The 72089-nt window shown below is 42.4% G+C and overlaps 1 pseudogene; it reads left to right on the top strand.

The window, feature by feature from the left end:
* Nucleotides 1-12025: 12025 nt before the first annotated feature.
* On the top strand, nt 12026-52485 carry LOC127664527 (calcium and integrin-binding protein 1-like; annotated as a pseudogene).
* The last annotated feature ends 19604 nt before the right edge of the window (nt 52486-72089 follow it).

Below are 72089 nucleotides of genomic sequence, written 5' to 3'. Positions count from 1 at the left end.
ATCACTGGTCATGATGCTGGTACAGGAACACATGAAGGACATACATAAAGAAATTCAGGAGAAAATGGATCAAAAGTTAGAAGCCCTTGCAAGGGAAACACAAAAATCATTGAAAGAAATCCAGGAGAATACAAAAGCCAACAAGGAGGAAATGCAAAAAACACTTAAAGAAATACAGGAGAACTTTGGTCAACAGGCTGAGGTCATGAAAGACGAAACACAAAAATCTCTTAAAGAAATACAGGAGAACTTTGGTCAACAGGCTGAGGTCATGAAAGAAAAAACACAAAACTCTCTTAAAGAATTACAGGAAAGCACAAACAAGCAAGTGAAGGAGCTAAGCAAAACCATCCAGGATCTAAAATCAGAAGTAGAAACAACTAAGAAAACTCAAAAGGAGACAACTTTGGAGATAGAAAGCCTTGGGAAGAAATCAGGGGACAGAGATGCAAATATCAACAACAGAATACAAGAAATAGAAGAAAGAATCTCAGATGCTGAAGATTCCATAGAAACCATGGACTCAACAGTTAAAGAAAATGCAAAATGCAAAAAGCTTGTAACCCAAAATATCCAGGAAATCCAGGACACAATGAGAAGACCAAACCTAAGGATTATAGGCATAGATGAGAGTGAAGATTTACAACTTAAAGGGCCAGCAAATATCTTCAATAAAATTATGGAAGAAAACTTCCCTAACCTAAAGAGAGAGATGCCCATGAATATACAAGAAGCCTACAGAACTCCAAACAGACTGGACCAGAACAGAAATACTTCCCATCACATAATAATCAAAACACCAAATGTTCTAAACAAAGAAAGAATATTAAAGGCAGTAAGAGAAAAAGGCCAAGTAGCATATAAAGGAAGACCGATCAGAATCACAGCAGACTTTTCACCTGAGACTATGAAGGCTAGAAGGTCCTGGGCAGATCTCATGCAGACTCTAAGAGAACACAAATGCCAACCAAAACTACTATATCCAGCAAAACTCTCAATCACCATAGATGGAGAAACTAAGATATTTCACGACAAAACCAAGTTCACCCAATATCTATCCACAAACCCAGCCCTAAAAAGGATAATAGGAGGACAACACCAATACAAGGAGGGAAACTTCACCCTGAAAAAAGCAAGATAGTAACCTTTCATCAAACCCAAAAGAAGTTAAGCAATCAAATTTAAAAAATAACGTCAAAAATGATAGGAAGTAACAATCACTATTCCTTAATATCTCTTAACATCAATGGACTCAATGCCCCAATAAAAAGACACAGACTAACTGACTGGATACGTAAACAGGACCCTACATTTTGCTGCTTACAGGAAACACACCTCAGGGTCAAAGACAAACACTACCTTAGAGTAAAAGGCTGGAAGACAATTTTACAAGCAAATGGTCTCAGGAAACAAGCTGGAGTAGCCATTTTAATATCAGATAAAATTGACTTTCAACCCAAAGTCATCAAAAGAGACTCTGAGGGACACTTCTTGCTGGTCAAAGGAAAAATACAACAAGAAGAACTCTCAATCCTGAACATCTATGCTCCAAATGCAAGGGCACCCTCTTTCATAAAAGAAACTTTATTAAAACTCAAAGCACACATTGCACCTAACACAATAATTGTGGGTGACTTCAACACTGCACTTTCCTCAATGGACCGATCAGGAAAACAGAAACTAAACAAGGACACAATGAAACTAATTGAAGCTTTGGACCAATTAGATTTAACTGATATATATAGAACATTCTATCCTAAAACAAAAGAATATACCTTTTTTTCAGCACCTCATGGTACCTTCTCCAAAATCGACCATATAATTGGTCACAAGACAGACCTCAACAAATATAAGAAGATCGAACTAATCCCATGCCTCCTATCTGATCACTATGGAGTAAAAGTGGTCTTCAATAGCAACAGAAACAATAGAAAACCCAAATACACGTGGAAATTGAACAATACTCTACTCAATGATACCTTGGTCAAGGAAGAAATAAAGAAAGAAATTAAAGACTTTTTAGAACACAATGAAAATGAAAACACAACATACCCAAATCTATGGGACACAATGAAAGCAGTGCTAAGAGGAAAACTCATAGCCCTGAGTGCCTCCAAAAAGAAAATGGAGAGAGCATACATTACCAACTTAATGACACACCTGAAAGCCCTAGAACAAAAAGAAGCTATTTCACCCAGGAGGAGTAGGAGGCAGGAAATCACCAAACTCAGGGCCGAAATCAATCAAGTAGAAACAAAGAGAACCATACAAAAAATCAACAAAACCAGGAGCTGGTTCTTTGAGAAAATCAACAAGATAGATAAACCCTTAGCCAGACTGACCAAAGGGCACAGAGAAAGTATCCAAATTAACAAACTTAGAAATGAAAAGGGAGACATAACAACGGAAACTGAGGAAATCCAAAAAATCATCAGATCCTACTACAAGAGCCTGTACTCAACACAACTGGAGAATCTGGAGGAAATGGACAATTTCCTTGACAGATACCAAATACCAAAATTAAATCAGGACCAACTAGACCATCTGAACAGTCCCATAAAGCCTAAAGAAATAGAAGGAGTCATAGAAAGTCTTCCAACCAAAAAAAGCACAGGACCAGATGGTTTCAGTGCAGAATTCTACCAGACCTTCAAAGAAGAGTTAACACCAATACTCTTCAAACTATTCCACAAAATAGAAACAGAAGGAACACTACCCAATTCCTTCTACGAAGCCACAATTACGCTGATACCAAAGCCACACAAAGATCCAACAAAGAAAGAGAACTTCAGACCAATTTCCCTTATGAACATCGATGCAAAAATACTCAATAAAATTCTTGCCAACCGAATCTAAGAACACATAAAAACGATCATCCACCATGATCAAGTAGGCTTTATCCCGGGAATGCAGGGTTGGTTCAATATACGGAAATCCATCAATACAATCCACTACATAAACAAACTCAAAGAACAAAACCACATGGTCATTTCATTGGATGCTGAAAAAGCATTTGACAAAATTCAGCATCCTTTCATGCTTAAAGTCTTGGAGAGAACAGGAATTCAAGGCCCATACCTAAACATAGTAAAAGCAATATACAGCAAACCGGTAGCCAGCATCAAACTAAATGGAGAGAAACTTGAAGCAATCCCACTGAAATCAGGGACCAGACAAGGCTGCCCCCTTTCTCCTTATCTTTTCAATATTGTACTTGAGGTACTAGCTCGGGCAATTCGACAACATAAGGAGGTCAAAGGGATACAAATTGGAAAGGAGGAAGTCAAACTATCATTATTTGCAGACGACATGATAGTCTACCTAAGTGACCCAAAGAACTCCACTAGAGAGCTCCTACAGCTGATAAACAACTTCAGCAAAGTGGCAGGTTATAAAATCAACTCAAGCAAATCAGTGGCCTTCCTATACTCAAAGGATAAGCAGGCTGAGAAAGAAATTAGGGAAATGACCCCCTTCACAATAGCCACAAACAGTATAAAGTATCTTGGGGTGACTCTTACCAAACATGTGAAAGATCTGTATGACAAGAACTTCAAGACTCTGAAGAAGGAAATGGAAGAAGACCTCAAAAAATGGGAAAACCTCCCATGCTCATGGATCGGTAGAATCAATATAGTTAAAATGGCCATTTTGCCTAAAGCACTATACAGATTCAATGCAATACCCATCAAAATCCCAACTCAATTCTTCACAGAGTTAGAAAGAGCAATTATCAAATTCATCTGGAACAACAAAAAACCCAGGATAGCTAAAACTATTCTCAGCAACAAAAGAAAATCTGAGGGAATCAGTATCCCTGACCTCAAGCAATACTACAGAGCAATAGTGTTAAAAACTGCATGGTATTGGTACAGTGACAGGCAGGAGGATCAATGGAACAGGATTGAAGATCCAGAAATGAACCCACACACCTATGGCCACTTGATCCTCGACAAAGAGGCTGAAAACATCCAATGGAAAAAAGATAGCCTTTTCAACAAATGGTGCTGGTTCAACTGGAGGTCAGCATGCAGAAGAATGCGAATTGATCCATCCTTGTCTCCTTGTACTAAGCTCAAATCCAAATGGATCAAGGACCTCCACATAAAGCCAGACACTCTGAAGCTAATAGAAAAGAAACTGGGGAAGACCCTTGAGGACATCGGTACAGGGAGAAAGTTTCTGAACAGAACACCAATAGGGTATGCTCTAAGAGCAAGAATTGACAAATGGGACCTCATAAGGTTACAGAGTTTCTGTAAGGCAAAGGACACCATCAAGAGGACAGATCGGCAACCAACAAATTGGGAAAAGATCTTCACCAATCCTACATCAGATAGAGGGCTAATATCCAATATATATAAAGAACTCAAGAAGTTAGACTCCAGAAAACCAAACAAACCTATTAAAAATGGGGTACAGAGTTAAACAAAGAATTCTCACCTGAAGAACTTCGGATGGCGGAGAAGCATCTTAAAAAATGCTCAACTTCATTAGTCATTAGGGAAATGCAAATCAAAACAACCCTAAGATTTCATCTTACACCAGTCAGAATGGCTAAGATTAAAAATTCGGGAGACAGCAGGTGTTGGAGAGGGTGCGGAGAAAGAGGAACACTCCTCCACTGCTGGTAGGGTTGCAAATTGGTACAACCACTCTGGAAAGCAGTCTGGCGGTTCCTCCGAAAACTGGGCACCTCACTTCCAGAAGATCCTGCTATACCACTCCTGGGCATATACCCAGAGGATTCCCCACCATGTAATAAGGATACATGCTCTACTATGTTCATAGCAGCCCTATTTATAATTGCCAGACGCTGGCAAGAACCCAGGTATCCCTCAACAGAAGAGTGGATGCAAAAAATGTGGTATATCTACACAATGGAGTACTATTCAGCCATTAGAAACAATGAATTCATGAAATTCTTAGGCAAATGGATGGAGCTAGATAACATCATACTAAGTGAGGTAACCCAGACTCAAAAGGTGAATCATGGTATGCACTCACTAATAAGTGGTTATTAACCTAGAAAACTGGAATACCCAAAACATAATCCACACATCAAATGAGATACAAGAAGAAAGCAGGAGTGGTCCCTGGTTCTGGAAAGACTCAATGAAACAGTATTTGGCAAAACCAGAACGGGGAACTGGGAAGGGGTGGGTGGGAGGACAGGGGAAGAGAAGGGGGCTTACGGGACTTTCGGGGAGTGGGGGGGCTAGAAAAGGGGAAATCATTTGAAATGTAAATAAATTATATCGAATAAAAAAAAATAACAATAAAAAAAAAAGAACCCAGGACATCACACTTATTAGGTGGGTTCTTTAGTGTAGAAATCATCTTCCTAGGCCCCTTGTCCTGATTCTTAAAGTCTCTTACTGTCTTTGCTGGTAGAAACATACATCTTTGATGGCCGTTGTATGTCTCCCCCAACTCTGGTTCCTGGGCTTCTAGCAGGTGGCCCAGTGCCTATGTTTTTGTCTGCCATCTTGAATTGATATAGGAATTCTTTCTGACTGGGAGTCTTCTGCTATGAACAATTGACATTGCATTTGAGGCAGAGATGTCCTTCTCCTTCCTGCTTCTCTTTCCCCTCCCCCTCTCCTCTATATCCCTTTGCAGTCTTACTCCATTGTGTCACCTGTCTCACAAGCCAAGTGTCCCCATACACATGGGACATCACATTCTACAGGTTCCATTCTATTCTGGCTCACACACCTCTTCCTCTGAGGGAAAGGATTTCTACCTGGAAAGGTGACTGACAGAGCACTTCCAGGGGTCAAGGCTCCCACAGTGACATCACTGTGCTTAGTCAATGCTTGCTTATTCAGAGGTGCGCCTCAGCTTTTCATAGTAAGGCTGATGGAAATGTGAAACACAAGCTGCATCCTAAAGAAATAAAGCTTGGGAAAGCCTACTGTGCTCTGCTCTTCCTCACAGTTCCATTTGCTGTCTACAACCCTACTGTGTGGCAAAGATGCTCACCATGAGGCATCACAGAGCCTGGGTCCCAAGCCAGTGAGCTTGTGTAATTGGCCCGGCATGCTCAGGGCATCAGCGTTGGACCACTATTCCATGTTAGCTTAGTAGGCAGCCAAGTCAGGGGAGACAGAGAAAGGGAAAAATTAAGATCACACTGTTACTGCATGGCTGCTAGATAGATATGGGATACCTAATTGAGTTGTATTTTCCAACAACCAACACATAATTCTGTGTCCCAATATAGTATCGATTAAAAATGCCAAGAAATGACATGATTTTTCTGAAATCCAAGCTTAGCTGGATGACCTGTATTTTTATGTTTTGAGTTAGTAACTCGTATTGCTACAAAATTATCCCTTCCAAGCTGACTCTTAGATCCATTGTCTTTAGGAGATGTCTCTTTGTCTCCATTACATTGTGGTGGTGTTGTGCTCTGCTGGCTTGCACTGACTTAATTTCTCTTTGTGACCCCAATTGTCTGTATAGCTCCAACTTGCTCCTGAGTATCTGCTCTGTTACAAAACTCAATCAATCAATCAACCAATCAAACAATCAATCATTAACCAATCAATCAACCATCAATCAATCAATCAATCAATCAATCAACTCACTCACCTGAATAGGGCATCTCACTTAGGCATATTGAGAGCTAAGCATGAAACATTCTTTGGAAATGTTCTCAAAAAAAAAATGGAAGACTGAGAGAGTAATTTCATAGCAGCACCTTTGTGGATCTATTAACACCAAAAAAGAATGTGAATCTCTTCATTTTTGTTTTTGTTTTCCAGCAAGATTAAATGAGGGAATTTAATTAGTAGAGTGATTCACATTCAAGCAGTATCAAAGGTGGCCAGTTTGAGAAACAGACAGCAGTGTCTCAATGCCTCTCTCAGGTCTCAGGAACATAAATGCCATCATGTCAACCTTCCCTTGCAGAGTTCATCTTTCATTATTCAACATGGCAGGAGTTGCTCTTCCAGCCCTTAGAAGGTTCTAGAATGATGCCCTTGCTTTCTGTTGCATTTGTTTGACAGTGAGGTTTGGAACCAACTACATCAGTAATTATGTCTCTGGGTTGTCACATCATTGGGGAATCATTTAATTTCCAAAAACTGGGGTGAGGGGGTCCTATTGCTGCTTTAGCTACTTTCATATCAACAAATTCTGAAGGAGAAATGGCACAAAGGAGACAAGGAGGGGGTTTACCTCAGCTCACAGTTAAAGTCTATCATGGTGGGAAAGAGATGGTGGTTTAAGTCTCAAGTTGCTAGTCACACTTTGGCCACAAGTCAGGGACCAGGAAGTTTGCAGGACATGGGATAGGGCTATGGAAACCTGAGGCCTGTCTCTAGTAGCCTGCTTCTTCTAGTAAGACATGACTTCAGCCTTCAGGATCAGTGCTCAGCTAGAGAACAACTGTGTAAACACAGGAACCTGTGGGGGCACGTTGCATTCAATGCACAGCTGCTAAATACCAATAGCCTCATCTGTCCTCCATGCGGAGAGATGCTACCATCCTATAAGGAGTGTATTGTTGAATGTGTGGGACATTCTGGTGGAGACAGTCTCATGGCCTCAGAGCTTGATTCACATTCAACCTTAACAACAGTCCTGCTAAGGAGGTCGGACATTATTTACTTTCATTACTTTGCCAGTAGTAAACAAAGCCCAGCACAGTTAGTGACTGCAAAAAGCTGCACATGTAGTAAATGAGAAGGACTCGAACCCAGAACTACTGGCTCCTAATTTTGTACTTCTAGAGATTTTCTTCACTGGTAACATCCCCTAAATGTGTATGATCTTGGTAGCTGTTCAGAGACCTTGTTGAAAACCTGTTGTTTCTTCATGATTGTTCATGTCAACTCTAATGCAGTGGGCTGATGGTTAGGTCCCAGAGTATGAAGTTTAAATATCAGCTTTAGAGAGATACCTCAGACTTGTAAGTTTGAAAGCTTTCATTGAACTTTTGTTTGTTTGTTTGATTGGTTTTTGTTGTTTTGAGACAGGATCTTTCCCTGTAGCTCAGTTTGGCTTAGAATCTGTCACGTCCCTGCTTTGGTTCCTTGGTACTGGGATTCCAGGCACGCATCAACACACCAGCTTTATGACTGGAATTCTTAATTATAGTTCTTGGAACCCCAGCCTCCTTGAGAGTGGAAATATTTGGGATCTCTTTTGTAAACATTGACCTTATTTATAGTAGAATATGGAAAAAAATCTGTCCTCCTTTTAGTAAGCAAAATGAAGTTGCCACGTGGGGATTTAAAAGGGAGGTGATTTTCACTTGCTCACTTCAGTAGTGACGAATGGGGAAGAGGGTCCCTTCCTTTTAGAATTTGCTCAACTCTCTCTATTTGCACGATCGCGTTTACCAAGTCTCTATAAATTCTAGACACTCTGCTAAGTACTAGAGTTATAAGGTTGTGTGAAAGCCGTTGTAGGAAACCAAAGGCCACATGGACTAGCTTATGTTCAGACAGCATGGCTACGGATAAGCATATCAGGTATGACTCAGCATTAAATGGCCAGAAATGGATGACTGGGGAACTCTAAGGCAAACATTTATTTCATCTGTTATAACGGTTCCTGCCAGAACAGCACTTTGTGTGATTCTGTATGGATGTGGTGTTGAGTCAGAGGCGAGGGCCTTTGCCTTCACCAGCTAGCCTGTGGGTCTGTCTCAAGACCTGTGTGCCTACCTCTGTGTGGCCTGTCTGCCAGTCTGCCTGGGTCAGTGTCCATCTGTGTGTGGCCTGTGTGCGGATGGGTGCCTGGGTGTCTGCTTACAGCTGCCTGCCTAGTGGTGTGTGTGCTGATAAACTATGTTTTATTTATGATCCTTCACATACTCTTTAACCTCCTATGACGCACCTTCATTCCTGGCATTAGAACTTGGACTAGTGGTTCTTAGTGGTTTAGAGCACTGACTGCTCTTCCAGAGGTACTGAGTTCAATTCTCAGCAAACACATGGTGGCTCACAACCATCTGTAACAGGACCTGGTGCCCTCTTCTGGTATGTCTGAGGACATTGACGGTGTACTCTCATATATTGAATAAATAGATGATTTTTTAAAAAGAACTTGGACTTCACATCCATTCTTGTCTTTGCATGGCTTGAAGCCTAGTAGACAGACACATGTGCAAATTATAATGCATCGCTGATGAACAGACTGAAGACAAAACACATTATGGGAGCTGAGGGGATGAATAATTCTGCTCTGTTAGGGGTCAAGACAGGCTTCAGGAAGGAAGGCAAGGTATGACCAGTGATCTTCCTAGCTCTTCCTGACATTTTATCTTTGCTTTGTGGTATATTGCCAGCTTCAGAGCTATGGACCCTTCCTAGAAGCTCAAGCAGAAAGCCAATAGAAAACAGAAAACAAAAAGTCTGCTGGTATGAGGAGGTTTCTAAATCAGACCCTTCCCTGTCCTACAGGATCCTGAGCTGACCCAGTCGTAATACTTTAAAGGTCATCACCTGATAACCATCCAGAATACAGCCCGCTGGTTGGATTCCCATGTACCTCTTTCCTTGGGAAACTCTGGAAATGAACTCAGAATAAATCAAGTATGTTCCAAGCCCAAGAACATGCCCTTGTTGGAAGGAGGGAGGTCGGGGTGGAAGCCTACTGTTCAACCACCAGCCTTCCTCCATCGTTAGACGCTGGGTTTACTCTTCTGGCTTCTGGTGCCTGCAGGTCAGCGAGTGATGCTACCTTTAGTGACCTGTGATTTGGAGGTATCCATCCCTCTTCCTGCCCTGATCAGCAAATTTCACCAATAGTATGCTAGACCTTGAGCTGAGGGGCGGGGTGAGCGCAAACACACCAAACTTCAGCGTCAAACTTCAAGCCATTTCCAGAGCCATTCAGGGTCCCCACATTGTCGCCCCAGGACTTGATACAATGCTTAACCGCATCCTGCTCTGTGGCTGCTATACTCCCGACCTTCATTCTTTTGCCTCCCTCCCCCACCCAGGGCCTAACTGATCTCTGGCTCTTTGTATTTAAAGGAAGCCATTATAAGTAAATGCAGGGAGGCAACTGGTGTTGAGAAAGGGGTAAGCAGGAGGGATGGGTAGGGAGACTCCAGAGGAAGAACTGGATTCCACTGTGAGTCCCCAAGGCTTCTCCCAGAGAGCACCAGGGGCTGTCTAAGGCAGAGGAAGAGTGTGTCTCATGCCCACTATTCCTGGGTGGTTATACTGACAGTAGGCAATGTGAGTTTTTTGGATGTGGCTCCTTGGAATGCCCAGTTCTAGTACTAAACCCATGGCTAAGCTTACGGAGAGGTGGAGGTGACCAGCTGGGGTAAGCAGGAGGGATGGGTAGGGAGACTCCAGAGGAAGGACTGGATTCCGCTGAGCATGTGAACAAACACATGAAACAACCATGCCGTTTCCTCAAAAATACCACAGCTTTAAACTTAAAATCTGAGCCCCACTCGAGGAAAAATGGCTACTTCCTTGTGCGGCTGGGTGGATGAAGGGTTCCGGGACTTAGAGGAACGATGTGAAATGGACTTCAGGAGTTTCAGTCTGGGGCAAGGACTGTGGAATAGTGCTGTGACTCTCCTGTGGCAAGTTTGCTTTCAGAGGTTTAGATTCAGTTTAAAAATAGATGAAGCAGCAAATAATTTTGCTTGGGCAGGTGAGGAGAAGACAGAGGAGGGGACATTTCGTCTGGGCATTAAACACTGGGTAACATTTATTGAGGGCTTCGAACTGGCCTTCAGGTTTAAAGGCAAAAAACCTGAAGGTCCAAAGTTTATCCTCCACAAGTATGAATATCTGAGACAATTCAAAAAATCCTCCCCTAATATATAAACTTTGGATTCATTAAATACAACACATGAGAAAAGTAAACAACACATAAAAAAGCTATTTTTTTTATAAATATGGAAGAGGACATTCTAGTAGAGAAGGAAGTTCCTGTTGTTTTGGAGGACATTGGATAGAGCCAGGGTCACTAGACTGAAGATGGGGAAAGGGTCGAGCCTGTGCGAACTGCTCTTTTGTTTAATGGTCTCTCTTCATAAAGCAGTTGGAAAGATTTTTCTTTTTGAAGAAATAGAGCTTAGCCTGAGTCCTTGGGTATTGGTTGGGGCATCTACATTTTCTTTAAGCTAGTGTTACATCACTTCCCTCTTTCTCCTCCCCATTCCTCCATCCTCCTTCCTCCTCCTTTTCCTCTTCTTCCTCCTCCCCCCTCCTCCTCCTCCCCCCTCCTCCTCCTTTCCTCCTTCCTTGAGACAGTTTCTCTGTGTAGCTGTGGCTGACCTGGAATTCACTATATAGACTAGGCTGGCCTTGAACTCACAGAGCTCTGACTGCCTCTGCCTCCAATGTGCTGCATCGAAGGCATGCACCACCACACCTGGATAAATTGATTCTTGTAGTGAATACCAGAATATTTCTTAGGAAGCTGGTTCTAGTCACTGTGTAGAACTGTCCTTAGAGAAATGCCTGGAATTCTCGGGATAGACTATCTTTGCCTTGTTGAGATGCGGACCAAGCAAAGGCAAACAAAGCTGTTTGTTTAAAGCAAAGGGAGTTAGCCACCATCTCTCATCATCTGGAAATGACTTGGATAAGGGCAGGTGGAGGACAGAGAGGACCAAGTGTGCAAAGAGCGAAGGCTGTGGCCAGGGAACCAGGGGGAAGCAGAGATTCCAGACAGCAGAGAGAAGTGTATGCTTCGCTTTCTCAGGCTGAGTCAAAGTTAGAAGCAGAGACAAAACATAAGATGATTAAATCCTCGAGATTTGTGACTATTGCCACAGGGGATATAGTTGAGCTTCCTGGATGGCTAGTAACAACAATGGCTACCTTCTTCCCATGGCCATGATAGCCATGGCTAACTGGATTTCTTGGCTTAACCCCCAAAGTCACAGACGTTTGTTTAGTCTTTGTGTTAGCTATGTATTGAAGGTCTGAGTTCTGTTTTTATAAACAGCGTGGCAACTTGCTTATTAACTCTCCCAGCCTTATGGATTGAGGGTGTGGAGTTTAAGTTGGGACCGAGAGAAGTCTGTTTGGAGAGCATGCGCAATGGGTTGGACGAGGTGCGGGAGGAGCTGAATGAAGAGCAAGAAGGTGTGAGGCCAGGCTGTGTGGACTGTTTCCAAGGGTCCAGCACCTACTCTCAGCTCCTGTTCCCTGCAGCTGCTAAGGATACAGTTGGGACCCTCCTGAAAGTGTCTTTGATAGATAGTCAGTGGCTCCTCTTGTTTTGATATTTTAATTATTATTATTTTTTTTTGGCACATACTCATCACATACAGCTATAGGTTTTGTAAGGTCACATTTGAACAAGTATGTAGCAGGTTCTTTGACCTCAACCACCCACCTTCCTCCTGTGATTCCTACTCATCTCTCCAGACATCACCACTAGACTCTCATGTCCTATGTGCATGCATGACATTGGGTACCTATGTGAAATCTTGGATCTAAGAGTAAAAGAAAACCTGTGGCAACTGTTGTTCTGAGATGGACTTCTGATAAGTTAGACTCTACCTCAGTAAAATGCTTGGATTCTTTGTGATGCAAGCCAGGAACTGGGTGGGGGCTAGGTTATTGCTAGGAAGGTAAATACAGTGAGGACACAGTTTATTTTGTCAGCAGCTCATGCTACATGAATAGAAAATTAACTTGCTTTTTCTTCAGCCTTTCCCCAATCCTGAACGGCTTATTGAAAAGGGATTTTGTTTCCCTCCCTCAACTAGTATCAGGTGGTTGAGTAACATAGTCAAAATATTTTCATAACGGTCATAAAAATTTTACAGTACACTTGCTGTTTATGGGCAAACTGACATGCTGGAGGAGCTGTCATGGCTGTGATGGACACACACACACACACACACACACACACACACACACACACAGAGACTGGAATCTCCTATGGAATTTGCTGAAATGTGTTAATCCTGGTCACAAAGCTAAGTATAAAATTTTAGTGGCTTCTGAAACTGTCACCCCTTTTTTTATGTCTCCTGTCTGAAACACTCTGGGAGCCAATGGAATCCGACAGAGCTAAACGTCTTTGCTCCTGTGAACTGTGTTTACGAAGCCATGTCCTCTTGCAGGCAGAAGGTAGATGACAAAGACAATGAAGATCAAATATCGCCTTTTGGATAATTAGTGGCACGAAATACAACAGCAACACTTGTGTGTGTGTGGGGGGGGGTCACTTTTTAAATTTACATTGAGGTATTTTTTCCACTTTCAAATTCAAATAGTATCATTATTTTCATATAGAAAAACTGTATTAATTAAAAAAGTAATTGAACACAAGGTTGCCTGGTTTTTAAAATGCAGGAGTGGAAAACATTCCTGTGGAAGGAAGGAGAGCGACATCTTTTGCAGAATTTGGAAGAAAGGGACGAACGATCTACATCCTCTTCAATAGCCTACAGTGGATAACATAGCTTATTGACCCTAGTGGTGTAAATTCCCGTGCGTTAACAATGCTGGAAAAGTGTGGAGACACACTCATTCTGTGGACAGCAGAAACAGTACTGAGAGATGGTTAGAACCCAGCAGAAGTTCCTCACCAGCAACTCTGAGCTCTGACTGCATTTTGTCATCTCTGCTGAGGGCAGTGTGTAAGTCTTGAATGATGGAGTTCAGACGGTGTGTTTGCTGTAATGGGAAATTCGATTTCCTCCTCTGTCTTCAGAGGGACAATATTCATGAGAGTTTATCTCTGAGCTTTTATGACTTCGACCACAGAGATAGGAATAAAAGGAAATGCTAATAAAAAAGTTTAACTGCTCCCCCAAACAAATGACATTTACTTTTTTGTTCATTTTACATTATCGAGTTACTTTGCTGCTTAAAAAAAAAAAAAAAAAACAGGAGCAGGGGTGAGGTAAGGGGAAGGGCTGAAGAGATGGCTCCGTTGGTAAAGTATTTGCCAGGCAAGCTTGAGGGGCAGCTGAGTTTGAGCCCTAGAATCTATGTTTAAAAAAACTGGTGAGGCCAGGCGGTGGTGGCACACGCCTTTAATCCCAGCACTTGGGAGGCAGAGGCAGGCAGATTTCTTAGTTCAAGGCCAGCCTGGTCTACAGAGTGAGTTCCAGGACAGCCAGGACTACACAGGGAAACCCTGTCTGGAAAAAACAAAAGAAAAAAAAAAACCTGGTGAAATTAAATGTAGAAATATATGAAACTATCAAGACTGAAATAAAAAAAAAACAAACCTCAAATAGAAAAGTCTCACATGCAATGACCCTAATACTAGAACAAGGACAAACAGAGAATAACTTTTGTAGGCAGCTCCAAGGCTGAGGTAATAGAGACAGCAGGGTCTCTGGGCTTTGCTCGTCACCCAGCCTAGCTCAATCAATCGGCTCTAGGTTTAATGGAGAGACCCTGACTCAACATATAAGATGAAGAACAATTGGAGTATTTACTAGTGATCCCCTGTGACCTCCCTACACAGGAGCATATGCATAGGATCTTCCCACCCCTCTGTCTCCCTCTCTCCTCTGCCCCGTCCCCTGCCCCGCCAGTGCACACTAGGGCAGTAGTGTCTCTATGAGATCAGAAATTAGAAAAGAAAAAGTACTTTCAGAAACTCCTCACATTATTAAGCCATTCTCTTTCCAGTAAAGGAGCATTTCTACTTCCTTATAGATCTGTCATGAGGAGCCACTGGAAGGGCCTTGTTGCTAGGTCAGTTCAGTCAATTAATTACCTTTGTTGACATTGATACAAGGCCTTACTGCACAATTAAGGGTCTTTCTGAGCTGGTGGTGATCCTCCTGCCTCAGCCTCCCTAGTACTGGGATTATAGGACCATATCATCAGTAACTCTCCTGAGGGTTCATACCAATATACCAGGTTATGTGAGTGTTAATGGGGACATTTTATCAATTTTGTCCCCTTGCCAACCACATCTGTGTCTTTCGATCTTTTGCCTTTTTGCTCAGTGCCCTTTCTTTGTTTTCTTTCCTTTTCTTTTCTTTTTTTCGAGACAGGGTTTCTCTGTGTAGCCCTGGCTGTCCTGGAACTCAACTCTGTAGACCAGGTTGGCCTCGAACTCAGAAATCCGCCTGCCTCTGCCTCCTAAGTGCTGGGATTAAAGGCATCCGCCACCACCGCCCGGCTTCAATGCCCTTTCTGATCCTTCTTATGAGCTAGAATGTATCTTTGTTTGTATATTTGCACATGTATACATATAAACACTCATAAACATAGTGATCCTGATCACTGGGTTATATAGGGGTAAGATTATGTGGGCATACAACACAGTGTGATTTGATTTGGTATCAAGATTTGAATCAGAAAATTTATCCTCAGACACAGTATGGTATGATTTCTGGTAACCTTTCTTTCATTTGCTAAAACAGAAGAGATAAATCATGCTTAAATCTGAATCATTCTTGAATTTGTAATGAAAATGAGGAGATCTTTTACCTCCCTCCACAGGGAGGCTGCCTGTATTAACAACTACTTGTACTGTCATATAATGTTTATAATTTGCCTTTGTTGTTAGATCAAATCTTCTTCTCCTCCTCTTCTTTCTTTTCCTCCTCCTTTTTCTCCTCCTTCTTTTTCACCTCCTTCTCTTCTTTTACTTCCTCCTCCTCCTGGTTCTCTCTTCCTCCCTTTTCTCTTCCTCCTCCTTCTCTTTCTCTTCTTCCTTCTCTTCCTTCTTCTTCCTTCTCATCGCTATCATCGTCATCGTCATCAACATCATCATCATCATCACCATCATGTACATCTCCTATGAAGACCTTAAAACTCCAGTCTTCTTGCTGGAGTCTCCTGTGTGCTGGCATTTCAGACACATGCGTTTATGCCCTGTATGTATTTAAATATTTAAAAGAGGGGCAAGAGAGATGACTCTGTGGGTAAATTACTTGCTGTTGGCTTTAGTTTTTAAAACTGTTGCTGTAATAACACATTCAGACAAGAGGAACTTCCAGGAGAAAGGCTTTCTCTTGTCTCACGGTTTGTGGTGATGTAATATTATAAAAATACCTCTTACTTTCTAAGGGACTAGAACTTTGCTGGACCCCCTTACTCAGGGGTAATAATGAGACCTCTGTTCTACTGTGCACTCAGCCTGTTTGTTTAACCTTTGAGGGAACCATATAACAATCTACCTTACTGACATTGGATTGCCTATGTGATCAACTTGTACAACCTAAGCTAAGGCACAGATGTAATCTTAACTATGCACCTTTCCATGCTCCTGATCCAGACTAATGCATATGGATTATTTGTTGAAAGCAACAAAAATGGATATTAAAAGCAATCATAGGAACTTCATCTTATGACGATGATAGAAATGAGTTGGAAGAAGAAGGAAGAGGAGGAAGAAGAGGAAGAGAAGGAGGAGGAAGAGAAAAAAGAGGAAGAGAGAGAACCAGGAGGAGGAGGAAAAAAAAGAAGAGGAGGTGGTGTAAAAGGAGAAGGAGAAAAAGGAGGATGTCATAGATGTCCTGTTCAACACTGTGGTGGTTGGAATATTCTTGGTCCAGGGAGTGGCACTATTAGGAGGTGTGGCTTTGTCGGAGGAAGTGTGTCACCATGTGGCATGGACTTGAGAGCTTTCTCCTAGCTGCCTGAGGATGCCACTTTCTTTCTAGAACTCTTGGCTTCTCCAGGACCGTGTCTTCCTGCATGCAGCCATGCTTCCTGCCATGTTGGTAATGGACTTAACTTCTGAAAGTGTAAGCCATCAGCAAGTAAATGTTGTCCTTTATAAGAGTTGCCTTGGTCATGGTGTTTCTTCACAGCCATGGAAACCCTAACTAAGACAAACACCTTGAGGTCATGTAAGACTTAAAGCTGCTCCTTTTTGGATAATATTGGACAAAACATTTGAATAAACAGTGATGTTTGTAATACTTTTTATTCAGTTTAATTGGGGTCAGTTGGAGCCAGTAACCGAATCCCTTGTAAAATTCCATTAATGAGTTCTGTAAAGTATCTTTCATCCTTTTCCACATGATGATTTCTGTGCTGTTCATTAAATATAGAGTGAAGCCTTCTGTTAGGGACAGTCACACACAGTCATGACCAGACAGATATAGACACAGGGACAGATTTATCAGATAGTCTTTGGGCAACACAGATTCAAATTCATACAACAGGCAGTAGGAAAACAGAAGACACGGGGACATGGAGTAGAGAATTCAAATCTGGGCTCACTCTTGGTTAAATGACACCAAGGGAAACTGCTTTGATTTCTTTCCTTAATACAACACCAATGCATTATCATAGACTTGGAATTAATCACTAATGCATTTACTTTACCATTATGGTAACGGTTATAGTCCATTATGGTAGGGAAGACACATGGGTTGGATCTTAAAGCAATTATTCACAGATATCTGCACTCAAGGGGCAGAGACCAATGTATGCTGCTGCCCCACCACTATAGTCCAGGACCCAGACAGGGAATGGTAACACCCATGGTTGTTCCACAATAACTGCAACCAAGATAATCTCCCCATAAGCATTTTCAGAGTCCCTGCTCTGAGGTGGTTCTAAATTCTGTCATGTTCATAATTAACACAATCATACCCTGCAGGCATGAGTACTGGAATTCGGATCCCCAGCACCAATATACAAAAAAGCCAAGAGGGCTTGGTAGTCCACCTGAAATCCAAGCACTTAAGAATTAAAGATCTAAGTTGACTAGCTAAAAATGGGCAAGCTTCAGGTTCTGAGATAGACTCCACTCCTGTAAATAAGGTAGAGATTGATCAAACAAGACTCACAGCAACCTCTAGCATCTATTATGCATGTTCATACACAGGCACACTGCCAGCAGATGTGAACACATGCATGTAAACACACATGGGCATAACACACACACACACACACACACACACACACACACACACACACACACTTCTTTAAAATAAACTATTTGAAGTGCCCTACCCTCCTCCTTAAGCAAGAGGGTCTGTCTTGCTCAGGATTGATGCGGCGGTTTAGAGTCAGGTGATTTCTATTTATGTCTGTTGCTCCTTTAGTGATGCCAGTAACTCCTGAGCACAGAAACCGAATAGCTGGCTTTCCCCCTCCCTTAGCACCACTTTGTGATATTTAAAAAGAAATGGATGCCCCTATATGCCAGCCCTGTAAAGTCCTAACCCTTTCTATCGTCTGCTCTCCATTCATGGGCATATAACGGGAGAGGACACAGGCACCAGGGACAGTCCAACTATGTCATTCCACGTGACTACCGCCACTCTCTGGAGCTCATCAGAGCCCAGCCCTTCAAGTACCATGGAATAACTCAGTCTCCTATTTCTTGATTCTTGATGGACAGCTACAACGCTGGCCAGCCAACATCTCATGGAGGTCAGTGGACAATTCATCTCATTCGAAGGCTGTTGGTACTCACCATGGAGGAGGGGAGGTATTTGGGAGAATGTTAGTTGTTGACCTTACCCTAGTGGCTCACCTCTAATGGAACAGCTTTAAGCAAATAGATCTTGGAGTGCTGTGCAAGTGGTGTGGGAGTGTGGGGAGGAGGAGAGGCAGGAAGAGGTAGAGGAAATGGAAAGAAAAGAAAGAACATGAGGGCCAGGCACACGGGAGGCAGAGGCAGGTGGATCTCTGTGAGTTCGAGGCCAGTCTGGTAGCCTGGTCTATAGAGTTCCAGGACACCCAGGGCTACACAGAGAAACCCTGCCTCAAAATCAAAAACCTAACCAAACCAAACCAATGAACCAACCAACCAACCAGATAAACAAACAAGCATAATACAGAAAATAAAAGAAAGTCCGTGTGAAAGGACAGAATGTTGATGTGAAAACACATGCTGTTGGAGTGAAGGGGCTTTCTTGATGGACCATGGTTGCTATAGCGATGATAGCATCCCAGTTAGTTTTTAAAGATGCGGAAAGTGAAGAATAAAGATGGAACCCTCTCCACATGGAGGGTGCAGGCCAGGGAAGGCATGGTTATTAAATTCTGTTGCCAGGGAATAGTTTTCAAGAAGACAGGCCAGTCCACTACTGGCATGGGATGCTCATGACCTCAGGAAACCTCTCCAATGTCTGAAGGGGTAATTTATCTTTTTTTTTAGGTGACCATTGCTATCTTTCAAAATAAGAATACAGTGGGTGACCATCACAAAATAAAACAGGTTGACTGTCATATGAACAAACACATTATTTTTTTGCGACAGGGAGATTGGACTGTAGTTCATGTTGGGTGAGTATATTACCGGTGAGGTATATCGCCAGACTTTGTTTTACATTAAAACAACAAAAAACAAAACTGGAGACAGGTTTCATTAAGTTGCCCAAGAAGGCTTTGGACTTGCAATCTTCTAAGCTCAACCTCCTATAGGTGTGCAGACCTACACCATCAGGCTGGCCAACCTCCCACGGATGTGCAGGCCTGCACCATCAGGCTGGATACAAATGTATTTTTCAGACTTCTGGAGGCTGGGAGTCTAAGGTGTCAAAGTACCAGCTTTCTAGCTCATAGGCAGAGATTTCTTACTGCTCTCATTTGGTAGAAGGAGTGAGACAGGACTAGAACCTCTTTCAGTTAGTGTTAATACCATGGCTAATAACATATTAGGCCCCAACATCTCACACCATCACGCTGTGACTTGGAACCTTCACATATGAAGTTAGGGCGGGGAAGACAACACATTGAGGGTGTACCAACAGAAGTCTTTTTGAAAGTTGGTTACTTCCTTAGAATCAGCAGAGAGAAAGAGTACCTTGGAGTTTGTGGTTTTTTTTTCCCCCTGGAAGTTATTTTTTTTGGGGGATAAAATAAGAACATAAAGTTGGTATCCTTAAAAAAATCAATTTTTAATAACTTCATATTTAAGACCCTGTAGATTTCCCTTCTGTATACATTTTCTTGCTGTGAGCCCAGTTAAATGGTGCTCTGAAGCCTTAAAAAAATCAACTTCTGAATGAAAAGGTTCATTTTTATTTTTACCTGGTATTCTGGCGAACATTTTCTTCTCATGGCCCGAGGTTCCAATAGTGTGGCCGGAGGACGGGTCCAGAAGCATGGCTGTGATAAGGCAGATTGAAAGATGGTGAGGTTTGAGTTTGGGAGGCGTCTTGACAGTTTTCCTGACCAGTAAGCAGGATGAAAAGTGAGCCAGCTCTCAGAGCTTCCTGTGGGGCTTTGGATCTTGAAGGTTTTCCAGAGGTTCCTGTGCTGAAATCTGCCATTGAACTTTCCCCAGGAAGCAAAGCCATGTCTGCTTGCCACAGACAGAGGAACAACAGCACAGAGAAAGGACTCCACCCAGGTCCATAGGGGAGAGCCAAGGGGTGTATTGGAGTTACTTACTTATGGGAACTTGGGTGATTCAAAGCCAAAATGGCCTACAATGGTGTAGACTGACAGAAGCTGCCACTCTGAAGAATCCCAATCTTACCTATCTTCCATCTGTTCAATACTCTAGCATCTCCAAAGACCATGTGTGACTGTTGAGTTGGTAAGAGGAATCATGGCTGTGGGTTTGCTGACTCCATCCTTCTATGAGGGAATAACAACATCATACCATTCCTATAATAGGTGCAACTGCATTGTTTTCCGTCTCATGCAGACCAAGGACTGTAAATCACTATAGCACTTCACATTCAGGGGAAACAGGCCAACTATCACAAAAGCTCAGTCTTCACTGTTTTGCTTTAGGGAGGTGGTGGAGCTTTGGGAGATAGAAGCAGCCCTGAAGGTTGTATGAGACCTTACCATTCCTGTTTCTTTCTTTGCTTCCTGGCTACCATGAAAGGAATAGTCCTTCCATACTACCTGCTGTCACCATGTGTTCCCTCAACAGAGACACACAGACACAAATGCAGTAAGCCCAAGGCAACTGGGCACTAAAACCCGTGAGCCACACTCAACCTTTCCTTCTTATGTGTGGGTTGTTTCAGGCATTCTGTCTTAGAGATGGAAAGGTGGCCCTCACACTTCCAGGAAGATCAAAGTCCCAGCTGTTTATTTAAGACACATTAGAAACCAGCCAGAGGCTGCAAATGGGCAGCATTGGCAGAGAACAGAGCATGGCATGGTCTGCCTGTCGGAACCCAAGGGATGATGGTGCTTTGCAGACACAGTTAGTTCACAGAGACACTCAGCTCTCTAGTAACAACACGTGGAGAGACTGTCACATGCAGAATAAAATCCTCAGGCTCGTAGGAATGAACAGGCACGCCACAGACAATGCCGTAATGAAGAAGGTAAGTGCTCTTTGATCCCACTTGTGGGAGATGTCCGTCCTGAGTGGTGGCACTGCAGGTATGTGACACCACACCCAGCCCAGGGTTACTCTCCCAAGCAGCTTTAGGGGGATATGAGCTACAGGACATGCTAAGAGCCCTTAGAAGGTGTGTAACTTACCAGATTCCAGGCTAGCCAAAGCTGTAGGCATGCGTCATTGTAGCCGCTTTCAACAGTCAGTTGTAAAATGGGTCCACTGCCCATGATGGCACTCTGTACCCATGAATCATCATCTCCCAAATCGCACTCCCAGTTCCCTCCCTCAGTCGCCACCAATCTACCTTCTGTTGCTCTAGATTTCCATACTCCAGACATTTGAGAGGAGTCACGCAGCATTTGCCATTTTGCGCATGACCTTTTTCTTTGCATGATGTCCTCACAGTTCATCCACGCTGTGGTATGTGCCAGAATCACCTTCTTTGCAAGGCTGCATACTGTTCCAGAATTCCTTAGTATCAACCACATCTGAGCTTGGGTGCTTTGTCTCCTTAAATGATGACTGCTGCTTTGGGTTGTCTTTAACGGTGCTGTGAGGAATTTGTGTGTCTTCTTTCAGTTCTCTTAGAAGAAACTGCTAATTACTCTGTTTAGCCATGGAAGGTACTGTCAGGCTACCCTTTAAAACAATGCATCTTTTAAAGTAATTTCACATGCGTGAATGCATAAAGTGTACATATGTGTTCATGTCTGCATAAGTGTGCATGTGTTTGTTCATGGGTATCTTTCTCAGTTATCCACATTATTTCCTTGAGACTCACTCTCTCACTGAATCTGGAACTCACTGATTGGCTAGGTGAGCTGGCCAATAAACTCTGGGGATACACTTGTCTCCCCTCCCCACTAAGGTGCTGGGGTTACAAACATGGACCACCCCACCTGGATTTATGGGGTGCTGGGGATTTGAACTCAGGCCTTTGTGCTTTTGTGGCAAGAACCTTACTCACACAGCCATCTCCCTAGTGCTTTTATATGGTTTTACTATAAAAGAGAAAAAAAATAGGTAGAATGACCTTTGAACTCTCTTGTTATCTGTCTTACGGCTTTCAGATAGTGTTGGTCAGTGTTTGATGAACAGCTTCCTTGGTATCTGTCCTCCTGCCCAGTCAAAAGGAGGAAACAAATTCAGGAAGTACTTTTATGTGCAATACAAAGCAAACAAAGAGGAGAAAGTCCTGCCTAATCACACCTTCAAGGAATACCAAGCATGCTGTAAGCTTATGGGTAGTTATGACTTTCTATGGCCGCGATTGCTCCCTGACCACTGAAACACAGCAAAATTATGTTTTGAAAACAGTTCAGAAACAACTGCCCCAAGGATCCTAAATGTAAATCTCGACATTAAGCCAGCCCTCCCTTTTCTTGCCCCTTGAATCATTTAAGTGGCAATAATAAAAGGTGTCAGCGATTCAGTCGTGAGCTCTGGGACATTTCCATGTGCTGATCTTTAAGTACTCCGTGCTGACACGTGAGCTGCTCCTACCATTTCCTATGAGATATGGCATGGCTGAGGGGTCAGGCATGCTAATGATAAAACTACCATTTACTCTTTACCTGGCAGACCCAGCACCTGACATTATAAATGGAGAAAACCTTTCACCTGCAGCTCTTCTGCTCTGTGGGAGAATATCTCACAGGCAACAAAATCACAGCGAAGCGTTGGGTCTAGTTCTCCTTCCAATTTGGAGTTTCTTTCTTTTTTTTTTTAATTAGATATTTTCTTTATTTACATTTCAAATGTTATCCCCTTTCCTCATTTCCCCTCCCCAAACCCCCTATCCCATCCTCCCTCCCCCTGATCACCAACCCACCCACTCTTGCTTCCCTGTCCTGGCATTTCCCTACATTGGGTCATCAAGCCTTCACAGAACCAAGGGCCTCTCCCTTTGGAGTTTCCTAGGGGGCTGTTCTTCTTCGCACTCAACCCGAAGACATACCTGGTTTTTGTGGCATGGGCTGGGCTGGGGTCAGAACGAAGGCTGCTTTTGCCATGACAGCTTCTGAGTATTTTTGAAGCTTGGCTAGCATAGCTTTCCATTCTTTCTCTGAAGCTTCAGGTATCTGTGGCTTTGGTTGATGGTCTGATGTCATCTGTAACCTCAGTGGCTTTCTTGCTGATTCCAGAGGAGTGGTATTTCAAGACTGGTAATGGGAACAGCTTAAGCAATAGGAGACCCAGTGGTGATCTACAAAAACACTCACTTCTGAGTTGTAAATAACAACCACCAATCACAAAGGAGTGGTGCCCACAGCAGGGGCTTGAAGAAGACAAGTCTGGGCAAGTTACAGAAAACTCTTGAAACTTGATATTGATGCCAGCTTTCTAGGTCAGTGTCAACTCAGAGAAACGTAGGCCACACCTCGAAGAGCGTCAGAGGGTTCATTTGGAGTCAGATATAAATGACTGTGGCTCAGGAACATAATTTTATAGTAACCGAGCAAAGATCAGGCTTTTCAAATATGTTAACAGAGACACAGGGTAGGTAGATTATAGTAAAGCAATGGAGCCCTAGCTACAGGCCTACGATGATATTTCATGACATTTTTTAGCTTTGGGCTTGGTAGAATCTAGGGGTCTTTTCATACTTACCTCATACTTGTAAGATGTTAGGCCACACAGAAAGGAAGACAGTGGCTGTTCTATGGGCAGAGATAATTTTCAGCTGGGCTCTGGACCTGCAACATTCTAATCTCTCTACCCACAATCACTGAAGTTTTTATTGTTAAGGTTCATTTTAGTTTTAGTTATTTGGATATTTGTGTGTCTGTGTTGGATATGTGCACTTGAGTGTAGGTACCTGCAGAGGCCAGAAGAGGGTGTCACATGCCCTGACGCTAGAGATACAAGTGGTTGTGACCTTCTGCATGTGGGTGCTGGAACCAAACTTGGGTCCTCTGCAGGAATGATAAGAGCTCTTAGCCTCTGAGCCACCATCTCTCCAGCTACATCTCTGAAGTTCTAACAGGTTAATCAGCCCTGTGGAAGGGGCTGTATAAGGTGGGGCTTCTTTATAGGAATGTATGTTCATTCCAGCAAGCCGGTGAGCCATACACTCTATTTCAAGGTATTGATTGGCTGATATTAAATGTGCCAAAGATGGTGTAATTGTCTGTAAATAACACTTTAGCTGAATATCCAGACAATGGATTCACCTAAAATAAGAATGATCATGAGAATGCATTTTTTGTTAAGATCACTATTGCACATTTACTTTCAGTCAGTGTAGAGAGAAGGGAACATGGGTGTGAGGGTGTGGATTGGGGTGGGTCGTAAGGGCCATGAGGAGAAAAAAGGGGTGGGATAGGAAGGGGGAAGGGACATGCTTATTTCTGGTCGTTGGTTATTTTCATGCTCTGAATGGCATGTCCCTAGCAATCTCCAGTACATGAAAACTTGGATTCTGCTTGGTGTCTTCTTGGGAAGTTAGGAAACATTTAAGATACAAAGGCTTTCTGTAAAAAGTGTGTGACTGGGAGTTGGCTTTGAAAGTTTATAGCATCACCCCACATCTGGTTGACACTCTGCTTTCTATGTGTGCATAAAGACGTGACCTCTCCGTTTCCTGACACCAAATATGGAGTCTCCCTTAGAACTATAAGCCAAAATAAACTATTTATTCCACTTGTCTGTTTGGTTCTGGTGTTTCATTGCAGTCACATGAAAGCAACTAATACAGTTATACTAACAGCTTTCCGAGAACGGGAAAAGGCAGGTCACTGTGGCTGAATAAAAGCGAGGGAGTGCCAGTTGGAGATGTACTGGGCTCTCCTGGGTCCTGGCTATGCCTCCACTCTGGAAACAATGGGTGATCAAAAGGAGCTGGCAACGAGGCAAGCCCTGACATCTGTGGCATGGCTTAGATCCTGTTGGGAAGTGGGATGGTGCTCTGGTGGTGTGTGTCAACACTTTCTTATAAGAGCAATTTGTAAATAAAAATTAAGATCCGAGAAGTCTGCCATTGCTTAGTGTCTTTATTCAGCTTGAAATTTCACATCTAACTGTCATCAAACATCATAAACCTTCACTCCTGAGATCTCACTGCAGATGAGTCCCAGCAAGGAGATAAAAAATTTTGACCACTTGCAGCATATTCAAATGAAAGCTGGTGCTAATGAAATTATTCTTATGTAATTAGATATATTAAGTAATGTCCCAGGTTGGTTCCATGCCATGGTTGGACTGCTAATTTTTATTCTTTCCAGGCACAGAGCTATTTCTCTCTGAAGATTTGTGCCACAATAGCCCCAGAAGCTGGCTGGGTCTGGAAGCACAGGTATTCTAGAAGCATCAAGGCATCTCCTTTAAGAAAACCAAGTCCTTCTGTTTGCCCCTTACCCTGTAAGCTGGGGGTTTGGGACAGAGAATGAAAGAAAGACCTTGCCTTGCAACCTCAGTGCAAATCCAGCAAGTTGGCAAGTCAGCTTCAGCCTGAGTAAATCTGCAGTCACTTCTAGGCTCAGCAGATCTTGTCCCCTTGTCTGCATTTATTACTAGTTGGTCCCAATCCAGGGAGCCAGAATCACAATAAAAGTCCTATCCATTTGCTCTTGACAAAGTGCTCAGCCACACACCCCATCATTATTTTTTCTCTCCTTCCCTAGGTCTTGTGCCATACAGAATGAGAAGTTTTTTTTTTTTTAAAGATTTATTTATTTATTATATGTAAGCACACTGCAGCGGTCTTCAGACACTCCAGAAGAGAGAGTCAGATCTTGTTAATGGATGGTTGTGAGCCACCATGTGGTTGCTGGGATTTGAACTCAGGACCTTCAGAAGAGCAGTCAGTGCTTTTTACCGCCAAGCCATCTCTCCAGAACAAGAAGTTTTATGCCTGATATTACTAAGGAATATGACTCCTGTGTGCTGGAATGGGAGAAGGTAGGAGGCAGACAAACCTTAGCCTTCCCTTCATAGTCTTTTTACTTCACTTAGATAAAATATAATGCATGAAATAGTAGAGCAATCTCCCTTCACCCTGATGACAGCCCTACCGATTGGAGTAGGAAGACAGGCTGCCATAGACTCTGGTTTCCTTTTCTTCTATACCTGCTGTGCTGAGACCAACATTCCCATCCCCTGGCTTTTGTGTGTTAGATAGAACTGAGGTGTGGTTCTTGCAAGTCCTTCCTCACCTGGAAGCAGAAATGCCAAATGACAACTCTGAAGAGAAGGAGATATTCTCAATCTTGGTAATGATGTTTTAAGAAACAGACTTTCTTCCAAGTAATTGGTGTGTGTGTGTGTGTGTGTGTGTGTGTGTTAGAGAGATATTACAGTTTTGACATCTTAAGCTGCCAGCACCAGCATCTGCAGTATCAGAAAGAACTCTTTCAAGATGAGTACTTCCAATGTTGAACTTGTAACTAAATGTGGTTCTGCCTTCTTGCCACCGGGGAGGGGTACTAGGATAATTCTGAGTGTGAGACTTAGCACATTGCAAAGATCAACAAACTTGAACAAAATTCCTCGTTCTCATCAACCAGCCGTTCCTGACCCTGCTATTCCTAAGGCTAATGCATTTTGTAGATTGAGCAGAGACGGCAAAGGCGGCCTTCTTTGGGGATGTAGCCAACTCTGCTGCAGAAGTTATTTATTGAGTCTTCAGGTTTGGACCTAACATAAATCATGCAAAAAGGAGAGAGCAGGCTTCTCAGAATCCCCGCAGCAGGGGCAGGGGAGCAGGTTTTCTTTCCATGGTGTCACTCATGCCGAAACATTTCTGAAAATTAATCAATAGTCAAATAACTCAAGTGACAGATGGGTCATTCTGGTACAGACCAATGTCTCTAAGATGTCGCACAACAGAAACACTGGGTATGTATAATGCATTCTATTTGACACTAGTCAAGCTTTTACTGATCCCTTCCCACTTAATTCATCTTTCCCCATCAGTCTCTAGAGACCTGGCTTCACATTGCAGTACTTACCTTTCATATAGTTTTATAACAGAAAGTAAAGTTGTTCCTTCTAAATCAGTTGATAAAAAAAAACTATATTAGGTTATATTAGAGAGGATTTTTATAGACCATACAACACCCACTGTAATTATAATTTGATTTTCTTTTAGTTCTTTTGTCTTTGAAAGTTTTCAGTGAAGATTTTAGTCTTGGGAAGTTTGTCTTATAGACTAGGCTATTATCTACTTTGTCCACCTGTATAATAGTTCTCTTTTATTTTCAGAGTTCCACTCACATTGAACACTTCCATGGAAGCTCATACCTTGTGTTCCATTGCTATGAAGAGACACCATGGCCAAGGCAATGCTTATAAAAGAAAGTGTTTAACTGGGGGACTTGCTTACAGTTATGGAGTTTTAGTCCATTATTATTGTGGCAGGGGGTGTGGCATTATGTGGGCAGGCTGAAGTAGTAGCTGAGGGGTTTACATCTTCATCATAGGCAGCAGGCAGGGAGACTGGGCCTGGCATAGGCTTTTGAAAACTCAAAGTTCATCTCCAGTGATACATTTTTCCCAACAAGGCCACATCTCCTAATCCTTCTAATCCTTTCAAATAAGTGCATTTCCTGCTGACTAAGCATTCAAATATATTTGCCAATAGTGGCCATTTTCATTCAAGCTCTCATGTAGCCTTTCTTCTACCACATCCCTCACCCCCAGATTCCTATTCAAGCATAAAAAGGAATCAGAGAAGAATCTGTTGGAGTGGGCATGAGGGGAAATGAACTGTATGTGTCTCTATGTGGCACAATTTGGGAAAACACTCTGTCGTCATTGGCTTGGAAGACAAACTGGAATAACCAGTGACCAGTGCTGAGGGACACCTCTGACTATGCTTTGATTTCTGTGCTAGAAGGAAATATCCAAAAGAGAAGTGTTTCCTGAGTGGAAGAGAGGCCAATCCCGATCACTATTGGCAGAGGTAAAGTTATAGTAATGTCATATTGTGCTGAGGTAGATACTTGGTGTATTGCCTGTAGAAAACCCTCTCAGCACTCAGAATGCCCATCTTCTTTCCGGGAAACTGAAGGCTGGCTTTCTGCTCATAACCTGACTCAGCAGAGTACCCTCTGCTCTGAAGTGTGTTCTATGGTGAGGGTTCTCCAACTTCAGCCCACCCTTCAATCACTGAAGGCTACTAACTCAATATCCCCAGGGATTCCTGAATCAGAAATAGGTCTAAGGTGTTCTGGTGTTTACCTAAGAATGAGAAACAGAACAACTCTCCACCCCCTCCTCCACTCCCACATCCCACCCTGCCCTACATCCCTCTCCCACCATTAGGGCACATGATTATATAAGCTCCCACAGCTCCAGCAAACAAGCAGGTGACACAAAGAGCCAATGGCGTGTCTCTGGTCTTGAGTCAAAAACACCTGAAAACTGAAAGAGTGTGGCTCCAGGGTATGAAGCCAAAGATTAGAACCAGAATCTGAGGCTGAAGGAAGTGGGAGACTGATGCTCCTGGGTGAAGATTGGCAGATAGAAAGAATCATTTCTTATTCTTGTGTTGGATTCAGGTCTTCCGTGGATATGGTTAGAGCCACCACCTTGGGGGAGAGCAGTCTGTATTATCTAGCCTGAGGACTCAAATGTTAACTAACTGTTGTGGTATGGATATGAAGTGCACCTTCCCCACCAAAATTATGTATTTTGTTCCCCTCATGTATTGAAGGCTTTATCCCAGGTCATGGATCCAGTTATTGAGAATTGATTGGACTTCCAGGGTCCTGCCCTAACTAACAGTGTCAATAATAAGATTGATACACAATCTGGGGGGAGGGGGACAGTAGAAACTTGCCAAGCTGGAACCTAGTTAGGGGAAGTGGCTCACACAGATGTCCTTGCTGTCTGGTGGTCTCTTCCTCTGTCTCTCTTTGCTTCCTGGTTGCTACCACGTAGCATGCATATGAGCAGGAGCTGTGCAGAGTTCCCACTGGCACAGGTAAGAATCCAAAAGGAGAAGAAAATCCTAAGGACTCCCGTCACAGCCATCAAGTACCAAGCTGCTTAAAATGTCATTCTGTTTATTGTAATGGGATGTGTGGAGCTCCAGCCCACACTTGCAATTTAGATCCTGTTCCTGAGGGAATCCCACTCAGGGCCTTTTTGTAGGATTTATTCCGAGCCTCTCCTCACTTCTGGACTCTTCAAACTGTTAGGTAAATACAAGTCTGTGCTCTGAGATGAGGTTCTATCCCCTTTAACTCAATGAGTCACTCACCAGCTCTGACATGGCCTAATGTCCCCAGTGCTGCAGTGGTCCGCTGAACTGTCTTATTCCTCATCCCCTGTGCTCCCTGCCTGCTTACTATGCATGTTTCCATGGCTAAGCCATTATTTTAGCTACTTTTCTGTTCTTGTAATAAAACACCATGACCAAGACAAGTTCTAAAAGAAAGCATTTGGTTTGGGGTCTATAGCTTCAGAGGATTAGCATTCATGATGGTGGAACAAAGGCATGGTGGTAGGAACATCTGAGAATTTATATCTTGATCTGCAAGTAGGAGGCAGAGAAAAAGACACACTTGGACTGGTACTAATCTTCTGAAACCTCAATGCTGACTTTCCCGCCCCCTGGCCAGTGATAAGTCCATGCCTTCTAATCCTTCCCCAACAGTTCCACCAACTGGGAACCAAGTATTCAAATATATGAGCTTACGAGAGCCATTCTCATTCAAACCACAATCATAAACATTCAGGATGTCAGCAAATGATTTGTGTGTATGGTGTGTGTGTGTATATGTGTGTGCTTGTATGCCTGTGTGTGTGTGCATACATGTGAGTGTGTTATATTCATTCATGAGAATACGTGTGTGCTCATGCATTTGTCTGTCTATGGAGACTCGTGGTCGATGTTGGGTGTCTCTGTCTATTGCTTCTCATCTTAATTTTTTGAGTTTGAGTTTCTCACTGACCCTAGAACAGTGGTTCTCAACCTGTGGGTCATGAGCCTTTGGAGGGTTGAAGGACCCCTTCACAGGGGTCATCTAAGACCACTGGAGAACACAGATATTTATGTTATAATTCACAGCAGGAACAAAATTAGAGTTATGAAGTAGCAATGAAAATAATTTTATGGTTGTGGGTCACCATAACATGAGGGATTATGTTAAAGGGTCGCAGCATTAGGAAGGTTGAGAACCATTGCCCTAGAGCTTGCTGTTTTGGCTTGATTGGATTGTTCATATGCAGTGGGCCCATTACCCAGTGAGCCATCTCCCAGCTCCTTTCCATGTGTGGGTTTTTGAGATGGAGTTTTCTATTGCTCAAGCTGGGCTCAAAGTCCTAAGTTCAAGTGACACTCTTGCCTCAGGAGACTAGAGTCTGTGCCATTGGATCTAGCCTCAAAATTGTTTATTTTCTCATGATGAAGCACATTGATATGAAATAAAAAGTAACTAGATTGTGTCTATATGAGGATTAAAACCCTAAATATGGTCTCTAAGTTTATTTTGTCAGTTTTAAATCGTGAGGGGTTTTGTTGTGTTTTTTTATTCATATGGAAATTGCTTCAATAGTACTACGAAAAAAAAGGAAGGATATAAAATCTAACTTGCCCAAAATATGTACTGCAAATGACCATTTTAAAACATCGAGTTAATGCTCTTCATCTCCAGTATTGGTATTATTGATTTTTTAAAAACTATTTTTAAAATTCTCTTTCCAATAGTTTTCAAACATGATTCCCTTTGTCATCAGGAAAATGTAAGCTTACCTTTTATCACGCTGTTAGGATTTGAACAGAAAGAAAGACGTTCTTAAAGGGTCGAGTGGGAAGAGAGAAGAAAAGAAGGAAAGGACTGTGTGTGTGCACCCCACACGTGTGTGTGTGTGTGTGTGTGTGTGTGTGTGTGTGTATGCACACATGTGCTTGTGAAGGCAATAAGAAGATATATGTTTTTGTTTACATCCCTGGGATGCAGTAAGACTGTGCTCAAACATTGGCTTCTGATCATAAGGAGTATGGTACTCAACTGTAAGGCTATGAAAAGATTGTTCATATACAGTTAGTTTCCCGGTATGCATTAGAGTATGGGGGTTGCAGGATAAGAGACAATGGCTTCTTCTTAATTGTTTCACTGAAACCAGCAATGAGTTCCTTACATCACTTGTAAGCAATTTGCGTATTGATAAATGAATCACTAGGTGTTGAAGCTCCGGCATTTTAGAGAAATATTTCCCTTCTCTCTGCTTCTCTCATTTGTCTGGAGTCCTCGAGAATCAGTCAAGGGGATGTCCCTTTGTCCCCTTGGCAAGTCCAGCAGTATCCTGGATTAGGACATGAATATGCATAGAGCAAGACAAGGGAATGGCTTCCCAGTCTGCAATGACTGAATTACAATTTCAAAATGGAATGAGTTAGATAGTTATTATCAGTGTAATTATTCATAAATGTGCCTAATTATTCATAATTATTCAGAAGCGTATTACTTCCCTGATTGCCGAGAGTGATCCTTGAGCTCAATTACAATTGGGTTCTGGTCACAGGACTCTATTTCCCCTTCCAACTCAGTGAGTCCCAGATCTTCTTCTTAGTCTTCACTGCATAGATTTAGGAGCCCTTCGTGTCGCCTGGCCCTTTAAATACACATAGCAAATCTACTGTTTGAAACCCCCATGGCTTCAAAGCCCCCACTGTCTTTTCCCCTTCTTTCCAGTCCCACACTCCTCTTGTTTGGGTTTAGTCTGTTCCTTTGAGGGCGCACAGTAAGGCTGTTGTTTAATTAGGACTCTTGTTGTCATTCCTGCGTTTGATATCTTAATAACACTGGTGATCACACATAGGAAAACAGGCCAACAAGAAAGGACCCTCATGCTTGGGGAGGCAGGTCCCCCCTGAGGCTGGGCCATCCCACAAGATCAGCTGTTGGAGCTTCTTGTAAATCAGCCATCAGCTACCATGACAGGTGGGGGAAGGAGCTGTATTCTTCTTAGCAATTTGTAGCCAGTATACATACACCATACTACAGAGGGCCATTTTGAAACAGCAAAGCCTTAGAAAACACTTCCTGTTCTGTCTGAAGTTCACTGTGTTCTCAATGTGGGTGCACCTTGGACACAGGCTTGCTCTTGTGTGAAGCCTCATCGGTGCACGGCCTTCAGTGATTGAGCCACAGCTCAATTTCTTTCTTTCTTTTTCTTCCCCCCTCTCTCCCTGGAAAACATTACAGCAATTACCATATTGTGGGGCGGCATTATGAAGTGCAAATTAGCATATAGATTAGTTCTGGGGGGCAGGGAGGAGAGGTGTGTTAAGATCTTCCTAATCATGTATAGTTATGCTACACAGCGCTCTGGGCTGAACTCTTTCAGGTTCTGGTCGCCCTATTCTGTGTGTGTGTGTGTGTGTGTGTGTGTGTGTGTGTGTGTTGTGAATATATTGGGTGGGTCTCTGTGGACAATTTCCAGAGGGAAAACAAAGGCAAGTTGGCTCTGACCATGCAGATACACACCTAAGAAACAGAAGTTGAAGATTTGCTTTGTGTGTGTGTCGAGGTTCTCACCAGCTCTCCTTCCCAACATAGTGCTCCTGATTTGGTTCTTAAGATCCATTTTAACAAGAATCACTACTTTTAGGTTTTGCATTTGGTCCAAGAAAGGAAGAAGGTTCAAGCTTTACTGACAGGGTAAACAGGGACAAAGAAAACAAAAGGGTTCAGGGTTTTTTTTTTTTTTTCTCTTTATCTCACAAAATTGTCAAATTGTCAAAAAGATAGTAGGCAAAAAAGAGAGGACTTCTTCCCTGCAACACACAGAAGATAGGAAACATAGACTTACTGAAAATGGCATTTGAGACTCACTTCCTCTTTACAGGTTTGCAAGCAACCACTCACTTGGGCTAGTATTCATGAGTTCCTCTTATCCATGTGGCACGGTGTGTGGAGCAAAGTGTAAGCTATGGCTGCAGTCATCAAAGTCCCTGAGGAGAATCTATTGAAGGACTGATGCAGACCATAGCTCTTGTGGCTTTAGGAGTTAGTCTGGAGAAGGAGGAGGAGGGGAAGGAGGAAGGGAGGAGGAGGATTGGAACAGCTAGGACAACTTCTATTGAATTTGGAGGTTTTCTTGTCATAAGAGTAAGGCCTCCCCTTGAGCACAAGTATTTTTGAGAACATCCCAAATGTTCCAAAAGCCACCTAACATCTGTGATGATACATGACAGGGTTCAAAGGTCAAAAGCACTGGGGAAGAGCTGGCTTTGTCTGGGAGACCAGTCTAATAGAACAGAGATGTGTGGATGTCGGAAGATAAGACTAGGAGGGTCAACAGTGCCTAAGATTAAAGCGTTATCTCAGTCTTAATCATTTTTGAAAATGAATCTAGCAAGGCAGTAAACTGGCTCAGTGGCTAAAGCACTTGCTACGCCAGCTTGATACACAGTTCAAGTCCCAGAACCGATGTAAAGACACAAGGAGAGATCGGACTTCACAAAGTTGTCCTCTAACTTCCATGTACACCCTGAGGCACATGCACTCCCATCATGATCATGCATAAGCATAATAATAAAATAAAATTGATCTAACAATAAGTGTGTAGTAAGTGAGTTTAACTGTTTTTTAATATACAATATGCAACCTCATGGATATAGGAGGCTTTTGGTGTGCTTTGATTAACTCATTAAACTTGAAATGACTTCTTAATTAGATACAAAATTCTGAACTCAGGCCAGTGTCAAGCATTTTCCTTGTGGCAAATCTGTCACTAAATTTAGCAGAATGTACAAAAAAGTCATGTTTTAGTGGAATAAATACGATTTCTTTTTAAAGAACAAACTGTGTCTTTTTCTATGGTCATTTTCTAAGTTACCGTCACTTTCTCAGATAGGGTTGCATTCTCTACTAGGGTCACTAGGACGGTTTGAATATGTTTGGCCCATGGGAAGTGCCACTATTAGGAGGTGTGACCTTGTTGAAGTAGGTGTGTCACTGTGGGGGTGGGCTTTGAGGCTTAAGTTCCACCCAGTGCAGATGACAATCTCATCCTGACTGCTTTTCGATCAACATGTAGAACTTTTAGCTTTTCCAGTACCATGCTTCCAGCTATGATGATAATGGACTGAACGTCTGAAACTGTAAGAGAGCCCCAATTTTTTTGTTTGTTTGGTATTTTCAAGACAAGGTTTCTCTGTGTAGCCCTGGCTGTCCTGGAACTCACTCTGTAGACCAGGCTGGCCTGGAACTCAGAAATCCACCTGCCTCTGCCTCCCAAGTGCTGGTATTACAGGCATGTGCCACTACTGCTGGGCACCAGCCCCAATGACATGTTTTCCTTTACAAGAGTTGCCGTGGTCATGGTGTCTGTTCACAGCAGTGGAAACCCTAAGACAGTCAGTCACCTGTGTGACCTTCTCAGCTAGGGTCACCTTCTCAAGTTTTGGGTTGGGATGTAGGAAAAACTGCCTCGGTAGAACAGAAAAATCAAGACCCCTGGGAGTAGATGAACTGAGAAGAGAGGTGAGCTGCAGTTGGCCAAGAAGATTAAGTTCTCCTCAGTGTCCAAAAGCTCAGTAGTCAGAACAATGTGGCTCTGAGCCTGACAGATGACACAGGTAAGGGCAGAGAGGCCAACAGGCCTCTGCTTGCAGGACACATAGAGTAACAACAGATAGTTTGGGTCCCATGAACATTATTAAATCAGGCATTTGGTCAAGGCACAGATTGCTAGGCAAGACAGGGACGGTTGGATTACAAGAAAGCCGTTTGCCCATGTATGATTTTGCACCCTTCCCAGGGCCTAGTCCCAACATCATTTACCATCCTACCACTCCCAGGGCCCTAAGAAGACATTGGGGCATATTCTTTAGTATCTCTCCAGCTTGTATCTTCAAAGGCATCAGGGTCTTGGAGAAAGGGGACTAAAACACTATGTATTTAATAAATATTTGTGGGAGAAATGTTAAATGAAAAACATCCTTCCATTCATTTTCAACTCCCAAGGTCTATAACTTTATTGATTATTCTAATTCCCACCAGTTAATATTGTCATTGTTTTTCTAACAATTATGACTGATTCTATAGCTGTTTTCCTTTCATGTTGAATAAATCTTATTTTTCACTTATATATTTAAACTATGATAGAAAACTGTTGTATCAATTAATCTAACAGTTATCTAATAATAATAATATAATAATCTTTGATTATGAAGAAGGTTTTAGAACTTCCAGATAGGAGTTGGCTCACAACTCAGGGCTATTCATAAGCCAGAGAAAGAAAGTAATGTCCAGAAACAATCTCATAGGTTGGAGTCAGCATTTGCCTTATAAGGACATGGTCTTACAGTTAGGAGTCTGTGATTGGCTGAAACTTGCCTGTCTTATGATTAGCAGAGGTTCAAGTATCTATTATTAAGAACGTACTCCTGCCTAATTGGCTGTTTTAAAACATACTTCCCAGGTATGGAAACAGCTATGAGGCAAACTTACCTATTCACCCTCTGTTCTTGTCACCTCCATAGCATATAGATCCATGCATTGTTCAACATGGGTGTGGCTGAATTGTGACACTGGAGAGCAGCCCTAACCTGGTAGGATGGATACTTAAGGGGGAGGAGAAAATAGGGAACTGTCTTTATGACAGGCATCATGGGAAGGAATATGGCATAGTCCCTTTGAGCCTCATTTTGATGATATTACAAGGTGAAGATGGTAATTGATACATTGCTTGTACAAAAGGGGCAGATAAGTTCTGTTTGTGGGCATCCAATAAGGTGTTTCCTTTAGCTGTAATTGGTGCTTTGCATACATTGTAGTTTCTGTATTTGAGACATGACCTTTCTGGTGGGAACAATGGATGCTCAGACATACAAATGGGTGGAAAAACCAACACACCTCCTGTGAATTGTTTGCAACTAGAATCAGAGAAGCCAAATAGTGGGAAACTTGCTTTTCCTCCTGGTATCCTGTAGTCATTGAAACCGATAGTTCAAGGACAGACAGCCTTCATTCAGTACATGAAAGAAAATGTAGGATGAATCTGCCCCCAACATCCCTTTAATTGGAATGAAAGCTATTTGGGGTGGGAGGAGGGGGGCAGAGATAGACTATTCTTTTTGTTTTTATTTGTATCTTTTTTTTTTAAAAAGATTTATTTTATTTTATGTATATGACCACACTGTCCTTGACACACCAGAAGAGGGCATCAAATCCAATTGCCAATGTTTGTGTGCCACCATTTGGTTGCTGGGAATTGAACTCATGACCGCTGGAAGAGCAGCCAGTGCTCTTAACTGCTGAGCCATCTCTCCACCCTGACAGACTATCATAACCAGATCACAGGAAGATCTCGGTAGCATTCGAGAAACCTGGAAGATGGTAGGGAGAGTTGTGGTGAAGTATTTCTGGGGGTGTGGTTAATGCTCAGCCACTGTGATATGGAATGTGTGTCTGGAATCTCCTAGTTTGCTCTGTTCCCACAGGGAAGGTTTTCCGAAAGGCTCAAACTTTAGTTATAAGTGTCCTGTTCTTTTACTGATGGGTCTTTGCATCACCAGAGTTCAGATTCACACACATGCACATGCATACATGTGCTCATGCGCACACTCAGGCAGGCATACTAGGGCAGGGGAGGGAGGCTTTTTTCATTTTTGTGGCAACTTTGTTAGTGAGTTGTGTAGTATCTGAAAAGACTTGACAACATGTCCTTACTGCCACCTCACACACAATTCAAGTGACAATCAAACATAGAAGATAAGATTTGAGGGTCCGATTCACACATCCCAGTTCAGTCTGCTGTCCCCAAACTGTCATCAATTCGGAGGGATAACCCCCTGGCCCATTTCTGTGCATCTCTCCACCTTCACATGAGTATCTGATGTTAACAGGCATTTGTGCTGTGGTCGTCTCGTAACTTTTTCCATCACTATAGTTTCTGGGTATGGCAGGTGCTTTCTGTGCAGTTCACGGAGCTACTGACTGACTGAGAGTCAGAATTAAAAAGTAGAGAAAGCAGGACTTCAAACTACTGCAAATTACTGCTATTTATGAGTTCAGAACCTTAAATTCTATGTGTATCTTTAGTCTATTACATCTTTCCTAGGATCTGATTTCAATATCTTCACTGTTCAAAAGACTCTCTGTGTTTCTGCTTGTCTGTCTGTCTGTCTGTCTGTCTGTCTGTCTGTCTCTTCATCCTGTACCTTCACTGAGATAAACTGAACTTTATAATTCTTCCATTTTCTTAAAAAAATCTCAGTAATTACGTAATACCCTCCTGCCAACAGCCTTCGCTCACTCATGGACTGGAAAGGCAGGTTGTAATTCTGTCTCTGCTTTGCAAGATTCCCCACTAAACCGAACCCCTTAAGCTACATTCTCGCAGACTGGGACATTAGCAAAATCTCTCGATTGAATTACAGAATTGCATTCCACCAAGGATTCAGTGTGTAGAGTACTTAACATTGAACTACATGAGGAGGCACAGGAGTAATGGGTCTTTTCAGGAACATCAGCCCTTTTTTTTCCCTTCAGTAAATCAAAGGCAGTACCACGAGACTTTCAGTTATGTGACGTGAGTGGAGTTAAAAGAATACGGGGGTTAGCCATAGCCCCCCAAATTAAGGCATCTCTGCCATCTCCCGGAGGCTTATTCTTTTCCTTGTAGCCATTCATATGAATAATTTACGAATCTGGGAGCTTTCCCCATGATTTGAAACTTTTTTTTGGGGGGGGAGGGGTATAGATTCCAAAGTTTCCTTGCTCTGAAACCTGAATTAGGAGAAATTATCTTGTTTCTTCTTTCTGTGAGGGGCTTCTTTGGGGGTGTGGACTTTCTGACGTGATTCCATGCAACTAGGTGCTTTGCCCTCCAGGCTGGGCATCAAGCTCATGGGTCCCGTCAAGTTGGGGCACAGCTTGTGTGCTCTCCAGGCTTTGATACTGACAGAACACTAGGAAAAAGAGGTCACCATAGAGAATCTCCTACCCACATTACCCACATCCTGTAGTGCCGATCCATCCTGCCCTCCATAAGCCCATGTGTCACATGCTTGGTCACTATCTGCTGTACTACTGGATGATAGTACCAGGTGCAGCCCACCAGAAAGAACGTAGGTCACTCTTGGCATCCTCTTTGAAGAGAATATTGGAACTCTACCTCCTGTTTCCACTTCCTGCATGCCACACACTTTGCCACATGCTTCTGCCGTGATGTCCGCAGCAATGGGGTCATGTGACCGTGGCTGAAAACTCTGGAACTGTGAGCCCAAATGAGCCTTCAATTCTTCTCTTCCTCTTCTTTCTCTTCCTTCTGAGACAAGGTATCGTGTATCCTAGGCTGATTTCTAGGCAGGTATGCAGCCAAAGATGAACTCTGAACTCCTAATCTTCCTGCCTCCCTCTTCTGAATATGAGATTACAGAAGCATGTCACCATGCCTAGTGTGATGGTTTGTATATGCTTGGCTCAGGGACTGGCACTATTAGGAGGTCTGGCCTTGTTGGAGTAGGTGTGTCACTGTGGGCGTGGGCTTAAGACACTCACCCTAGCTGCCTGGAAATCAGTCTTCCACCAGCAGCCTTCAGGTGAAGATGTAGAACTCTCAGCTCTGTCTGCATCATGCCTGCTTAGATGTTGCCCTCCTCCTACCTTGATAATGTCAGACAACTGAACCTCTGAACCTGTAAGTCAGCCCAATTAAATGTTGTTCTTTATAAGACTTGCCTTGGTCATGGTGTCTGTCCATAGCAGAAAAACCCTAAGAGACCTAGTTTGTGTGGTTATGGCGATGAAACCCAGGGATTTGTACATGGTAGGCAGGCACTACCAATTGAGCTAATTCCCAGTTCCTCCTTGCTCTGGCAAAACTTATTATCTCAAGCATTTTTTCCTCAGTAATAGAAAAGTTGACTAATATTCTCAGATGGCTCCAAAGGCAACAGCATTGCACCTGAGTGACCTCATTCGCAGGGAGTTTCAACTAGAGGCTTCTTTCTCTTCTTATCTGAATTTTGCTTCCCTGGTGGTTCTGAATCTAGGAATCTTGCCTGTGTTTTTCATAATTTCAAGAATAATGTTGGTTTCCTGGAAAATGTTGGAAAACACTATTAATTTACATTTTCAATTAAAATTTTTTCACATGAAGGAACATGGAGAGAAAGTAGAGAAAAGGAGAAACTTTGAAGGCTATAAAACTTGGGAATTAAATCTTAGAAACTTTCTTTTGAGTCATGGACTAATTCCTATCCCTCATGTAGTGGTACTTGCACAAGTTTGAACATGTGGAAAAAGATTATAGACCTGTATACAAAAGCAACAAACAAACAACAACAACAAAAACTGAACCCTTTTAACTTCACCTTGAAATACTTTTAAAAAGAAAACAGTTATCCAGGAGTTTAGCAAAGAAAAGAAAAGAAAAGAAAAAAAAAGAAAAGAAAAGAAAAGAAAAGACCTAAAGAACTAAGAATCCAACCTCTTCAAAATTGAAATGAAACAAAACCCTGGGGAAAGGGGGGAATTGTCAGTAATAGGAAAGTTATTTTAAGGGCCAGGTATACTGACACATACATAAAGTCCCAACACTTAGCTACAGAAAGAGTTCAAGACCCCTATCCCAAAATAGTCAACAAAAATTTTCAAAAGAACTTTGAGGACTTTTAAGCAGTAAGAACTCTGGTGTCAATATTATTGCATGTGACAGAAAGCTTTAAATCACCAAGAATCTTCTAAGTGTGATAGATAGCTCGTTTATCTGCATTTTGAAAAACCCTGCAAACTCTGGGCATGTTTCCTTGTCCCCATCGTGTTACTGGATAAAGACCATTGAATTCAGAGTATGTGTGTGGGGAAGCGTGGAGGAGAGCGTCCTTGCTTACACAGTCGAGCTAGACTGGCTAGTCAAGTTTGGAAATGGCTGATAGAGGGTTCCTGGAGGCCTGCTGATGACTGGTGACCCAGGAAACACTTCTTCATCTGGAGGAGGCTGCCTGAACACAGCACACACACACACACACACACACACACACACACACACACACACACACATGGAGAGAGAGAGAGAGAGAGAGAGAGAGAGAGAGAGAGAGATCTAGAACTTTAGATTAACCTTTGCAGTTCCTATTAATTTTAGGTACTCTTATGCCCCTTAGCTTGCTCCCCAAGACTAGCTAGGAGTCAAGTTTAGACCCATTCAAGATAAAGAGCAATGGTTTGGGACAGTGCAGAAAACAGGCCTGAAACGCTGTTGGTATTATTAAATATAGCTTCATGCAGCTCTTCCTAGGAAAATTTTCAGCCTGATCTTGTTTTGCTGGAAGGGTCTCTAAAAGATAGACACAAGAAAACAGCCTCACTCACTTGTGCAGGGAACAGTACAAACATATGTGCATGTTGTGTGTGTGTGTGTGTGTGTGTATCTGTGTGTGTGGTATATCTATGTGTGGTATGTGCATGTATATCTGCATGAATACATGGGGTGTGTTCTGGACAGTCGTAACAAAGGCAGGTGCCTGCAGCAAGCTGCCATGTGTTGGTTCGTGGGCACAGGGTCTTCCTGTACAGAGCTGATTTTTTTGCTCACACACCCTGCATTGGGTCAGTCTGGTCCTGAAGGCAGAGGCAGGTCTACCACAGACATCCTGGGCATTCTGACTGCCTCTGTCCAAATGTGATTTACCTTAGGGAGCTCAAGCGTTGGTGAGGGAAGGACACAGTAACTTGTTTCTGGGTGAACACATAGTAGGACAGCAGCTGGTGTTTCCTTAGGGATGGCATGGCTGGACCACGTGCCTTTCTGCACAAGAGAATTCCTGAGGAAAAATGAGTTCCCACCAGCCATGAAACTCTTCCCATCATCTATCATTTGTAATGAATATTTCATGACCAGTTAACTAGCAGTCTGTTGGCCTTCTAATAAAGAAGATATTATAATCAATAAAATACATTTATTGCCTTCATTTTAAAGTCTTAATTAAGGACCCAACTCTCATGGAAGCCCTTTTGACAATACCATCAAAAGTGTAAACAGAGAGGCCCAGAAGCCTTTATCTGCAAAAAAAGGGCAACTCTATTATACGAGCTCATTAAGTGTGGTCCTTCAATTTGTTTATAAATCCATGCTGTGATTAACTTGCTATAAAAATGATAAAAATATAATTCAGTAAGAAAAACATGAAAACTGTTCTCTCATTGAGAATTCTGCAGGGAGCAAGGTATGGACAGAACTGTTCCTACATTTGAGAAATTCAGAAATGCCTGTACTGCAACTTCACTGTCAGAAAAGAGACGCATACTACCGGAACAGAGGGAAAATAATGCAGGTTTCAACTCCCTAAGTAGAACTTGCTGTGAGAAATGGAGGTTAGAGCGTTCATTCAGGACTAGCTTAGACAGGCATAACACACAGAGCCTGAGCCAATTAAGAATAAAGATGACTCTGAGTTGTGTGTCATGAGTTGATTTTGCCACTGTGCTAACATTTCGGCATTCTTAAGTTCTTACGGAAGAACCACTATGATATCACAAGGCCTTGCGATCGTAGGGGACTGCAGCTCCGTATGTGGACCCTCGTTGACTAGGATGTGGTTATGTGACTCAGGACTGTGTTCCTTTAAAGGATCTATTTTTTAATTTGTTTTGTGTGTGAGGGTGTGCATGAGTGCCCATGCCACAGTGCGTGTGCAGAAGTCAGAGGATGATGTTTAGGAGCTAGTTCTCTCCTTCCAGTATGGGACAGCCCGGCTTGAGTTTAGCTTGCCAGGTTTGGTAGCAAGAGTTTCACACATTTAGCCATCTCACTCGCCCATGATTCTATTTCAAAGCCACAGTTCTCATTCTCTTCCATTTTCATTATTTGATCTCTTATTCCCTCACAATCTCTTACTTGTATGATGTGCTTTGAGCTTTTGCTCCCCCCATGAATTATAAAAGTAATTCATATTCCCTTCCCCACTCATTCCTGTTGATTGTTGCCTTCCCAACACCCCCCACTCCACTAAAAGTTTAAGTTAGGAGTTTCAGAAGTTAGCATCTGTTATGCTCTATCCCACTGGAGATTCTCTGCAAGGCATAGAGACAGAGCTAACAGGGAGGCGGTTGAGAGACAGCCAGAGTAAGGGTGCATATCCCAAAGCAGAGAGGAGTTGAAAGCCCCTCCCTGTGTGTTTAGAGCTCTCAGCTCTTCCAACAGGGAACGTGGATGGGACACAAGGCTGTCTGCTCACTGCTGAGACACTGGGACCGGGCATCCTTTCCCCAGCTTCTCCACAGCATTTCCTACGTTGTCAGTGACCTTAGAATAAATCATCTGTCTCATGGCGTTAATCTCAAATACAAAACAGGCTCAGCTGGATTTTAGTGAGGTTCCACTCTGTTTCATTGGAAGGAAAGAATGGAAGAAGAGTTCATATGGCTGGTTCAAGGTGGCATGGTGAGGTGGCACAGCCAGGGTGGGGATCCACTTCATCCTGTCTCTGGCTTTAGAGACAGAGGGGGATAAACTGGTGTTTGACCAACAGATCTTAGATGTTCTTTGTGAAGTGACCACTTCATTACGAATGTCTGGTACTTACTGAACTGGGGCAAATCCAAAGTGGGTTTTAGGTACCTGACTGATCAATAAGAGAATGAAAGAGATCATCCTGTCCAGAAAATTGCAGTTAAAATTAAAATCTTATTTCTACACATCTCACAAGTCTATCAAAGTATAAATGAAGAATATTTTTAGAATATGTTAAAATTGATTTGATTTTGGTTATTTTGGCAATAAAACCATGTAGTAAGATCAAACCTACTAAAATCTTTACAATGTTTATAATTCTAATTGTGTTGTATAGAAGTTTTCTTGGATTTTATCAAATTCACTGTGCTAATCATGGGTATGACATTATTAGTAATGTATCCTGTGAATAAAAAAATGCAAGAGTGGAATATTAAGTAGAAGTAATCTGGTCTTGATAATTCTAAAACGTTAGATGTTCTCATTGGTTATCCTTACTTCCTATAAAGAATAAGCAATGGGACGCCGGGCGGTGATGGCGCACGCCTTTAATCCCAGCACTTGGGAGGCAGAGGCAGGCGGATTTCTGAGTTTGAGGCCAGCCTGGTCTACAGAGTGAGTTCCAGGACAGCCGGAGCTATACAGAGAAACCCTGTCTCAAAAAACCAAAAAAAAAAAAAAAAAAAAAAAAAAAAAGCAATGGCGTGTTATTTTTATCTGTTAGCATCTTGTTGGCCAAAGCTTAATGAAAAGACAAAACAAATGATATTAAAAGGACTGTGAGGACCTTTTAAGAACAAGGCACACTTGTATATTCTTGTTTTCACACTTTTAACTTGGTTTTGGTGAATAAAATGGACAATAAACTAAGGCCAACGTCTGCCTAATAACCTTCCTTATTCTCCTGAAATTAAATGGTGGATGATAAAGCAGAATTGCGCCATCTGGTGATTCCATCTGGAACCACATAATTGAGTGGTGAATCCTGTTGTAACTTAGGACCAATCCAGCATTTCTTTAAATACTAATTTCTTCTCCCTCAATGAGATCTATTTTATTACTGTACATAATACTCACCAGATACTATTATTCTGTTTAGAGACTGAAATATAATATTTAAAGTTAAAATATTGTATGTCACCTTCAAGCACCAATCCCTAACACTATTAATGATGCTCTGTTGGGATTGTAGATAAGAGTCTACCATGGCTGTCCTCTAAGAAGCTCCACCCAGCAGCTGACTCAGACAGATGAAAAGACTCACAGCCAAACAGTGGATGGAGCTTGGAGACTGTTATGGAAGAATAGGAGGAAGGATTGCAGCCCCTACGGGGATAGGAACTCCACAGGAAGACCAACAGAGTCAACTACCTTGGACCCTTGGGGCTCTCAGAGTCTGAACCACCAACCAAAGAACTGGACCTGGGCCTCTCCACCCACATGTAGCAGATGTGTAGCTTGGTCTTTGTGTGGGTCCCGAACTTCTGGAGTGGGGGCTACCCCAAAAGCTGTTGATTGTACATGGGATTTGTTCTTCTAGCTGGGCTGCCTTGTCTGGCCTCAGTAGGAGAGGATGTGCCTAACTTCACAAAGACTGGATATGTTCTGGTAGGGGGATACCCAGGAGGCCCCCACTCACTCAGAGGAGAATGGGATGGGGGAGAGGGGAGGATTGTAAGAGGGGATGACAAGGAGGGGCAGCAGTGAGTGGGATGTAGAGTAAATATGTAAAATAATAATGATGATGATAATTAAAAAACACAAGGATTTTTATATCTGCTAAAGGGCTTTGTCGCTCCTGTGGGCCCACACATCTTTGCCATTGAGTCCTTCCTACTAATAACCTTGAACTATATTCAGAAACCACTAAAAATGGTATATAAAAATGATGTCAAGTCCAGCTTTAGAATTGTGAGAGGACATCTGTCTACTACGACACCAGAAAATTTCATTTCTGTCAACCTCTAAATCACACCCACCCCCTCCCTTTTGTGAAAATTCTGATTTCCATGTAAGTTAACATTTAATGCCAAGCCCTGCTTATTCAACACTCATCTTATGTGTCTAGCAGGCCACATGAATGGTTAGCCACTAATTTTTGTCGTTACCCTTGCCTTTCTCAAGTCTAGATGGGTGGACCCTGGTGTGGCCATTGTGTGTTATGGCGGACCTAACAGCTCTAACTCAAGAACCTGCTTTTACAGTACTTTTGGTGAACACCCCTTCCTGCCATTAGGATTCTGGGCTACCACACCTGTCCCCCTCTCGCCTCCTCCCCACCCCCCAGATCTACTTTTAGCTCCAACTTCAGGCAGAAAGTGAGTTTGGTGAACAACAGAGCTTTTCTTTGTCCCCCTGGTGACTAAGGCTCTGCATTGAGTCGATGAGGTCAGAGAGGAGAGGACACTAGACCGGACAGGGAGAGAGGACCCATGCCCTGATGGGAAGGCTGGGGACCACAGGGGCCTTTCTATTGAGGAAAGTTGGCATGCAGCTTGTGGAATGACTTAGTAAAGGGACCCAAACTCCTGAGAGATCAGACCTAAGCATAGTGTGAGCAAAGGGCCAAGAGCAGCTATTTGGTGGGCGAGTTAAGATCAAGAAAGGCAGGTTCACATAAAAACAGCAACAGGCACATGTCCTTGTGATATGGTGGAGCATCTTTTGGGTATATGCCCTGGAGTGGTATAGCTGGGTCTTCAGGTAGAACTAGTTTCAATTTTCTGAAGAACCACCAGATTGATTTCCAAAGTGGTTGTGCCACCTTGCAATCCCACCAATAATGGAGGACTGTTCTTCTTCTTCTACATCCTTGCCAGCATCTGCTGATGCTTGAGTTTTTGATCCTAGCCCTTCTGATCGGTGTAAGATCAAATATCAGGGTCGTTTTGATTTGCATTTCCCTGGTGACTGAGCATGTTGAACATTTCTTTAGGTGCTTCTTGGTCATTCACGATTCCTCAGTTGAGAGTTCTCTGGTTAGCTCTATACACCATTTTTTAATCGGGTTATTTGGTTTTCTGGAGTCTAATTTCTTGAGTTCTTTGTATATTTTGGATATTAGCCCTTTATCATATATAAGGTTAGTAGGATCTTTTCCCAATCAGTAGGTTGCTGTTTTGTCCTATTGACAGCATCCTTTGCCTTATAGAAGCTTTTCCCTCTCATGAGGTCCCATTTGTTAGTTGTTGATCTTAGAGCCTGAACCATTGGTCTTCTGTTCAAGAAAATTTCCCCTGTGCCAATGTGTTCAAGGCTATTTCCCATTAAGCTACAAGTGACCCAGATGCCCCTCAACCAAAGAATGGGTACAGAAAATGTAGTACATTTACACAATAGAGTATTACTCAGCTATTAAAATGAGGACATAATGAATTTTGCAGGTAAATGGATACAACTAGAAAATATCATCCTGAGTGAGGTAACTCAGTCACAAAATATCACACATGGTATGTACTCACTGATACGTGAATATTAGCCCAAAAGCTCAGAATACCCATGATACAACTCACAGACTATATGAAGAGTGAAAGAAGGAAGACCAAAGTGTGGATGCTTCAATCCTACTTAGAAGGGGGAACAAAATAATCATGAGAGGCAGAGGGAAGGAGGGATCTGAGTGGGAGAGGGAAGGGGAGGGAAGGGGAGGGAAGGGGGGGCAGAATCAGGTATGGGAAAAGACAGGAGAGAAAGCCAGAGGGCCAGGAGAATAAATAGAAATATGCAGCGGGGGTGGGGGGGATGGAGTGGGGAACAGGAGGAACTTCTAGAAAGTCCCAGACACCAGAGATCTGGGAGATTCCCAGGACCTAGTAAGGATGACATTAGCTGAAATGCCTAACAGCGGGGAAGGTAAAACCTGAAGAGACCACCTCCAGTAGATAAACATGACCCCAACTGAGGGGTGGGTCTACACGCCCATCTCAAAAATTTTAACCCAGAATTGTTCCTGTCTAAAGGAAATGCATGGACAAAAACTGGAGCAGAGACTAAAGGCCATCCAGAGACCGCCCAACCTTGGGATCCATCCCATGCACAGACACCAAACTCAGATACTGTTGCAGATGCCAAGATGTGCAGACAGGAGCTTGGCATGGCTGTCCCCTGAGAGGCTCTGCCAGCACCTGATTAAGACAGATCCATATACTTATAGTCAACCATTGGACTCAGCCCAAGGACCCCAAGACCTGAAGGAACTGAAGGGAATTGCATCCTCATAGGAAGAACAACAGTATCAACTAACCAGACCCCTCAGAAGTCCCAGGGACTAAACCACCAACCAAAGAGCATACATGGGTCAGTCTGTGGTCCCCCGCTACAAATGTAGCAGAGGACTGCCTTGTCTGGCCTCAGTGGAAGGGGATGCACTGGGTCCTGTGGAGGTTGATACTCCAGAGAAGAGGGATGCTAGAGTTTTAAGATGGGAGTGGGTGGGTGGGTAGGGGAGCACTGTCTTAGAGCCAAAGGGGAGGGAGGATGTGGTGGAGGGTTCATGGAGGCTGGTACCAGGAAGGGGGACAATATTTGAAATATAAATAAACAAAATAATTAATAATTATTAAAAGTGTGGCTGCCTATAGCCAAACACACACACACACACACACACATACACACACGCAGCAAAAAGCAAAAGAGGATCCTTCTGAAATGTCTCTGTCCTTCAAATTATAATGGGATTATCCAATATGAATTGAAAATATAGTAAGTTGATTCCACTTAACCCACCGATCATCCTGCCTTAGCATGCCAGCATCATATAGATCACTGGCTGGTTTTCTTTGTGCTCACAAGGCTTACTGAGGTCTGCATACTTCTGTGGCCAATCGCTGCTGGACATTGTGTGGTCCCTATCATCTACTCAAGAAAAGATCCAGATTACACATTCCATGTACCGTTTCTACCGTGACCACATCTTGCTTTGACACCACACAAGGTCTAAAGATTATAAACCCAGGATTATAAACCTAAGTCAAGGACAACATGCATTTCTCATCAAAACAGATGAGGTGTTACCAATTGTACCAGAGTGAGGGGGCATAATAGCCCTTAAGCCTCTGTATACCTTCTATGAGCTGTACTCACAAATGTGTTCAAAGCTATATGTAGTTCTCCCTAGCATTGTTAGGTAACAAATAGTCCTTCCCTATTCAGTCAATGATTTCTCAATCCCCAGAGCTTCAGAGTATCACCTGGTTTGGAGAGGGGGCCCCACTTCAAGTGCAATGAGTTAAAAATCGGGTCACTAGGGTAAACCTTAATCGAACATATTTGATGTCATTATTAAAGTCTGAACTCAAAGTCACGCTTATATGGAAAACACCAATGAACATTATGGCAGAGGTTGGGGTGGTCTATCTCGAAGTCAAGGAACCCTGCTGAGGATTGCAGCATATAACCACAAATAGAAGAAACGTGGAACTAATTCTTTTTTAGGAAGAACTAATCTAGTGGGCACACTGATCCCAGTCCTGCAGTCTTCAGAACTGTGAGATGGCATATTCTTTTTGTCTAAACCATCTAGTTTGTACATTGTTATTGCAACCTGGGAAAACACTACACATATTCTATGTTTTACAGTTCTTAAGACTGTCTGTGCTAGTTAGTTTTAACTGCCAACTTGATGCAACCTAGAGTCACCTGGGTAAGAAGTCTTAATGAGAAATTACCTATATCAGCTTGGCCTATCAGCATGTGTATGGGGGAGTGCCTTGATGTAGAAAAGACCCGGGTAGCACTGTGGGTAGCACTGTGGGTAGAGTTGAGAGAAGTCCTCAACTCTACAAGACAGGAGAAAGCTAAACTCAGCCAAGTTGGTTCTTTGGGCATAGATCTGCATAGTCCTGAACTCTTGGTCCTTGTTAGTACCTCTGGGATTGGCAAAAACAGAGAAGGAGATGCATTGGCAGGTGTCTGTTCCACTGGGCCATATTTCTCTGTGGTTTATGCTGCGCCAGCTCTGTAAGTAAGTAGCTCAGCAGCATGGCAATTATCTGCCATCGCCTGGCCTCTGTCTCCTCATTTGTTAGAGGAGAGAGCAGATCCATAGGCCTCTTCCAGCTCTTTATGGTCATCATCCAAGGAAATGCTTTTTTCTTAAAAGAACATTCAAAAAGAGTCTAGCTTGTCAAAGTGTTAGAACACACTTAGCTATCTTTATAGTATGGATCAAAAAAAAAAAAGAATCAAAAAAGCTGTTGCCTCTTGGGAAGCTTTATAACCTCAACTTCTTAGCAGAAGCTGCAGTTTAATATTGCTATGGCACTCCTTAATGAGGATGCCCTAATTTAGGAGGGCGCGCATCATGATGATCACTTACAGAGATCACTGATTTGAGAAATGGTTCCAGTCTTAATGGGTGCTGAGAATGACGGCAGACTGATTGCTTCTTGCCTGGGCCGGGAGTGTTGATGTTTGCTCTGCTAATTGTACTTAATTTACTGTGAAGTTATTTATTTATTTTCCTTTCTTTATCCAGAGACTCCTGTTGCTGTGAGGGCTGGTCTAATCGGGCAATGGGCTGACCTTGGAGACCTTATTACACTCACACCCTGTCAGACTCTAGTGAAGGCTGAAGTTTTCTTTAATTTACGAAAAGCAAGTACAATTCCCTCAACTTTCTCATCCGCTCTCCACATTGCTGTGTAGACCTGTAAATAATTGTACCTACTGGGTGTGGAGACAGATGAGCTGGCAGTAGCGCCAGTAGTTATCAGAAACAAGGCTGGATTGTTATTCTTCTGGATAGTTCTAGAATGGCTCAGACTGAGGCTCAGTGGAGAGTTGGGATAGCAGGGACAAAGGTCAAGAACTATAGTGGGAAGAAATAAAACAATCCTGTGTGTGTGTGTGTGTGTGTGTGAAATCCATTGTATTTGTGCAAGGTCTAGCAGAGGAGAGTGTGTATTATGCAGGATCTATCTATCTATCTATTTAATCTATCTAATCTATCATCTACCTACCTACCTCCTTCTCTCTGTGTCTATCTCTATCATCTATCTATCTATCTATCTATCTATCTATCTATCTATCTATCTATTATCTATTTATCATCTACCTACCTACCTACTGAACCTACCTACCTACCTATCTATCTCTCTATCTCTCTATCTATCAATCCTTCCTGTTAGTTTTGGCCCTCTAGAGGACCCTGACTGGTACCCTCCCCTCCCTCTCCCTGCACCTTCCTACTTCACGTTGAGAGATGATGTCTAAAGCTGTCTGGGATCTAATTCAGCCATAGTAAGGAAAAATAATGTCTACATTGCCTACTGTATTAACTCACAGGTTATTTTGAACTCCCCCACTCCCAAACATCTGGTCATATTGAGTCCTACTCAACCTTTAACTTTTAGATGCCTTTTCCACGCAAAACTATCACTGAAATAGAACGGGGAGCAGAGCAGTGTGATGTGAGGAAGACTCTACACTTTGAAATGTACCAGCATTATGTGGTATTCAATTTTTGTCTCAGTGTGCTGTGTCTTAATCAAGGTGGAGCAGGACTGTGCCCTGGAGGTTCATTTTCCCCCATCATATAGTGGTATATAAGGAATCATGTACAGTAAGTCTACGAAGTATAACAAAAATTGTGGAAGTGACTGGATCTATGCATTATCGTCACGATTGCAACTGTTTAGTTTGTGTTATGTGACATGAGTCTCCTTCAGTTCTCCAAGGGAGGCTCAGCTGAAAATCAGTGGCTGCTCTTGTAACTTGAGATCTATCTTTTCCTCCAAAGATTGTTTGAGGACTGAGAACTAGGCAATTAACCTCAGGCATGCAGCTCTGGAAGCCAGGTGTCTCTGGCTCTTCTGCTGAGATTGATTGCCCCGTGTGTCAGTGTGAGCATTCCTGAGTAATTAGGATGCACTTTATTGGCAGACATGGGCTGACCTCACCTCGTAGAGCTGTCTGTCTAAAGCATACGAGCAAAGGACCCCCCCCCCCCACTTTGGTGGCATACCTTTGCAGCAATCTCCTAGCAGATACTATATGACAAGTTGTCATGACACAAGCTTGTATGAACTGCTTTGCACTGCCCCGTGCCCCAGGGCTCTGGGGGAAAAAATGATAAGCTTTCAAAGTTTAAGCTAAATAATATGCTTTTAATGAGATCTTGTGAGTTGCAGATCAAAAGCATCAACAGAAGGTAAAAAGTTCAAAAAAGCCCTTTACATGCATGCTGCGTTTGACCAAAGCGGCTTTCCTGATCTTTCTGATAGAATCCTTAAAGAAAAAAAAAAACATTTAAAAGTTTTTGTTCCTAAATGTTATGCTCTGGGACACTTCTTTTGCTTTTGATTACACAGGAACAAGAGGAATTTGGGGAAATGGTGGGGGTGGAGGCCATGGGGAGATCCAGTAGCTGGGAATGGGGAGGCCTCAGAGTTGATGAACATGGGAGAATGTATGTGCAATTGGGGGTGCTGTCTGGGGAGGGGAACCCTTCAAAGCAGCATCAGGTTAGAAGGAACATCAGCCCTGCTCCTTTGCCAAATCTACCTCGTGAGACTTTGCTAGAAATTTCCTCAGTTAGAATGAAGAGGAGGCAGGCAGGAATAAAGGAGCATCTCTCTTCAGGACCTCTGATACTTTATTCACTCGGCCTTCAGACTTCTCCTGTGAGGCGGAGGCTGTGAATGATGTGAACTTGGTTTGAACTGGAGTGTGTAGCATTTATCATAAGCATCCTTCTGTGAAAGCTCCTTTTCTAAATGACTGACTTCACCCTTTGGCTCTGGGAGGTGAGAGCAGAGGGTAGAATGTTTGTGGACCTACTGTGTGCTGTCTCGGCACCAATATCTCATATGTACAGTGTCTAATTTTTGTAAGAACGTCCAGGGTCTGGCATTGCTATGCGCTTGTTACAGGTGAAGGGAGCCGTCAGAGAGATTTGGCCAACTTTTTCAAAGTCACCCACCCAGTAAATGGCACGGCTGAAATTTGACACAGCTCTGTGAGTCTAAAGCTAAGTTGCTGCACCCTGCTGCCTCAACCTTAGCATTGTCTCTGTGAAGAATGTTCTTTCACTCATCCCTGTGAGTACATGATCCTTTTAGGTGCTTATCAAAACAATTGCCAGGGCTGCGGTGGCCCTCTTCCAACTCCTGGTCATGCAAAGCGTGGTTCTAGGGCCAAGATTATCAGCCTAGTCTGGGCTGTGTAGAAAAATATCCATTTATGGATTTTTTCCCAAATATTCTGAATCTGGAGGGAGGAAGAGGATTGGGATGTATTTTACACACACACACACACACACACACACACACATATATATATATGTATATATATATACATATACAGATATACACATACACATATACATATATGTGCATATACAGATATTGTTCCTGAGTACCAGGACCTGATGTTCCTGACCAAGCAGGAGATCCTCCTAGCCCACAGACGCTTCTTCGAGTTGCTTCCCCCAGAGCACCGAACCCTGGAGGAGTCACTGCATACCCAAGTATCATCTGAGCAGATCCTCAGCCTTCCTGAGCTCAAGGTCAACCCCTTCAAGGAGGGAATCTGCATGGTCTTCTCCATGTCGCCTACCAGAGACAGCCTGAGCTTTGAGGACTTCCTGGACCTCCTGAGTGTCTTCAGTGACACAGCAACTCCAGACATCAAGTCACACTATGCCTTCCGCATCTTTGACTTTGATGATGATGGAACCCTGGACCGAGAAGACCTGAGCCGGCTTGTGAACTGCCTCACGGGAGAGGGCAAGGGCACTCGGCTCAGTGCTTCTGAGATGAAGCAGCTCATTGACAATATCCTAGAAGAGTCAGACATCAACAGGGATGGGACCATCATCTCTCCGAGTTCGAGCATGTCATCTCTGGCTCACCAGACTTTGCCAGCTCCTTTAAGATTGTCCTGTGATGGTAGGAGGATCAATGGAACAGGATTGAAGATCCAGAAATGAACCCACACACCTATGGCCACTTGATCCTCGACAAAGGGGCTGAAAACATCCAATGGAAAAAAGATAACCTTTTCAACAAATTGTGCTGGTTCAACTAGAGGTCAGCATGCAGAAGAATGTGAATTGATCCATCCTTGTCTCCTTGTACTAAGCTCAACTCCAAATGGATCAAGGACCTCCACATAAAGCCAGACACTCTGAAGCTAATAGAAAAGAAACTGGGGAAGACCCTTGAGGACATCGGTACAGGGAGAAAGTTTCTGAACAGAACACCAATAGCGTATGCTCTAAGAGCAAGAATTGACAAATGGGACCTCATAAAATTACAAAGTTTCTGTAAGGCAAAGGACACCATCAAGAGGACAAATCGGCAACCAACTAATTGGGAAAAGATCTTCACCAACCCTACATCAGATAGAGGGCTAATATCCAATATATATAAAGAACTCAAGAAGTTAGACTCCAGAAAACCGAACAACCCTATTAAAAATGGGGTACAGAGTTAAACAAAGAATTCTCAACTGAAGAACTTCGGATGGCGGAGAAGCATCTTAAAAAATGCTCAACTTCATTAGTCATTAGGGAAATGCAAATCAAAACAACCCTGAGATTTCATCTTACACCAGTCAGAATGGCTAAGATTAAAAATTCAGGAGACAGCAGGTGTTGGAGAGGGTGTGGAGAAAGAGGAACACTCCTCCACTGCTGGTGGGGTTGCAAATTGGTACAACCACTCTGGAAATCAGTCTGGCGGTTCCTCCGAAAACTGGGCACCTCACTTCCAGAAGATCCTGCTATACCACTCCTGGGCATATACCCAGAGGATTCCCCACCATGTAATAAGGATACATGCTCTACTATGTTCATAGCAGCCCTATTTATAATTGCCAGATGCTGGAAAGAACCCAGGTATCCCTCAACAGAAGAGTGGATGCAAAAAATGTGGTATATCTACACAATGGAGTACTATTCAGCCATTAGAAACAATGAATTCATGAAATTCTTAGGCAAATGGATGGAGCTAGAGAACATCATACTAAGTGAGGTAACCCAGACTCAAAAGATGAATCATGGTATGCACTCACTAGTAAGTGAATATTAACCTAGAAAACTGGAATACCCAAAACATAATCCACACATCAAATGAGGTACAAGAAGAAAGGAGGAGTGGCCCCCTTGTTCTGGAAAGACTCAGTGAAGCAGTATCGGCAAAACCAGAACGGGGAAGTGGGAAGGGGTGGGTGGGAGGACAGGGGGAGAGAAGGGGACTTACTGGACTTTCGGGGAGCGGGGGGTTAGAAAAGGGGAAATCATTTGAAATGTAAATAAAAAATATATCGAATAAAAAAAAAAAAAAGATTGTCCTGTGATGGCTTCTGAGTATAAACATCCTGTCAGAGACCTTTCCACTGCTGGGATGTGGCCAAGGTTATGGCTGCGGTGTCAGGGCCAGTGCCGGCCCAGCCTGGAGAGGGCGCTGCAGAGTCTGGCCCCCTGGCAGGGGAGGACCCTCCCCCTTGTCACTACTGTTATCATCACTGTGTTTACTAATTGGTAATAAAGGTTTAGAAATGTTTGACTTCCTTGTTAAAAAAATACAGATTTTTTTTACAGATACACATATACACATATGCATATATACACATACATACACATATACATATATACATATACACATGTACACACACACACACACACACACACACACACACACACACTATGAAATCAAACTTCCACGTACGCAACAATGCACTGTATCCTTCCTCGAGCAGCCAGGGAATGTAGATATGGGGAGCATGGTGTCCATCCCATAGGATGAGTGCACTCACTCCCTCATGAAGCTCTGGAACTTGTAAGTGCAACATCGTCTTTACAGAGAGATCTGTAAAAAGGCCACTGTTCCCGCTGACCATGCCCACATGTTCCTATTCATCCTCACAGCCCAGGAGTCTGTTTAAGTGAACTGCTAAGTCACATGGCATTTTCTCGTGTCAAGAAGAGATGGTAGACTTGACTAATCAACATGACAAGTTTAGAAGATTGGATCTAATCCCCTTTTCTCTCTCTTCTCTCCCTCCTCCTCCTTATTCTCTCTCTCTCTCTCTCTCTCTCTCTCTTTCTGTAGATTTTTGCCTAATGAAAAGAATAAGTTACAATTGGGGGTAAAGTGGCAAGAGCGAAGTCCACAGTCAAGTTGATCAGCACAAGTCACCCTGTCTCATCAAAGACCCCACACCAGGGCTTGTGCCATTGTAAGGCAGCAGCTTCTTTGCACGCTGGAAGCCTTTGGAAACACTGTGAGCAAAGCATTTGATTTGTGACTAAAAGGGACTGAGAAGGTTTTGTCTCTCTAGTCTTGGGGTTTTATTCAGAGTTCCAAGTTCAAGACCGTGTCATGGGCAGGTGCTTTGTCTTGCTTGCTTGCTTGCAGAATCCAGAAATAGAGCTAACCTGAACGGAGACAAGGCAGAGGACTGTCAAGAGACAATTTTAGGTGAAGGTTCCATTGTAAGGGCTACCACAGTGAGGCTTATGGAGGTCCAGTAATTTGATCGCAGTTCTTTGGGCGACAACCAGAGCAGCTCAAAGGGAGGTGGGGTGTGTCTGACATAAGGATTACACTGCTCTCTTCAGGGACTGATTCCTAGAATCCTATGGTACATTTATGTGGTTTTTTTTTTTTTTTTAAATATCATCATAGACCTGATACATCAGGATTTGGGGCAAAAATGTCAGATGATTCATTTTTCTTGTTTGCTTGTTTGTTTTTCTAAGGTGGCTATCTACTGCTTATTTTTAAAAAATTGAAGGCTGAAAACTTTGACCTGCCCAAAGAGGCAAACCTTACCTACAGAAACATCTGCATCTGCCTCAGGAAACCTAGTAGATATATACTGTTAATTCAGTGTTTCCAAAGAATGGTCCCTCCACACCACCACCACCACCACCACCACCACCACTACCACCATCACTACCACCACCACCATCATTAATGTCTGAGAGCTTGTTAAAAATGATACAAATAGGAAGGCTCCACTCAGAACTACCTAAAGAAAATTTTGAGTTACACCCAGAAGTTTGAGTTCTGATAGTCTTTGAGGTAACTCTAATGATTGCTAAGGTTTGAGGCATACCTGATGTCACTGATTCCAGTGAACATGTGTGTGTTTAGAGAAGGCCATGTTTCTAAGCCAGCAGGTCTCAACCTGTGTGTTATAATCTCTTTAGGGGGTCGCATATAAGACATCCTACATAGCAGATGTTTACATTATCATTCATAACATTAGCAAAATTACAGTTATGAAGTAGGGTCAATACAAGGAACTGTATTAGGAAGGAACAGCTTTAGGAAGCTTGAGAGCCACTGTGATCAGCTACCACATCATTTGTAGCTCGGTGTAGATGAATAATTGTCAAGTATAGGCCAGGTGCTGGGAAGTGGGCAGGGTCAGAACAGCAGAGTTCCAGAGAGAGGTGAGAGGGAGCATTGGTAAGAGGAGAGTCAGATAACATACAACCTCCCCGCTTTGTAGTTTTGCCTCGGGCTAGGCCTGCCTGCCTTAGTTAGTACCTGCCTTTCTTCTAAGAAGTGAATGTCAAAAGTCATTTTCTTTGAAGGTGACAAGGGAATTTAACACCTCAAACAGCCCAAATCCCACTAGACAGTTTTATGATGTGATAATTTACCACCTACATGTAAGCCCACTTTGCCCAGGTAGACATTGACCAACTAAATTTAGGTGTCGGCAAGGAATTCTACTGAAAGCATTTCTTCTTCTTTTTTCTTGTTTTCTTTCAAAGGTGAGTCTAATTGGGAAATTTAGTTTCTTGGAGTTCCTTGCATTGCTGAACAGATGGGCCAATGATTAGCTAAAAAGCCGGAGCATGGAGTGAGTCCCATGTTTAACCAGAGTCCCGAGCCTTGCTTCCCACAGGACACAGTGAGCATGTTACTTTTAAGAAAAGATATAATATCCGAGTAAAATATTCCTTTATCTGCCATTATAAAGTCAAAAGATAGAAGTAACATTCACTTCCTATCACTAACACTGCTAAGTGTTAGAGTTCAGTGACGAACAGGTCATGTTGGTTATCTGTCTACCCTCTCGGCCAGTGGGCAGCTGGCTGTCTTAACTGATGCATAAATAATTTACAGCAGAAATACTTTTCCCCAAGCTTTGCTGGCCTGACAACCAGGTCTCTCACCCTTAAGAGCATCAGCCACACAGTGTGAGAACTGTGGGCATTAGAGGTTGGGTAACCGAGATGACAGAGAGTTAAGGGGACAGGATAGGAGGCACAGAGATCAGCAAGGACTGAAGAGACATGGAAGGTGGGATTGTCAGACCCACAAAACTGGCTAGAACCACAGGGAGACTGCAAGCCTTCCGGGACCCTGGGCAGATGCAGGATGTTGGAGATGCCTGCTTGGGCATGGTTGAGAAGAGTGCTTAGCTTCTCCTTGCTTTCCAACCTCCTTCCAATATCTCCCATGAAACAGACCTGCCATTTCTGTGGCACAGAGCTGAGAGGCAGGCAGAAGGTAGAGATGGGCTCAAAGAACAAAGTCCAAAGGAGGGAAAACCCCAAGGGCTGTTGGGAGGAATTCTGGATCAGCTAGATAAGAGTAAGGAAACTTCTAGAAGGCGCTAGGACCATCCCCTGATGGGAGGAACTGTTACTTCATGGAGAGCAACCGAGGTACAGAGGTCACCAGTCTGTGAGGTGGACACCCTTTTCAAGAATTATAAATTCTCCACCCAAATATCATACTTGATTTCATTTTCTTCCCCATCTTGGAGCATACCGCATTTATTTTCTCCATGCAGAGAAAATCAGTCCGGAGAAAATGCAGTGAACTCACACACACAACAGCATGTCTACCTGGCTTCTGAAAGATGTGGTGGAAGATTCTAGCGCAAACATCGCAGCATTGCAGGCAAACAGATTTGGAGCTGAACGGCTTTCTTGGCACCTTATTGTATTCCTGCCACTCTGCATGAAAATATCTACATGTAGAGGTTTGATTTACCTGCTTTTTACCAGAACTTCTGTGAGGTAGACATAGTTACCTCAGCTTAGGACAGTTCTTCTCAAGAGCCAGTTTAAACATAATTTAAAACAAAATCCCAATTCATTCTGGATTCATTCATAGAATACAGTCTACTAAAGAAGAGAATTGCTAGAAAACTCAGTGGGAAGACATAAAAAGCACAAGTTGAATTAAAAAAGTTGATTCAACAGACACAGTGACTCTACTCCATTGTATTAGAGCTCCTTGTGTCTTCCTCTGAACTTTGGTTCTGTCTCTGTGGAGGCCAGAACCCACACTCCTAGTTTTTGACACCATTCTTAGGATGGTATTTGCTCAGAATGTCCACATGAACCCCTGGAGAATGTTTTGGGGGAATCTAGGCCTTCCTGTTTTTGCCCTCTGTGACATTTGAGTCTCAGGAAGTCATGCCCCAGATATTTAAAAAAAAAAAAAAGATACAGCTGTGAGAGCCACACACACACACACACACACACACACACACACACACACACACACATGCCACTCCAGGTAAATTCCTGGCTTCCACTCCACTTGCTTTCTCAGGCCCGAGTACAGCGTGCTTTACCTTTGCATGCCAAGACCCATGTCTGTCTGTCCAACTGCCTTGTATGTTCCTTTCAGACTGGCAAGTTGGAAAAGGCAGTGGACATAGCTAAAAATGACAGTTATCTTCAGGGAAAGGAAAATGGCCAATATTAGACAAAAAAAAAGTATGAAGTAAATTTTTCACCCTGAAGGGCTGAAGAAATCATTAGAGTTATCTGACAGCCACAGTCTCCAGGTACTTGGCTTGGCCCCTGGCGATCTCATTGCTATTTATATGCATTGGGAGGTCTATGGAGTAGCTGGACCTGTCATCAGCCTGCGATCTAAAAGAACTTACGCAGGGTCCAGAGTGAAGGAAGCCAGGAAGCCTTCCATCTGTCTCTTTTAAATCTGGATTTTAAATTATTCATGTATAGTTTAGAATCAACACACACACACACACACACACACACCATCCAAGATAGCAAATCACGCAAATAAAACTCTAGGAGGTAAAAAATGACGGCTGGTCCCTTCCTCAAACAGGCTTAGAGTTTCTGTATGTTCATATAAAGTGAAGTTGAAAATGGTTCTCTGTGAGGGTTAAGATACGCAGACTGAAATGTGGAGTGTAACATCTCTCCCTTACTCCTGACAGTTATTTGAATCTACCAAATTTGCTGTTAGAAAAGTTATCACGACTGACATACTACCAGAATTATACAATGCAAGTTAAATACATACCTATGCAATAGAGTCTGATGCAATTACCCAAGGATGCTACATGTATTTCGGTTGAGAAATAGGTTCCCTCCAATGCCCTTTATTAAAGTTTAAAGGAAGTGTTGACTTGGCGGTGGGGGAAGGGGGAACGAATGAGTTCTCTTGCAGCTGACCTTTAGGGGCTCGTGAGCTGCGGCCAAGCACTGTCACTAAGCAAGACAGACCGTGGTGATGTGTATGAACAGACTGATTTAAAAAAGAAAAAGAAAAAGAAGAAAAAACATCTTCCAAACCCTCACTTCCAAATCAGCTCCCAAATCCAACTCCCTAGATCACTCTGGGCTTTTGACATGCACATTGAGCATGGGGGTTTGATCACAGTTACAGCCAAGGCTGTGCCCCCGAGACATGTCAGTGCAGTTTACCAAAGACAAGCTCGGCTGTATATTCCATCCACAGAGTCCAATCATTGCAATCAAAATCTTTTGCAGAAGTCAAAGTTTTTCTGTCTCAGCCTTTATTGTGATTTAAAAAAAAATGAAACTCTATTCTATACCACACTTCTTACTGCTGGCAGGAATATGCTCTCTCTCTCTCTCTCTCTCTCTCTCTCTCTCTCTCTCTCTCTCTCTCTCTGAAGACCGAATCTTCTCATTGCCTAGGTTGCTCATTTCAGACCTGAAAAAAAAAAGGGTGACCCCCGGTTGCCTAGCAACCGAGAAACTCAGGTCTCAGCCCTGGTAGGCGAGATGGAAAAAAGGTCAATTAATGTGGCAGGCCTGTCCTTATCAATATGCTACTGTGGCAGCTACTTTTATTTCTTTACAGTAATGTATCATAATAAGTTTTGTCGGTCTTTATATGCGGCTCTCCCTTTTGAATAAAGCGTAACTAAGACTTGAGGGGATGTCTGATATAACAGAAAATGTAACCATAAAAAAAAAAACCTAGAATAGAAATTGTCTGACTGCTGGGTACCCTGCCGGGCTGCCGGAGGCTCTTACACATTTCCATTGAGTTATTTTATGATCAGGCCAGTATGTTATTGAAATATTATCTCTTTAGCCTTTCTCATTCTGATAAGAAATGACAGGCTCTCAGAACAGTAATACATACAGAGTACAAAATATGGAGCTGCAGACAAAGTTCAGCCTGGGTAGAGAGCCTTGGAGAATTTCCATTAAAACCGATCGTCCCTGGCTAGTGTTTTCAAATAAGGCACAGGACACATCCTAATGTCCACTCTAATTGTGATGAGAATTCGGAGCCTCTTGTGATGATTGCATTTAGAGTGATTACTGAGCAGCATTTGGGAAGAGTCTGCAGCGAATTTACAACCTCATTTACGATTCAATTTCTTTGGGACATAGTGAAATGCTGTCACATTTCAGATGCACAGGTAAGAATCACAGTCAGGACTTGAAGGGCCATTTATAAGCCGAGTGGACATGAAACCAAGACTATAAAAATCTCAAGCTGAATAATCAGAGGATGGTCTGGTCCAGAACTCTTTCAGAAATACAATGCTCAATACATATAGATTTGTTATTTTATTTGGAGACCTCTCGTGGGAGGACTCTCATCTTTTCACTGTGTGCTATCGATTCTCTGTTGTTGTTTAATATGGAAGTTGTTTCGCATGGACAAAATCAATGAGTATGTATTTATAGATGGGGAAGGTAGGCACCTGGTCCCTCGTCTGGTGTCAGGAGACCTGAGCTTTGTTCTCACATCCGTTTCCATTAGCTTGGTGACCTCGCATAGGCTGGGATGTCTCAGGGTCTCAGTGTCGTCCCCTACAGGCCAGAGGTTGAACTTCGTCTTCTCTGGCCTCCTTCCCAAAGTCTGCTGTATACTCCTTCTCCCCTTCCCCCTCTCCGCCCCCCCCCACACCAAGCACACACACATACACAGTCACATTTGTGTTATGCTGAGTGTAATATCTGTGTGATTTTGTATGATCGCCGCTTTTAAAGAGCTTCTCTTCTCTGACACATGGTGTTCGAGGGACATATGTTTAGTTTTCAACGAGATCAGCATCGTTTTGGGATGGTGGCAACTGGCTTCCTACGAAATCAAAGTTAGCATTTTCTTCTATGGAGGCCACTTTCTGTGCACTTAAGAGATTCACGATGGTTTTGCATGTCCTCTTCATTTCTATCTTTCTTTCCTTTTTAAATAGCATTAATGTAGGAGCAGATGTTGTCTCCCTCCGCACACACACTGCACAGTGAATCATCTCAGCCTCTCTGTAAAATTTTAGCTTAATGGAGTCCTGGCATTTCTGATGAGATGCCGAACTTAATTTTATAGAACAACCTATTGAACAAGCTGTTCTTGGACATTCCCATCTCAACTAAATGTTAAAAGTATTAAAATTCACATTAGCACCAGAGGAAATTTTGCATGGGTAATCCTTTAATACAGTGTTTTATGGCTCTATTAGCGGCACAGCAGCTGGTGACATGATGAATTTAATCCATTAAAAAATTCAGCAAGAGGTTTAAAAGTCAGCTTTTTAAAACATTATCTTGCTGCAAGGAAAGGGAACTTCTCCTCAGGGCCAGAAACGTGGCGGCTTCACACTGTGGCAGGTATTGGGAACGAACCTACATGACCAACTTCCATGCACTGAGTTCTGCACCTGGAGACAGGATGCTGAGCCCAGGAGCTCAGGACGCGCATGCTGGGAAGGTACTCAAGCTGGAATATCCCCGGCACATCTTCATCCTCGACTTGCATCACTTGTTTGAAGTGGTGACATTGTCTTTGAGCATATTAATATTCTCATCTGAGCCAACATATACATTTGTGTGCAATCAGAACTTCACCAAGAATTTCTTTAATGGTATAATAATCCCTTAGTTCATGAAGGCTTAAGCGAGGTGTCAGTAATCTTCTGCAAAGTCATGTGAGCTAAATGAGTGTGGACCTGAGGGATGGGTGACTTCTTCTTGAAGTTTAACGAGTGAGTATCTGTGTAAGCATAGGTTAAGATTTTAGCCATTGAGATACAGATTCTTTAAAAATCTTCTCAAATTGTGATTTAGTATCTTAAAAAGAAAAGAAAAATATTTCGTTCACCCCCAATATATTTTCTGCAAGTTACTATGTAGAGTTAATGCTCTCATTCTGGATTTTCTTAAGAGATTTTTTTTTTTCGAATGAGTGTGCATTTCTGAGACTAAGCAGGAGCAGGTCACCTTGTACCAAAGCACCCGGTGTCTGCAGATGAGTTTGTTACTGTATTTCAACCTTTGTAAATTAAAAACCAGGTAGCTTAACTCAGCAGTGGGTTTTGCTAAATCATCCATTTATATCATTCCCATGTTCACACAAAGCCAGTCTTCTCTCCTCGCTTAGCCTAACTCCATGTTAAAGGCAATGGCCATTTCTTGTGGTGTGGCTACTATAGCCTCTACGAGCATAAATGAAATCCACTATACCTACCTCCAAGGAGAACTTTAATGGCCCCCTACAGTGTAAACACACCACCAGGTTGAAAACAGCTATTGTATTTGGGGAGTACTAAAATTGGTTTATTTTTTTTCCAATGTGAAAAGTTTCATCTCTCTCAAGGTGTGTACCTGGATAGAAAGCGTCTTTCTGACCCATGGAAGGGACACAGACATTCTAAAGTTGTGTTCTGCATTTTGGACACCCCTCTCGCTCCCGTAGAACATGGTTACCAAATGACTTGATTTCTAGAGAGATGTTTGATGTATTTAGAAAACAGTTGCATGTGAGAGTTCATCTGCTTGAGTGGAATCTGTTTTGATAATGTCTGATCCCATGTTTGAAGCTGACTGATCCAGGTGAGGGTTCCCCCCACCTCCTTGGGTCCTTCCAAAGGCCTTCTTTTAGTGTATGCAACAATAGTTTTTTTTTTCTCCAATCTACATGGTTCCTTGCGGTTGAGCCTGTTGTAAGAAGGGGGATGTGGCCTGAGCTCTCCACTAATGAAGGATAGTACTGCCTTGAAAAAAAAAAGGGCACAAACTCTACTACCATGTTGTTTTTGTTGAAGGAAAAACAAGCATAATCAGTCCAGTCAACAATATCAGTAGAAACATGACAACATTTTTCAGGTAGATATAATTTTTATAAGCAAGAGGGACTCAAAGTGGCATTTAGGGTTTTATAGTAAAACATAAAGTGATATAAAACAATCAGACTTCTTGGTCAAAAGTAGAGCATTTCAAAGGGTTGAAAGTGTTACTGACTTCCTCTCTAAGGACATTTTTAGTGAGCATGATTTGTGTTTCTTGGTGGTTTGATTTTCAAATTTCTGCTTTGGGGTAGTTTGAGTTGGGTCACACTGGGTGACTCAAGTTACAATTAGCTCATGTTATGTGACCAAAACAAAACAAAACCAGCTTTTCTTATTAACTTCAATAGATTCTATTTCCTCTGCCTCTTTGTAAAATGTTACGGAGGCCAACATTCACCCATCCTTACATAAATGACCCATGGATGGTTTTCCTATGTATTAGCCCTACATTTTTAAATTAATTAATCAACTGATTAATTTTTATGCTTCTGGCTGTTGAACTCAACACCTTGAAGTTCTTTATCACTGGCCAGTGTCTTCTTGTTGTTGTTGTTGCTGTTGTTTTGGTTTTGGGTTTTTTTTTTCTTTTTTGAGATGAGGTCTTATTGTGTACCATTCTGACCTCAAGCTGGTCTTTGTCCTCTTGAGATGAGGTGTTACTTTGTAGCCAGGCTGACCTCAAACTACAATTTGTCCTCTATCTTGGCCTCCCAAGTGCTGAGATGACAGACATGCACCACCACAAGTGGTTCATTGCTTGTTTAGATGTGGTGTTGGGAACTGAACTCAGCTTCCTATGCCTTCCAGGAAAGCCCTCTCCTGGTCAGCCAGATCCCCAGTTCCTGTTTAAAGATCAAGACATTTTTAGCTCAAAAGTCTATTGGTGCTTTGTTTAAATTATTGCACATCAATTACTTTAAAAAAGAACCCCAAATGATCATGTGGTGCCTGGGACACTGTAGTCCCATTGGGTGGGTAGCATCCAAGCCCTCTGAAAAGACAGCAGCCATGAGGTCTGTTCCTCTCACCTGACTGCTAACAATCATCAGTTGGTCTCATTCTTGCTGCCTGCCTTTAACATTCATCCATTCACCCAGTAAGTCAGTTGTTAGTTCTCTATTCTGTAAGTTTAAAATGGTTTTGTGTGTATACATGTGTGTGTTTGTGCATAACCATGCACATATGTGGACGGTGGAGGTCAAGGTCAGTGTTGAGAGACTTTAATCTTTTTCTTTTCCTTTCTTTTCTTTTCTTTTCTTTTCTTTTCTTTTCTTTTCTTTTCTTCTTCTCCTCCTCCTCCTCCTCCTCCTCCTCCTCCTCCTCCTCCTCCTCCTCCTCTCCTACTCTTCCTCTCCTACTCTTCCTCCTCCTCCTCCTCCTCCTCCTCCTCTCCTACTCTTCCTCTCCTACTCTTCCTCCTCCTTCTCCTCCTCCTTTTCTTTTTCTTTTTGGAGACTCAGTCTCCCACTGAACCTGGAACTCACTGACTTGGCCAGATTTTCTGACCTGCAAGCCTCTGCGATTCACCAATCTCTGAATCCCCAGAGCTGGTAGTAATAACTAGAGCTGCCTGCACCCAGCTCTTTGACATGGGTCTGGGGTCAGGGGATGGAACTCAAATCATCCTGCTTTGGTGGCAAGCATTTTCCCAGCCTAAACCTCAGCTCCCATCCTGCAAGCTTTGATTAATTTCTCCCTAACACCCAGCACTGCTTGGGTATTGTGATGCAGGTGAAGAATGAAACAGACTGCTTTAGATTAGGATGCAGGGGTTGGATGAGGAAGGGGAGTAGGAGGTAGGGGTGCTTTAGATTAGGATTCAGGGGGTAGGGTGGGGTAAAGGGGGTGAAGGGGGTAAATGGGGAATTCCAGGCAGTCAGGGAATCAAGTTAAGAGAAATTTTCAGGTTCCCAAGGGACACAGGGAAGATGGAAAGGAGGGATGGCTTGATGGTTGGGAGTCAGGAGCTTCCTTTTCACCACCTTAGGCCTGAGAGTCAAGGAAGAAAACCAAGCTAATGCTCAGTTGAGAAGGTCTAGGACAGTTGGGTAGGGGAAGATGCAAGTCTCTAACATACTATAGTGACCTCCAAGCTCCAAGTCTCAGCAAACCTAAAAAGTTCTCAGTAAAATCAGGGTTCAGTGGATGAAAGTATAAAGTGAGGTCATAGGTAGTCTGTAGACCACCGCATCCTATGATGTTTGGTGAATCAGCCTGCCAGGAGTTTGTGGTCATTCAGGTGATTGGTGGATGGTGAGCATAAGAATCAGTAAGTCTGTGCAGCCTGAGTCTGTGCTTCTGACCAGAACATAGGGTGCCTGATGTGGTTTCACAAACTGAGTTTTCAATAACAAAACTTTTGAGATCTCTTCCTGTCTCATCTCCTAAAGCTAGTAAGAAGCCTTCTGCCAATTAACTCCATTTTGTTTGTCTGACTCTGCCATCACTGAGCTGATGTTAAGACTACTGTTGAAGCTATTGAGCACCCCCACACAATTGGCCTTGTGATGTTTTACTGGAGCATCAATCAAGAATTCTCTTTATAGTGAGTATTGTAATATGTGAGCCCTGGAAGGGTTTGTGCTGTATCTTGTCAGAATATCTCCCACATGTTTCTCTGTGCCCTGTGAGAACTGACCTCAGCAAGATCAGTAGGAGGTAGATCTGTTTGCCCTCTTACCACTGTGGATATGAGGACTGAGGACCACAGAGGAAGTGGGATTGATGGAGCTCTTGAGCAAGACCACTGCCTTGAGTTATGATTTCACTCACCTCCTGGGGAGAGAGAGAGAGAGAGAGAGAGAGAGAGAGAGAGAGAGAGAGAGAGAGAGAGAGAGAATATGAATTATCTTCCCAGCACAATCTTAAAGATGAGTGACATTTCCAAACCCAGGTACAAATTATTATTAATGTTTAAACCATTGCTTTGAGGTGATTTTTATGTAGCAATAGAAGAAATCTGAATAACAATCAGATTAAGGATTTGCCTCTTAAAGAAAGACTTGGTATAATCTTCATTTGAACTGACATTAAACTAATAATAATAATAATAATAATAAACTACCCTTAGAATTTTCCATGATTGATTCCTCATTGTAGTTTCCAAAGCATGGCTGTCTCTCCCTGTCCCCTCTCATGTCTATTCTGTCCCCTGTTCTCCTTCCCCTCTCCCCGAGCTCACTCTTTGTCCCTGTACCCTTCCAATGATAAGGCTTTATCCCATAATGCCAGATGACACAACCTGAAAACAAACAGATGCCCATTAAAATGAATGACTGTCAAAAATTTTCCATGTGTATTTGATATTAACGACTGCAAGCATGGAGGTGCAATTCAAATAGTTTATTATTGTTATAGGTTTGCAGCAATATATTACACTTTACGCCTTGGCTTGGAAGTTGATTACAAGTTTTATGAGACCGAGTGCCTGTTATTGGCAATCTTGATGTTTTCCTTTTCCCAGAAACGTGTCGCAGACAATTGATTTATAGGCAGCCGATGATTTTTTTATATTATATCATTTCAATAAAAAAATCAAAGTAAAAGTGTGGCGTGGGAAATACAGAGGATCATGAAGGCACTTTCAGTCGTGTGGGGGCATTTTTAGAGTGCATTAATAGTCCATGTGTACCCAGTAGAATCCTTTCTGAGATCATTTGATATTCTATGGGAGGCACGAAACCTGAAGTCATAAGAGATTTTTATAAACACAGGTGGTGCTTATTAACTGAGAAATAAAAATTTTACACTCCTGATGATTAGAGCCAGCAAGGTTTCACGGGCCTCCACACTTTTGGAAAATGGTTTTTACTTTCCTCCCAACTCTGATTACTTTTATTCTACACGAACAGCTTGAGCGAGCGATACCATGACTCCATGAAGCTCCACTGACAGGTCCGAAGGTGGGGAACAGTTTCCTCCTTTACCAAAGTCATCATTGTGAAGCACGGCCTTCTGGCAAGTCTCATAGATAGGGCCACACAACCTCACTGCAGACAGACAGTGAAGACTCATACCCAGCAATGATTAGCTTTATGGGGTGGGGCTGGGGGGTTGGGGGTGGGGGCAGGGGTGGGGACAGAATCAAATTTCCATACATTCTGTGTGCTAGGCATTGCTTGCAAGATTTTCATCAGAATTGCCTAGATGACTGATTAGTTTGTGATATTTTAGTGTGTATGGAAAGCAACATCCAAGCAAGAGCAGACAGTAAAAAAAAAAAGTCAGAGATTCTGGACCTCAAAGGGGCAGAACACACAAATGCAAAGGACTTAACAGTTCTCAGTGAGAGGCCAACCAAGGAGGTTGGCTTTATACACATTCACATCCACATCCACATCCACATCCACATCCACATCCACACCCACATCCACACACACCCACACCCACACCCACACCCACATCCACATCCACATCCACACACACACACATCCACACACACACACACACACAAACACACACACACACATACACACACACACATACACACACATACTACATTCACATTATATATATATATATATATATATATATATGAATGAATGAAGAAGAAATATACACTCTTTGAAGAAGAAAGGGACTGCAGAAAAGTGTTTGAGAGAGGAGACACTAGACATATTCAGAAGAAGCATTGGTAGTATAGGTGTGTGGGTTAAAGCCTGTGGAGGGCAGACAAGGTGTGAAGTATGCATTGGGTGTTTGGAACACTCAGCAAGAACATAGTTTGGAGATATGATTGGATGCTGGCAAGTCTTGGAAAATTTGATTTCAATGCCTGTCTTATTGGTGGTATAACGAGTAATCTTTAGATGCGACAGTCCTTTCTATATGAACACAGAACTTCCTTTTTAACTTGTTTCAATGATGTGCGTCAGGTCAGGGATCTACTCCATGGGCTGTAGAAACACCATTGTGTGCATGAAGGGGAGCAAGTAACATGTTTCCTCAGCTACATAGCACACGTAAGGGTCCATTTATCAGCTATCTCTAGCATATGTCATCTCTGTGTCTCCTTGTCTCCTCTCTCTATCTCTGTATATAATCTATTAATCTCTCTCTCTCTCTCTCTCTCTCTCTCTCTCTCTCTCTCTCTGTGTGTGTGTGTGTGTGTGTGAGAGAGAGAGAGAGAGAGAGAGCAAGAGATCGCTCTCTTTCTATCATTTATGTATCTAGAGAAAGTGAATGACTTAATACAGATGTATGTATTAAAGCAGGAGACCCAAAGTGTAAATGGATGGAGAACCTAGATTATTGGACCTGGTTGTTGGGGAGCACATGATAGGGTGGTGTACCCATAATTAGATAAGAAGAAAGAAGCTGCAATGCACTGTAGAGGTCACCAAGACAAAGTGATCACCATATATGCTTCCTACCAATCTTAGACCTTGAATCAGGTCTAAGAAAAATCTCGGTACTCAGTATCTGGGAAGCTAAGAACCAAAGTTGGAATACTTGTCTATTGGACTCAAAGACCAAAGAACTACAAAGAAGAGCTCAGAGGAGACTAATGAAGAAATAAGAGAGAACATTTGTGGTCCAGATAGGCAGATAACAACCAAATTAAATCACAGTGAACAGCAAGGCCTATTGTCCCTGTGCCCTTAGACTGCCAGCTGTCTCTGGAGGGATTTTTTTTTTTAAGAAGTCCACAGGAAACCTAGATCTTGTTTCAAGTGAAAAGTGTTGAAATTCTAATATGACTCAAAGTTGAAAGGGTTTGACAATTACAGCAATCTCATTTCAATTTAAATAACAGCTACATCATTCCAAAGCAGGGAATGTTGTATTGAACCCTCTTTGGTTGCTTTGGATATTATCCATATAATGATATGGAAGGCAATGAAGCCTTCCTTGGATTATATATTTTGATATTATTTACATTCATAAGTTTGTGAAATGCCCATCGTTGTCACTGACAAGTTGCACAATGCCCCTGATCTACAAAGATGGTTGAGAAACATTAGAAACTTGGCCAAAAGATGGAACCAATTTCATATTTATAATATTTTAGCTTAGGAGAAAATCCTGGTCATTTACATATATGAACTTGCTAAAACTTAGCAAGCCATCATCTTCTTGGCTTTAGGAACCATTCCTCAACAGCTGGAAATTGAGATGAAAGTCCCAGGAAGGCTAGAACTAAAGAAAAGGAGAGAATCGAAATCTACATAAAGAGCTGCTGTGAAGTCCCTGGTCAACTCATTTGGTAAGGAGACTTGAAGCAGGCTAAGTACAGCCAAGAGATGTCAGTTGGTTAAGAACTACATTTAGGGAAATGACTCTACAGATTTTTACAATATAGCATTTCTAATCTTCAGGATACAGCTTAAAACTACTAGACACATGGAGAAATATGAAAACACAACTCATACTTAAGCAAAAAGTCAATAGAAAGTGGTCTCAGAACAACCCAAGTATTTATCATAAAAGGTGTTCGTTCATCAAGCAAGGCTTTCTTTTTTTTTTTTATTTTATTAGATATTTGCTTTATTTACATTTCAAATGGTACCCTCTATCCTGTTCCCCCCTCCTCCTGCTTACTAACCCCCCTTCCACTTTCCTTACCTAGCATTCCCCTACACTGGGGCATCGATCCTTCACAGGACCAATGGCCTCTCTTCTCATTGATGCCTGAAAAGGCCATCCTCTGTTACATATGTATCTGGAGTCCTGGGTCACTCCGTGTGTACTGTTTGGTTGGTGGTTTAGTCCCTGCAGGCTCTGGGGGTACTGGTTGGTACATATTATTGTTCCTCCTATGGTGCTGCAAACCTCTTCAGCTCCTTGGATCCTTTCTCTAACTCCTCCACTGAGGACCCTATGCTCAGTCTATTGGTTGGCTGTGAGCCATGGGTATTTTGATTCTCCCTTCTAAGAAGCATCAAAGTATCCACACTTTGGTCTTCCTTCTTCTTGAGCTTCATGTGGTCTGTGAGTTGTATCTTGGGTATTCTGAGCTTAATATCCACTTACCAGCAAGTACATACCATGTGTGTTCTTTTGTGATTGGGTTACCTTACTCAGGATGATATTTTCTAGTTCCATCTACTTGCCTAAGAATTTCATGAATTCATTGTTTTTAATAGCTGAGTAGTACTCCATTGTGTAAATATACCACATTTTTTGTATCCATTCCGCTGTTGAGGGACATTCTTTCCAGCTTCTGGCTATTACAAATAAGGCTTCTATGAACATAGTAGAGCATGTGTCCTTATTACATGTTGGGGTATCTTCTGGGTATATGCTCAGGAGTGATATATCTGGGTCCTCAGGTCCTATGTCCAGTTTTCTGAGGAACTGCCAAACTGATTTCCAGAGTGGTTGTACCAGCTTGCAATCCTACCAGCAATGGAGGAATGTTCCTTTTTCTCCACATCCTCTCCAGCATCTGCTGTCCCCTGAGTTTTTCATCTTAGCCATTCTGACTGGTGTGAGATGGAATCTCAGGGTTGTTTTGATTCAAGCAAAGCTTTCAACTCAGTTTCTGCAATTATTGTTTATATAGAGCAAGCCATGCTTCAGATGAATGGGTATAAAGGGGATCTCACCAGAGCATCATGAACCATTCAAATAAATCCAAAGGAATTGGATCAACAAAGGTACAATACCTAAAACATTCACATCTTCTGCATGCTTTTGGCAGTACACTGAATTTGATGGAGGAGTTAGTGGCCAAGGAGTACAGGAAGAAGACATAACAATTTCAGGAAAAACTTTGGTAAAACCATATGAAACCATGGCAATCACTGAACACCAGGATGATAGTTGTAATTTGAGTGTCCAAAAGAAAAAAGAGGAATGAGAAGAAAACCTGTTTAAAGTAGACATGATATAATGAGAAATTTCTATAAAACAGCCAGGGAAAGACATTTTGTAGACAAAGGAACAATATTTGAGATAGTCACTGATGTCTCCTAACAAACTTGGGAGACTAGAGGGGAATGGGTTACTTCTTTCAAGTTATGAAACAAGCAACAACTGTCAACTGCAAATTCTATATTTATTAAATTTGTTCCATATAAACGAGGGCAATGAAAAACCTTTTCAAAATAAAAACAATCAAGGGGATTTGTCAACAGCAGCAATTCACCAGAGACACTGATGAAAATCTTCTGATGGAAGTAAGTCAGACCAGATGGGGACTTCTATTTTGGGGGAAGTAATGAAAGACATTAAAGATGGCAGATACACAGGTAAATATGAAATAATTTAAAATTTTTCTTTTAAACTACATAGGCTGTTTATAATAACTACATAATTTTCCTCTGGGTAAAATATATAGTATATAGATGTAATGCACATGTCAACTATAGTACAGAATATAGGAAATAGTACAGCAAGGATTTCAAAATAATGAAAATAAGGTGTATATTATAATCATATTCAGCACACTTAATCTAGGTAGAGCAGTAAAGCTAAAAAAAAACTGGTAAATTAAAAAAATTTCAAAGCTATTCAATGACTCTAAAATAATACAAAAAAAGATGATCAGGGAACTAAAATAGAAGACAGGTCACAAATGAAAGAATAAAACTTGACCAGCTGCAAGCATATCAGAGATACACTAAACATTGGTGGATTAAATACACCAATAAGAGGCAGAGATGATCAGAGTGGACAGTAACATCTAATTAATTATGCATTACTGGTAAAATGTAGTTTCAACATAAAGACTCAGATGGAACAAAAGGCAATACCATGTAAATAGTAACCACAAAAAAAGAGTGGAGTTAGCATCAGATAAAATGGACTTTAAGAAAAACAGGGACATGAAAGATAAGCCCATCTTATATTGATATAAAGGAAAGAACCAGTCATTTCCAGAAAAGCTTGAGACTTTTCTGCAGACCTCTGTCAGCATGCAATTTATATAATAACCAGAGAGAAATATTAATAAACCATCTAGAATACTTATTGAACATCTTGAACTAAATGATGTTTATAGACTACAACACTCAACTCAAGCTATCTATTATTTTCAGTAAATGGCATGATTGTTGATATAACATGAAGGTTAATGTAAGTTGTGTAGTATAAATGCCAACAAACTTAAAAGGGTTGATACTATAAATTTTCTAGTATGTCCTCTGACTAAGATGAATTTTGTTTAGAATTTAAAAATAAAAGCTTTTTATAAAAATACATAGGGGGAAACAAGTCAACACACTTCCAAGTATGACAAAGGTCAAGCAAGAAATCACACAGAC

The sequence above is a fragment of the Apodemus sylvaticus genome, chromosome 14, assembly GCF_947179515.1.
Source record: "Apodemus sylvaticus chromosome 14, mApoSyl1.1, whole genome shotgun sequence".
Taxonomy (NCBI): Eukaryota; Metazoa; Chordata; class Mammalia; order Rodentia; family Muridae; genus Apodemus; species Apodemus sylvaticus.
Note: the sequence above shows the minus strand (reverse complement) of the source record. Positions and strands in the feature narration are given on the sequence as shown.